The 72089-nt window shown below is 41.5% G+C and overlaps 2 protein-coding genes and 1 non-coding gene across 3 annotated transcripts in view; all 3 read right to left on the reverse strand.

Moving 5' to 3' along the window:
- Positions 1-18819: 18819 nt before the first annotated feature.
- On the reverse strand, positions 18820-46344 carry Mrgn1 (Mahogunin ring finger 1). The gene is made up of 14 exons (XM_080286752.1): positions 46257-46344; positions 43223-43341; positions 41891-42156; positions 39583-39658; positions 38122-38230; positions 37163-37317; positions 35842-35969; positions 34714-34825; positions 33523-33621; positions 30123-30346; positions 29610-29727; positions 27295-27486; positions 25094-25447; positions 18820-19089 (listed from the first exon to the last, which is right to left on the reverse strand). The coding sequence occupies exons 1-14, from the start codon at positions 46342-46344 to the stop codon at positions 18820-18822; spliced, it is 2310 nt and encodes a 769-aa protein (XP_080142878.1).
- On the reverse strand, positions 40170-40288 carry LOC145418344 (5S ribosomal RNA). Its single transcript, XR_013900682.1, has one exon. It is a non-coding gene; the product is annotated as a 5S ribosomal RNA (ribosomal RNA).
- Positions 46345-59980: 13636 nt separating the features above from the next.
- LOC145418328 (uncharacterized) overlaps positions 59981-72089 on the reverse strand; it is a 19147-nt gene continuing 7038 nt past the window's right edge. The window contains exons 2-7 of the mRNA XM_080286767.1: positions 71532-71591; positions 65064-65186; positions 63976-64189; positions 62651-62791; positions 61672-61808; positions 59981-60186 (exon numbers count right to left, since the gene is read on the reverse strand). Coding sequence (XP_080142893.1) covers positions 59981-60186; positions 61672-61808; positions 62651-62791; positions 63976-64189; positions 65064-65186; positions 71532-71591 — 881 coding nt within the window. The remainder of the gene's footprint in view (positions 60187-61671; positions 61809-62650; positions 62792-63975; positions 64190-65063; positions 65187-71531; positions 71592-72089) is intronic.

Consider the following 72089-nt stretch of genomic DNA (forward strand, 5'->3'; position numbering starts at 1 on the left):
GAAAAGAATGAGAGAAAAAAAGACAGAAGAGGGATTGTAAAGTCACCCGTTGGCAGAAGGAGGAGGAAAGAATGAAGGAAAGAAAGACAAGAGGAAGGATGGAAGAGAGGAAAGGGCAGAATACTCTGAGGTAATTTTTTCTTGTACTTCCTCCTGTACTCTTTAAATTAGTTACAGTGGTGAATTAACGTAAAATTGATGCTGGTCACGATGAAGTGCTGTGGAAAGGGATGAGCCCTGGCATTGTCTCTGCCATGAAACTGAAAGACAAAACACATCATCTGTGTGGCCACCTGCTGCATACTGGGCGTTTGTGGCAATGTATAAACAGATACAGTTTTCCTTAGTAGTATGATACATCTTTTATGAACTTGGCCCAGATATTTGTCTTGGGGGAGGGCAGCGAAATGACAGGGCGACATGGAGGCGATTAGTTTGTGGCCACCTCTTACGGGATTAAGGCGTCTGGGTGTAGATAAGTAGTTAGATAGCTTATTTCACGTAGTTCAAATGCAGAATAAAACTACTGTGGCTCCACATTCTTACCCTATAGCACTTCTTCGTGACTAGCATCATATTCAAGTGTTAATTTATTGCTACATCTTATTTTGCAGGACGTTGCCTGCAATTAATCATCCTTTTGGGGGATAGGGAGGAAGGTGAGGAAAACTGGTATGACTAGATAAAGCCATGTGAAATATCCGCGAGGAGGGGTGAGCCCAACACCACCACCCCAGGAGGAAAGTACATGGGGGTGACATCCACCCCACGAGGAGATGACAGGGAGGCCATTTTTCCTGATGAGCCGTCCAGGCAGAAATGACATCCCCGTGACCCCGACATCCCTCTTCCCCACAGCCAGACCACCGGGCAGCGTACAGTGAAAGTACACTACACTTCAGCTGAGGAAACACTTACCAGAATCGGGGTGGGACTTGCATACGAAAAGTCCCAAGCAAGCCCTCGGACGCCGTATCCACCGGATTGGCCTCCATAAAAGGAGAGGACTCAGGAGGAGCCTCTAGACTTGCTACACCCCAGGGGAGCAGCGGCACAGTAGCGCCCACCGAGTCTACTGTGGGTGGGGTGACCACCAGTTCTCCATCCTCTGCCATCCACCTTTGGGAGCCAGCGCGTCAGCACGTCCTACGGACGACCTTCGCCGGAACTCCCCAGGAGGGAGGCGGGCCCAGAGGTAGACTCCACCGGAGATACCACTTGAGACAGGCCACCAGTCATCCTCCAAGGCTGCCCCAACCACGACACACGGGGGACAGACTCCACTGGAACCGCGGCTTAGCCCAGGAGTGGCTACTGGGTCTCCCCCTCCTGTGATCCCCAGGACAGGCGCTCCAGTCCCGACGGCAGAAAAGCAGACTTCACTGGAGCTGCGGCTTTTACCAAGAGAGCCCACCGTGCCTCTTCTTCCCGTCGTTGCTAGGTTCTGCGGCACCTGGAGGAGTCCCCTCAAACTCCTCCTTTGCCCCTGTCCCAAGTAGGAGCTCAGGCAGTGCCCAATGGGGCTGCCTGGCCGAAGGAGTGTCCCTCGGGCCTCCCTCTCGTGCCCCGGACCGTAGTTAAATCTAATGTTGCCAAGTAATTGCAGAATGAATATGTGAGGTATACAAAGGAACATATGGATGTATTTGTGTTACAGCTTTGAGGACACCAAGTTTGCAGTGTAGGCATCGACGCCAGTGCCAGTCCCCTCCCCTCCCACTCCTCCTGGCTTGCCAAATTTGCATTTTTATTATTTGCACTTGCTCCTAAGTACCTATTCCTTAGCGATTTAATTTCCACAGCATTGTACGTTACGGTGCAATGTATTAAAGCCATAAGTAATGTGAAAATAATAATAAAGTATACCTACCCTAGGGTGGAAAAGGAGGTCCGGATGATAATGATTATATCTTAAATTCAAAATAATTCACCAAGGAACAAGTGATAAGGTCTGCCATACTGCCTAGAGTGTTCTTGTCATTGCTGTTGGACTCCAGGCTAACACTGTCTTCTTCCTGCAGTCCTCCATCCTCCTTCCTGGTAATAGGGAAGTTACTGAAGGTATTTGTATAACGAGGCTGGACACACACGGTTACAGCACCGTGAGAGAGAGAGAGAGAGAGAGAGAGAGAATGTATTAACATCAAAGAATATGAAAGGATGCAAAAGTGTGTGTGTGTGTGTGTACAGGGCTGCCACGCTGGTCAGTGTTTCCTGCAAGTCCGGTCTTTCACGGAAAATTTTTTACACGACCATAACATTCGGCAGCTCAAATGTCGTTAAAACTGATTTCGTTAAAAGAACGTTTAGTATATCAAAAGTTTACCTTAAAATTACCCAGGTCTCTCCTTAGTAAATCTGTAAGCTAAAATAAAACCATCCATTGATACATGATAAAACTGTATTTATAATGCTTTAAGCATCTCTATATAGTGCTTATATATTATGTACAGCCCATATACTGTCATACATTATACAACCCTAATATTTTTACATTTTAGAGGATGAAAATAAGTAACAAACAATGAGATGAACCTCTTACAACTAAAGTTACTCAAATAATTACTTAATTCTACCTTACATAATATACTATCAAATAAAAGTATCACAGTTTAAGTGAATATAATACAGTATACAACAATTATTTAATTACTACAACAAATTCAGTATCATCAATATATTATAAACAAATCAGTCTTAAAATACATATTATATATATTAAAATAAATGTAAATGTGCTTTATACAGAGTCTTAACCCCTTCAACATGATGTCTTTTTCCTTGCATTCTTCCTGTTACCACCAGATGATTCTACTCAGCCTAGGCCAGACCTTTCTTACTGGAGGGGTTGGGTCAGCATACAATAACTGCTTCCGTACTACAGGTCCTTCCTAAGTTGAATGAAGTTCATGGGTAGTGGTTGTTGTTGCTCAACCCTGATCTGTCTGGCCAAGCAGACCCACCAACCACAGCCACAGGTAATTGGCTGCTTTTGTGTGGCAATCCTACAGGTACAGTGCAATACATACATTGTGTAGTGATCCAGTGCCTCACCAAGGGTCAGGCCAGGATTCATCCCACAGTGAGATGCACAGAAATATGACAAGGTTTGTCTCTCTGCTGGATGCCACAGCTGTTCCACCCAGGGTGCACGGCACCACCACATGGGCTCCTCGTCAGCGCCCTTTGGTAATATCAAGAATAAAATAAAAATCACATCATGGTAGTGAAGTATTTAAAATATATAAAATAATCATAAATGTGCTTTATACTGTACAAAGTAATAACCCTTAAACCTCAGGGGATGACTAATCTAGATTACTCTGGCTAACACCAGATGATTCAGTTGCCATTGGGAAGCCTCCCAAGGTATGAAGGTTAAAAGAATCTTGGAACAAACTGTACAGTCCAATCACATCAGTCAAAGTGTCATAAAAATGGTTACAGATCTGGGATGGGATTTTCCAACAAACTTACAACCAACTCCCTCTCATAACACTGATTTGTTTATGCAGGCTGGACAAGGAAAGTGTTTTATATAATGTCCCCATACCTCTTGTTCTTCCTGCAGAAGCAGATCCTTGTTAGCCTATGCAAAGATAATTATCATATCTGGATTTATGGAAAAGACTATGAATTGAGAATGTTTCATTTTTCTCTTCTTTTTCCTGCAAACCCTAAGTCACAAGACAGTCTGTCAAAAGTTTGTGTAAATCCCACTCTTGGTTCATGGCTGACAACATTCACTTACCTACTTCAGTTAATAGTCCTCATTATGACTTCTTTCTTTTTACATTTTATTTCACTGTCAAGTCCACAGTAATATACACATACATTGCCCATTACAATTCCATTGCTATTTAACAGGAGCCTGGGTGTGATAATACTATTACCAACAACCTCTGCATGGTCAGCAGAACTCTACCATAGTATTCCAGCCAATGCCACATGATTTTATTCTGCTGAGTGAGTTGTATGAGCCTAGCCCCTTGCATCCAGGGGGTCATTTTTTAATTGATTCCTGCTGCTGCCATACTATTGTATTCACCTTTAACTCATTCAATCCAACGATGTATTTTGCATATTATTTTTGCCATCATCAAACCCTTTCATTTAGCTTAAGGAAAATATTCAAACCTGAGTCAGCCTAAGGAGAATATTCAAACACGAGTCAGCTTAAGAATATTCAAACTTGAGTCAGCCTATGGAGAATACTCACTCTTGATGATACACTGCCATTATTGCCTTCATTAACCACATCAGCACTCATGATTCCTCTGGAAACTGAGTAAAACTGTGTGATGGATGCATCACTGAACTGGTGGCTTTATAATGAGTGACAAGCCTATATGGTTTCCTGTAAGTCAAGAAACCATTTACAACACTGGGTGGTAATCAAATATTTAACCCACACGTCTTCCCTACGTGACAACAAGTGAACTGGCGGTGGCTTAGTGCTCCTCCCCATAAAACAACTCAAAGACAAAACAGCCACTCTTGTGTAATTATAGCATCTGGCTATAGGTAGATGGATAGACAGATCTCTGTACTGAAGGGGTGAATAATATTGCAATAACTACACAAAATACAGGGATGCTTTCCAAAATACTGTATAACAATGCATCCCTACAAATCGTACTGTATGCTGAAGGAACTGAGGATGTAATGCATTTGGTCTCCTGCTAAAGACCCATAACTCTTTCTGCTAAGTTGATGGCCAAGTGTAGTCAGACTGGAGGGTAAATGTGGCTTAGTAATGAAGGAGACTCAATCATACCTCATAACTAAGGCTCTTCATACTTCACACAACCACAGCATAAGTAGGTCCTTGCTAGGCTGTGATATATCAAACCTAAATATAACAGATTTTGGAATTATCAAGTGCCTGAACCCAATCAACTTTTGTTAGCTACGCCAAACTTGGGTTGCTAAATGGGGCTTTACACTGCATAATATATATGTTTCCTGCCCTCTTTACTCCAACCTGGCCTGAAACTGCCCTCACCATCATAACTGCTGAGTTGCAATAACATACAATAGTAATACTGTACTATTCATGAAGAAATGCTATGACAAAGATGTAAAATAAGCTGCAAAAGGGCAAAACTATTGGCCAAATTAGTGTAAAATGGGTATGGTCTTCATTTACAGTACTAGAATATGATACTGTCATCATTTATACTATAGTTATGTGTTTGAATTCCAACTTTTTTTTTTTTTTAATGCAAGGAAAAAGGAACCAAAGGCCAGGAGCCCACAAACCATTTCTTCCAAGAAAAAAACAAAAACAATACAAAAGTGAGCCAAATTCAAAACCCGTTCATTTGGAGATGCCTGGACGCACTGCATTTGAAAGACTGGAGATCATAGGAAGTAGGAAATACAGAGGGAGACAGTTCCAGAGTTGACCTGTTGCATACATGAAGGACTGGAAGTAATGGTTAACTCTTACATTAGAGAGTTGGACAGAAATGGGATGAGAGTTTGTTGCTAGACGGGTGCTACACGCCTATCATAGAGGTGGAGGGATGCAAGTAGACAGTTCAGAGAAGCAGTGACCATTAAAGTAGCGATAAAAAAAGAGATAAAGATGCAACAGTGCGGCGAAGAGACAGAGGTTGAAGGGAGCCAATAAATGGAGGAGAGTTAAGAAGACGAAAAGCCTTTGACTTCACCCTATTGAGAAGAGCTGTATGTGGGGAGCCTCCCCACATGAGAGTTGTACTCTACACAGGGACAAATAAAACCCGTGTATAAAGTATACAACTGTGCAGGGGTAAAGAAGGTACGGAGTCGGCTTAGCACACCTAATCTCTTGGAAGCAGATTTTACAAGAGATGTATATGGCTGGGGTTATAAAAGAGATACAAGGTAGGGCAGTAGATGTTGGAGTGGCTCTAGTGAGAGAGGGTAGTGTTTGGAAACTCCCTGTACTGTTGTTTGCAGATGATACTGTGTTGTTAAGTGAAGCCAAAGGGGAGCTGCAAGGTTTGGTGGATGAGTTTGTGAGAGTGTGTAAGAAACGGAATCTAAAGGTGAATGTAGGGAAGAGTAAAGTGATGGTCTTCGAGAAAAGCGAAGTCAGTGAATGTACAACGAAGGTGGATGAGAAGGAAATGGAAAATGTGAGTACATGTAAGTACTTGGGTAGTGTGATGAGTAAGGATGGAAGTTTTGAGGGTGAAGTGCTTGAAAGGGTACAACAGGGAAGAAAGGTTGCTGGTTCCTTGAAAGTAGTGATATGAAACAGGGAAGTGAGCATGGAAGTAAAAAAAAACTACTACATGACAGTATTGTGATACCATCTCTAACGTATGGAAGTGAAGCTTTGACCTTGTTAGAGGGACATAAGTCAAGAGTGAGAGCAGTGGAAATGAGTTACTTGAAAGGAGCATGTGGAGTCATATGGAGAGACAGACTGACAAATGAGGAAGTGAAAGAGTGTTGTGGTGTGGATGTGGATGTGATAGGAAGCATTAGGAGAAACTTTCTCCACACTGAGGTGGTTAGGCCACGTGGAGAGGATGGAGAGTGAAAGACTGATAAGGAGAGTGTATGTGAGTGAAGTGAAAGGGGGGAGAGGGAGGGGGAGACCAAGGATGAGATGGAGGGATGGAGTGGAGAGGTATATGAGAGAGGGGGGTGTGAGCTGGAAGCAGGGCAATGAAATGGCAGGGGACAGGGATACATGGGGGCGATTTGTTTGTGGCCATCTCTTACAGGATTAAGGCGTCTGGCAATAGATAGACAGATAGAATTTAAAATATGCAAAGAGTAATATAAACTGTGTGAAGAGTAATATATAATCAAGCCTAGCAGCTAATCACATCATCACCCCAAAACAGAATGCATCTCCTGACGTCCATCTGTGACACAATTATCTCACAGTCAATGTATTACAATTCTAAACAATCATTAATACTTTCTGAAGTCTCTATTAACAACAATTGAGTGAAATGAGTAAAGAGTAATATAAACAACGTACAAAGAGTCTGTTATCTGATTACATGGATGTTTGGTTAGGCAGATGCATTGCCCTCATGTACCAAACTATTTGCTGTGTGAGATGATAGTTTGGTGGGTTCAAAGAGTCTGAGTTGAAATTTGAAATAGACAGGTTCATTACAGCAAGGTTTTTTCTTTCTTTTTTTCTTTTTTTTATGCATGGAAGAAGGAACCAAAGGCCAGACACCTACAAACTGTTCCCTCCAAGAAAAAACAAAAACAAGCCAACAGAGAGCCAAACTGTATTCATCTGATGTTTGGTGGACTGCATGATTAAGTTGCCCTTCTCCTGCAGTCCACCATCCTCCTGTCAGGGGATATAGAAACAGTTAAGGGATGATTGCATAGCCATACAATTGTTGCCACCCAGTTATATCAGTGCCACCACATGAAGGCATCCCTCTACAGCACTGGGGGACCTGGTAAAGCAGCATTATGGGTGCAATGGAGCTGTAATACTGTAATCTCTGGCTCCAGTGACTCACTCTTAGCAGAATAAAAACATCTCATATTAACTGCAAAACAGTCAAGTTGTCCTGCATAACAAGGACATGGCATCAGTATTGTCTCTCTCGGTCTCCTATAGGCAGCAATGGAACTCTAATGGGCAATTGTTTTTCCAATTTACTGTGAACTGCAAAAAAGGGACATAAAAAAAAAGGCAACAAAAGTATTATGTAATTGGCAACAACCAATCCCATTTCACCCATTTTCAGGTGTGGGAGACCCAAACTAGATTACCATAGACCAGTACAGGCAGGTCCTGTTATACAAGCAGCCAATATATGAGAGATTCATGATACAAGAATGGATAGTTTAGACCCAAATTTGGTGCTGCCAGCATGGGCAATTAACCTAACCCTACTTTTCCCATTAGTTATGTATTCCATTAAATGGGCTTTGCAATCTTTTTTTTTTTTATCTGTTATACAAGTTCTGCATTTTTTTTTTTTTTATATGAGTTTCAAGTCCTTTATTTTCTGTTATATGAGTTCTGCGATCACATTTTTCAATCCACTATAAGAGTGTCCGCTATCCAAGCAGTCCTTCATTAACATGTCCCACTTGTATAATGGGACCCGCCTGTACATTTAAGAGATGACCAGTGTACTTCCCTTAGTGGCATTACATGACTGAAAATCCACCAATCACCTCCAAGGGAATGAACCTTTGCAAGACTCACTTGAACTGTGGTATTCTAACCACCTGACCACCTGGGTTTTAACTCCATTTCATGGCTGAGAAAACTAACTTATAAAGGATACTGGTTAAGTAGAGATTCCATGAGACTGGGATATGTATCTATGAACTTAAATTCGGCCAACACCAGATGATTTTTTTCAGTTATGAGATATCCCAGCAGGCAAAATATTAACCCTTCAGCTGTGAGTAATCTGCCTTACACATTTTAGCAATATCAGGCAATACTATGCTCTGGAATTCAATTACAACAAGATTTCTAGTACCAGGCATCAGAGACCATATGGTATAAATTCAACAGGATACAACAGTCAATAATGGTAATAGATTAGGAAATGACCAGAAAAAATTAAAACATGGGTAAGACAATCAAGACATGCTAAGATACAGTCAAACAATAAAAGACATGACATGACAAGACTAAGCATCACACAAAAGACCAATTCAGTATTATGCTTGAGATACCTAGCCCCAAACCTTTGAAACTAACGTGATTAACATTTCATCCAAGTAAGAAGACTTTGATGCATAATTCCCACCTACCTCACATAATTTCTCAGTTTTTTAGCTTATACAAACTCACTGTATCACATAACAAACTCTTATGCTTTACACAAGTTAAATTCATCATGACTGTATTGTTAAAACTTGAAAAGCGTGGAGGTGTGGCCCTGTATCCAGTTTTTTGCAGTAATTTCTAAAGTATGTGATGATGAGAGAATATATACATGATTTTCCTGTATTACTGCTGACTGCACTCCATAATGTGGGATGCAGGCTGATTATATCCAACACTTATAGGTCAATATGTGCCATGATGATGAGAGAACATGACTGATCCAGCATATCTGGAAAATGTATACGCTGTACTGTATGGTTTTGACTCTCCCACTGGTGTCTGTCAGTCTATCTGTCTGTCTGTGTAAGTTTTGTCAGTCTATTTATCTGTCTATCACTGACTCTCCCAACGGTATCTGTCTGCCTATTTATCTGTCTGCTTGAGTATGTTTTTGTCAGTCTGCTTATCTGTCTCTCTGTCCGTCTATCAGTACTCTATAATGTAGGATACAGGTTTATTACCTCTAACAATTATAGCTGTTCCATAAATAACCATAAAATACTAGGGATTTATTCACATTCCCTGACTCAATAATAAAACTTTCAGTTTTCACTAAAGAGTTCTGAGATACATCTGCACCACCACATGAAGGCATCCCTCAGTAGCATCCACCCTCATTACAAGTAAGACATGTTCCATACCACAGCTTTCTCATACAACTGGTACCGTCAACTGTGGGAAATCAGAATCTGTATCTGTTTTACAGGTACTGAGGCAATTTGAACTCCCTCATGGTCAAGGTAACTCTTATTACTCTCCTGCTGTTTATGGCAGATCACTTTATTCAACTGAGAGAGTGATAGGAGCTGGAGTGTTACTACTGGACCATTAGCCCTGCTGAGCCTTCAATTCCAGCTAATGCCAGGCAATTTGACACAGCCCAGTGAGTCACAGGAGTCCACTGCTACATATAAAACCAAGCTGCGTTAGGTCAAGACGTGGTCTGAAACCCATTTTGACCAATTTTAACAACAATCCTGAATATGGAGAATACTGCCAGAACAGGAAATCAGCTGACTGTGTGGTTACATTTTACTTGATCATATTATGCTGTCTTAACCCTACCATCCACACAATGTATGAGGTCTGTTCAGAAAAAATCCAACGTTAGACTCTAAAAAAGTACAGCAAATGTTTCAGGCAGTGGAAAAACACCGGGCTATGTGTGCCAAGCCAGAAGGGCCTACTTTGAGGGGGATTAGTGTCCTAGCTAAACAGGTAAACTATTTATTTATTTATGCATTTTTTTAAGCCTAGAAGGTCGGATACTTTCTGAACAGACCTCACACATTACACCAGTGTCCACAGAGATGCTTAATTTACCACAGGAGGCTATACTTGAGAGAGAGGGGTATAAGAGGGGAGGAGGGCACTGAAATATTAGGGGACAGCGCAACGTGGAGGCAATTTATTTGTGGCCAGCCCTTCTGGGAGTAAGGCATCCAGCCATAGAAAGACTGGTAGCTATACATCATCAGTGTGTGTGTGTGTGTGTGTGTGTGTGTGTGTGTGTGTGTGTGTGTGTGTGTGTGTGTGTGTGTGTGTGTGTGTGTGTGTGTGTGTGTGTGTGTGTGTGTGTGTGTGTGTGTGTGTGTGTGTGTTGCCAATATGCTGTAGTAGTTATTGGTACAAGCAGTACAGGCAACCACTCAAAGCCCCTCTCTGTTTCTAGGGGTCCCCAAATAAAGAAAAAAGGACATCTATATCACATATTCAGTTCAGATGAAAGTGTGGTGGAAGAAAAAATTATAATAATGACACTGTAATAATACCAAAAATAATAATAATAATCATCATCATCATCATCATCATCATCATCATAATCACCACCACCATCATCCGGACCTCCTTTCCCACCCTAGGGTAGGGTGAGGAATAGCGATGTCCAGACAGCCCAAATTTGCTCAATCCAATGGGTCACGCTTCCATTCACTCACCATTCAAGCCCCCGGAATCCTGGCTCTATCAGATACACCAAAAACATTCACCACGTTCGGTAGCTTCACATAAACGTATCCGATAGAGTCAAGCCAGACACTGCCACGTTAAAAAGAGGTGCCAAATCCCTGATCATGCACTTCTCCTCACAACATTCATCCAGCCAGCTCGATCTCTTGTCAGTTCCCTAGCCTCACCAACTTCTAAACCTCTCTTCCTCACACATTCATCCACCATATCCTTCTACCTTCTCCCTGGCCTACCTCGCCTCCTCTCTCCTTCAGATTTGCTCAGATATACCTTTTTCACCACTCTGTTGTTATCCAGTCTCTCCACATGACCATAGCATCTCAGTACACTCTCTTCGATTCTGGTGTCCACAGATTTCCTCACTCCATATCTTTCATGAACCACATTATTTTGCATCCTATCCACCCTCTGTACTCCACATACATTCCTCAGCATAATAATAATAATAATAATAATAACAACTACTATTATTATATTTCATGTTTAATATACTTGTAGGCCTAACCAACAACCAAAGTCATTCAGACAAGTAACTGCTGAATGTTGACAAAACAAATCTACTGAAGCAAGTTACAGCTCTCTCTTGATTCAACAGTTTGATGCAATACATGAAATATGCGTGCTATGTAAATCACTACAAGGTATGGGACCAATTTAGGTATTTTTTCATGCCAAAACTAACAGGCACTTCTCTTTCTTTTACTTATGTGTATCATTTATAAGTGTTTTACTACTGATGACTATTAATATGTTTATATGAGTCTACTGGCACCAGGTAACATGCAGGTGGAGTACTTTAGAAGGGTCCCAATACTCAATATGTGTCACCACAATCAGTCAAGATATTTTTACTTTTTTCTCACAAAAATTGGGTCGATTTAAATTTCCCACAATTTACATTATTATTTGTATGAAAATCTATCCATCTACCTACCTATCTATCTACCTGTCTATCAGGAGTGTAAGGGCCTGGGGCTAGGCTACTTAATCTGGACATTTAAAGTGATAGTGACCATTTACCACCCTTGAGTGGCATTATGTGAGCAGTAAACCCAACCACCCCTTGAATGCAAGCCCTTATGAGCTGCCATCAATCTGGTGCAGCTTAAACCACTGAACCACCAGGCACTGATTAACTGCATGAAAAAAAGTTGCAATATTTCAGAGCACATCCCTTACTCATACATGGCATTAAAAAATTAATAATAACAATAATTATAACAACAGTAATAATAATAAAAATATTCTGTAGTGATATCTTAGTGTTCTGAAAAATAATGTGGAGAATATTCCAAGAATGTATTAACAATGAAGGCAAATAAGTGGACTCTGACTGATTTCTTGAGGCTGAGAACATGTATCTGTTATCATGATCTGGGGTAATGTTCAGTCCTGTTCCATTCAAAACAGCTCCATGGTGGTGGAGAGGGATGCCTTCATGTGGTGGCACTGATACAACCAACCGACTCTGCCGCCAGTTATATAAATATCCCTCAACTCCCTCCCTATCCACTGAGACGATGGTGGACCGCAGGAGGAGGGCAATATTAGCCTGCAGACTGATGAGTTTACATCCTGGTTAGCCCTGGCATTACAACTACAACCACTATCTCTCTCTCATCAAAAATATTAGTCCCATGCAAGTGCTATTTTATTTACTTATCTAGTATTATAATTTTTTTCCAATGCACCATTTACTGATGACTCCCAGTACTGACAATGACATGAAAGGCAGCCATGTCCAGCACCCAGGGTAAAGGTATGAGGTAAATCTCTTCAAATACTGAGACAGGAGATTCTTACTGCATTTGGCTGAGTATGCTAGTTTCATTATACTCTTGCTATCACCAGATGATTTTATTCACCACAAGATACATTTTACCAGCTGAAGGAGTTAGACATTGGCTTTATTATTATTATTATTATTTTATCCCCAGAATATCAACAGGAGGGAACACTAATCAAGAAGACGAAAGCATAATGAAGTAGTTAAATATCTGCCAGCAATGCATTTCTCCATTCTGAATAAAACTGTCTGGTGTTTTGAGCGGTACACTGTTGTTGATTAAGCAGGCTCCCTAGCACCACTTCCCTGGTGATTTATTTTGCACACTACACCTTCTTATCCACTTCTTTATCATGCAACATTATACTATCCATATACAGGCAGGTGGTGTTATACAAGCATCTGCTATACTGTACAAGAAACTGATGATATGAGAAATGGCAACTTAGACCCTTATTCAGTAGTGCGAGTGGGGTCAGTTAACCTAACCCAATTTTCCCAACAACTTATTTATCGCATTATAGGAGTATTCTGTGTGTGTGTGTGTGTGTGTGTGTGTGTGTGTGTGTGTGTGTGTGTGTGTGTGTGTGTGTAATTCACCGGGTCGGTCAGGATCACTTGATGGTCATGATCGTCAGCTTTTACCCTCCGGAAGGGAGCTGAGAGCTCATATAGTCCGATCTAAGGGCAAGGCTGTGACCTTCACACATGTACAAACCCGTCCCCTTGCTCAAGGGGGACAGTGACCACCCACTTCGTCAGTGAAACTTTTCACAACCTGAGCGAGGCGCGAACTCCCGTCTACCAGATGGCAAGCGAGAACGTTACCACTGCACCAGCGAGCGGTGTGTGTGTGTGTGTGTGTGTGTGTGTGTGTGTGTGTGTGTGTGTGTGTGTGTAATTCACCGGGTCGGTCAGGATCACTTGATGGTCGTGATCGTCAGCTTTTACCCTCCGGAAGGGAGCTGAGAGCTCATATAGTCCGATCTAAGGGCAAGGCTGTGACCTTCACACACGCACAAACCCGTCCCCTTGCTCAAGGGGGACAGTGACCACCCACTTCGTCAGTGAAACTTTTCACAACCTGAGTGAGGAGCGAACTCCCGTCTACCAGATGGCAAGCGAGAACGTTACCACTGCACCAGCGAGCTGTGTGTGTGTGTGTGTGTGTGTGTGTGTGTGTGTGTGTGTGTGTGTGTGTGTGTGTGTGTGTGTGTGTGTGTGTGTGTGTGTGTGTGTGTGTGTGTGTGTGTGTGTGTGTGTGTGTGTGTGTGTGTGTGTGTGTGTGTGTGTGTGTGTGTGTGTGTGTGTGTGTGTGTGTGTGTGTGTGTGTGTGTGTGTGTGTGTGTGTGTGTGTGTGTGTGTGTGTGTGTGTGTGTGTGTGTGTGTGTGTGTGTGTGTGTGTGTGTGTGTGTGTGTGTGTGTGTGTGTGTGTGTGTGTGTGTGTGTGTGTGTGTGTGTGTGTGTGTGTGTGTGTGTGTGTGTGTGTGTGTGTGTGTGTGTGTGTGTGTGTGTGTGTGTGTGTGTGTGTGTGTGTGTGTGTGTGTGTGTGTGTGTGTGTGTGTGTGTGTGTGTGTGTGTGTGTGTGTGTGTGTGTGTGTGTGTGTGTGTGTGTGTGTGTGTGTGTGTGTGTGTGTGTGTGTGTGTGTGTGTGTGTGTGTGTGTGTGTGTGTGTGTGTGTGTGTGTGTGTGTGTGTGTGTGTGTGTGTGTGTGTGTGTGTGTGTGTGTGTGTGTGTGTGTGTGTGTGTGTGTGTGTGTGTGTGTGTGTGTGTGTGTGTGTGTGTGTGTGTGTGTGTGTGTGTGTGTGTGTGTGTGTGTGTGTGTGTGTGTGTGTGTGTGTGTGTGTGTGTGTGTGTTTTTGTGTGTGTGTGTGTGTGTGTGTGTGTGTGTGTGTGTGTGTGTGTGTGTGTGTGTGTGTGTGTGTGTGTGTGTGTGTGTGTGTGTGTGTGTGTGTGTGTGTGTGTGTGTGTGTGTGTGTGTGAAAGAAGTTTCTGCTATCCGGGCAGGTCTCCAATGACGTATACCACTCGTTTAACAGAACCCGCCTGTACAGTATAAAGTACACTGTAACCAACATATTAACAAGCAATTTACAAAAATACACAACTATGCAAGAGATACATTGTTTGGGAGCCTGCTGAGCTGACAAGAATACAAGCCCTGAAATTAAACACAATATACTTACAGTGGTCATCAGCCAAAATTACCATCGTCACAGTCTTACCTTCTTCAGCATGGCAATTTATATTATATTTATTCATGGTAATACTAGACAAATTTATTCTTTTTTTAATAATTTCTATAACTAAAGAGGCTGGATAGAGCCTCAATAAATCTCTGTATTACAGTGCTGGAGAGGGACACTGGCATGTGGTGGCTTTATTATGACCAGGTGGTGAAGCTGCCTGGTTACACAACTGTCACTCAACGTCATCCCTGTCCCCCAGAAGCAGCCTGGTGGACTGCAGGAAAAAGACAGCCTCAGCCTGGAGTCCACTGGGTTTATGCTAAGGTGAGACTGGGGCCACAACAACATATTCTTGCTACTACCTGACAAATTTATATTTTTATGACTTTTTGAACTGAAGAAGTTAAACACAAGTCTGATAAACCCTTTAAAGGCAGTCATCTGGATTCACTGGCACTGGAGTGGAATGCCTTTATGTGGTGGCACTGATATAACCAGCCAGCTCCACTGCCCTGTTATATAAATATCCCTCAACTACTTCCCTACCCCATGAAAGGAGGATAGTGGACTGCATGAGGATGGCAAATTATGCCTGTAGTCCACTGGGTGCACATTTCAAATAACCTGAGGACACAAAAGCATTTTTTTCCTTGATTTTTACTACTTCCAAATTATTTTACTCTGCTCAGGGGAGATCTCCTGTAATTAAACCATTACTGAGAGGGTGCACAGTGGCTGGAAAATGTTCAAAGTTCATCCATACTGCTGTATCAAGTATTGTCATTGTCTATTAAAGGGAAAGTGTTTGGTACGTGTGTTAGGAGAGCCATACTGTACGGCAGTGAAACATGAAGTACAAAAGAGGAGGAAACACAAGACTGCAATTAAATAGCATGTGATGGATTCGACAGATATGTGGGGTGAAGCCAGGTGATGGGACATCCTAAAAATAGCTGAGAAGGTGACTGGGACTGTACAATGTTAGGAAGGAAACAAGAAAGAGAAGACTGAGATGGTCTGGTTGGAATGGACAACATCAGGAGGGACGTAGGTGGTACAGACAGGCTGAGAGGATGGCCCCATGGAGCTTGGGTGATGAGCTGTACACGCTCTGAGAAACCAGGCCATCACCAGAGAGGCAGACCAAGGAAGACACAGGATAAGATGAGGTGGTGTAGGTTGGCCTTAGATCTGGAGGTGTTTTAATAAAAAGTTAGCACAAGACACAGCAAGATGGAGAGGTGCTATCCAATGAACCCATATGACCCACAGTACAGGGAAAACTGACATAAAACTAAAAATGATGATGATGATGATGATGATGATGATGATGATGATGAATCTAACCCCTCCTTAAACACTCTAAATCTCCTACAACTCATTTCCAACTGACTAAAATTATCTGGTGTTCACCCAATAATAATAATAATAATCTATCTCTATCTATCTATTGCCAGACGCCTCAATCCCGTTTGGGGTGGCCACAAACAAATCGCCTCCAAGTCGCCCTGTTCCCCGCCATTTCACTGCCCTGCTCCCAACTCACACACCCCTCTCTCATATACCTCTCCACCCCATCCCTCCATCTCATCCTCAGCCTCCCCCTCCCTCTTCCCCCCTCCACCTCACTCACATACACTCTCTTCGTCAGTCTTTCACCCTCCATCCTCTCCACATGGCCAAACCACCTCAGTGTGTTTCTCATAACGCTTCCTATCACATCCACATCCACACCACAACGCTCCTTTATATCTTCATTCGTCAGCCTGTCTCTCCACGTGACTCCACAGGCTCCTCTTAAATAACTCATTTCCACTGCTCTCACTCTTGACTTGTGTCCTTCCAACAATGTCCAAGCTTCACTTCCGTACGTTAGAGTTGGTATCACAATACTGTCATGTAGTAACTTTTTCACTTCCATGCTCACTTCCCTGTTTCTTATCACTGCTTTCAAAGAACCAGCAACCTTTCTTCCCTGCTGTACCCTTTCAAGCACTTCACCCTCCAAACCTCCATCCTTACTCATCACACTACCCAAGTACTTAAACGTACTCACATTTTCCAATTCCTCACCATCCAACCTCGCTGTACATTCACTAACCTCACCTCTCTCAAAGACCATCACTTTACTCTTCCCTACATTCACCTTTAGATTCCGTTTGTTACACACTCTCCCAAACTCATCCACCAAGCCTTGCAGCTCCCCTTCGTCTTCACTCAACAACACAGTATCATCTGCAAACAACAGTACAGGGAGTTTCCAAACACTATCCTCTCTCACCAGGGCCACTCCAACATCCACTACCCTACCTTGTACCTCTTTTATTACCCCATCCATGTACAGATTGAACAACCATGGAGACATGACACATCCCTGTTTCAAACCAACTTTCAAAGAGAAAAATTCACTTAGTTCACCATCCACACGCACTGCAGCCTTTGCACCATCGTACATACTCTTCACAGCATTCAACAACTTCCCATCTACTCCATATATTCTTAACACTTTCCACAATCCTTGTCTATCCACCCTGTCATATGCTTTCTCCAAATCCATGAAAGCCACATAGTAATAATAATAATAATAATAATAATAATAATAATAATAATAATAATCTGGTGTTCTGCTCCTCAAAGGCACCAATTCTTTCAGAGTAATACAGTAGTGCTTATAACACTCTTGCGTCTTTATAATCACCACCATTAACACAAGTCATATATAATACACACATTTCCCGAGTATTATATTTATATGAGAGAGAGGGGTTTAAGTTGGAAGGAGGGCAGCAAAATGGCAGGGAATAGGGTGACATAGAGGTGATTTGTTTGTGGCCACCCCTTACAGGATTAAGCCAACTGGCTACAGACAGATAGATAGATAGTATTTTATTCAACTTGGAAGAGGCTGATTATATTCTCTCTATCTATCTATAGCAAGAAGCCTTAATCCCAGAATAGCTGGCCACAAAAGAGTCGCTCTTTCCTCTGCCATTAGGCTGTCTTAACTCCACCTCACACTTCACACCAACCTCTCATATATTTCACCTAATCCTCCACATCATTCTCAGTCACCCCCTCCCCCTCTCCCCCTCCAATTCACTCACATACACTCTCTCCTAATCTGCCTCTTAGTCTCCATTCTCTCCACATTTACTGAAGGATTTAAGGCTGCTTCTTACCCTCCAGTCTGAAAGGTTTATCTTAAAGTTAATAAAACTGTTTGATAATGGCAAGAATGAAGTAAAAATGTCATTTGGATTGAAAGGCTTTTCACAAAATTTACTCAGAGGAAGTCATGTATAGTTTGAATAGGTGTAATACAGAAGAAGCATCAGTCATATGAATAAAACTGATCTGTGGTATTTAGAATGGGGTAATAGTTTTGTCCCAGCATCATATTATCATCAAATAACAACACTCCCCACCACCTCCTCCTCAGCAAGTTACCAGTGGTTCTGCACAGGACATGTTAATGTTCTCTTGTGCAGTACATTGTCATCCTGGTCGGTATTAAAAAAGAAACAAATCACATAAAAGATTACACAGGGTTATAATAAATAAAAAAATCACTACCATAAAAGGTGTTACACAGCCTCCCTCACAAGGATACACTCCAAATTGTGTAGTTTGTACAATACAGTACACAGAGGAGTGTCAAGATGAACAACAATGGTCTTGTTGTATACAGAATGAAGCAAGACTGTTGTCCAAACCTCTACAATATGGTGATGATGAATAAAATCATCTGGCAGCAGCAAGCATAGCAGTAGTAGCAGTTACAGCCCCAGGTTTATCTGTATGTGAGCCCAGTGGACTGCAGGCTGAAGCTGTCCTCCTGCAGTCCATCATCTTCCTTTACTGGGATTGAGAGAGAGTTAAGGGACATTTGCATACTACGAGGACCTGCCCGGTTATATCAGTGCCACCACATGAAGGCATCCCTCTCCAACAGCAAGACTAAAAGACATAATTACTATACCTGCATAGTAAAGTGCTTAAGATAAGCCTGTGCTAAGCTGAACAAAATCATGTGGCAGCGGCCAGGCTGGTGTTTATACAATGCTGGCGGATGGAGCGTCGGTCGGATGTGATAATAAAGCTCGAGTGGAAGATGCCGAGCTGACTGAGGCATCGGAGGATCGGCTGACGGCTGAGGTGTTGCTCAGTGGCGTACCCGGCAAGGACAGTGGTTCGTTCTGGTGGCTGAGGTTCAGACCAGTGCCACTGCGGGAGCCACCTGGCGATGGGGGCGCCGAACGGTCATCTACTCTTTCTTCTCCAGCTAGTCTTTCGCCTACACTTCTCCTCCCGCTGCTACTTTTCTGTAAGGAACAAAAAAACATGAATTTTAGACATGGCACTACATCTATAACAAATCATCATCATCATCATCATCACCATGACCTTTTTCTCCACCTAAGGCTGGGATGAGGCAGGATACAGGAACATGGAAAGAGGAAGTACAAAAAGTGGGTGAACCATCAACAGCATGTCCAGTGAAATGGGCCACACATCTCATTTACATTTCACTCATGTCCCCAAACCATGATCAATATGTATAAATGAATTTATACCAGTAACCTACGTACAATATTGTATCGTTCATATCGTTTATAACGGCTCCAGCGTGCTTGCATGCGTCAGCCTTGGTCACCTAATGGCGACTCTCCATGTTGCTCAATCTCTGACAGCTTTTCTCTCATCCCTGAGGTCACACTCTGTTACCTCGTCCCAGGTCTTTTTCAGTCTGCCTCTTGCAACTCTACCCCCGATGTTAACACTCCTCACTTTCTGCACCCAACTGTCATCCTCCATCCTCTCCACATGCCCAAAACATCTCAATCTACCTCTCCTCATCACAACACCAATACACTCCAGTTCCATCCAGCCTCTCAACTCTTCCATCGTAAACCTAGCCCTCACATTGCTCACATTCAAGGATGCATTATGCATCAATCAAATCATTGTCATTTCTGTACAGGGTGACCGCCTGGGAACACCAGATGCTGTTGGCATCCCTACGTGTCAAGTGGGGTTGGTGGAGGATTAGTGCCCCTCCCTGTAAAACAATTAACTCTAAGCCATTGGCCACCCCGTCTGGGATACATGGCGTCTGCCAATGAATGAATGAATGAATATCTTCTTCCTTCACTGCCCAGGTCTCACTACCATACAGCATTACACTCCTAACACACGTTGCAAACAAAGATGCCTTAGCATGGAGGGAGAGCCCTCTCAATGTCAGGAGAGGCAAGAGCTCCCTGAACTTCATCCAACCACTCCTTACCCTAGCCACAGAGCTGCTCCAGCCCCATCTCAAGCACATAACATGTCTCCCAAATATCAAAACTCTTCCATACACTCAAGAGACTCACCAGCAAGATCAATCTAATGCCTGACAACCTCTACATGCTCTTCCCAACACACCACATACATGACATCAGATTATCTTACAGTCTACCTCCAATACCAGCACATCTCTTAAGCACCCACTTAACACACACACACACACATTTTATATATATATATATATATATATATATATATAAAAACAGAGTAAGGCCTGTGTGGTAGTGCCAGGATACCAGGACCTTGGATGAGTTTGTGTGTCATTTCACTGGGTATGCTGTTAATAGTTCTCGCACATTTTGTACTCACTCATTCCTTATTTCCCAATCAATCTTCACCCCATCTTTAGGTGAGAAAAAGTTCAAGATGATGATGATGGCGATGATGATGATGATGATGATGATGAAGTAACAGTTGATGTTACTGGCTATGATCAAAGGTAACACAATTTTCCATTCATATTTCACACCCACAACAACCATAACAAAAAAAACTATTATGGCAAAATCACAAACAAACCAGAACCACCAAGTGCAACTGTGGGTATTATGATGTGCTGCCATTTACTTTACACTTCACACTTTCACTTGGCCTAAAACTGCCATCTTACTACCTTGAATGCTAAGTTGTAACAATGGATTAACACTAAAATTAGATGCTTGTCATGAAGAAGTGCAATGAAACAGATGTAGAGCAAGAGTAGTATGATACTCTGCCAGTGAGTTACATGATATAAGCTTCAAAAGGACAATAATCTGATCCTAGCTAAGGTGAAGAGCACATGATGATAAGTGAGTGAAAAGGTGCCACAGAAAGTCAGTGAAAGCAAGATGGAGGGAAATATTAGAAGTGGCAGACCTTATGTGGTATGGAAGAAGAATGTGAAGCAGTATAATGGTGTGAGAGAAGGGATAGGAGAGTTTGAGATGAGTGATAAAGTCTGTGTGGATAGACTGGAGCAGAGTAATACAGTTTAAAAAAAAAAAAAAAAAAAAAGTGATTTTTCCAGAAATCCCCGGCTGGGGGAAGGGTCGGCAGAAATAAACGCCGGACAGCATGGTTTAACTTAATCATTTTCTTTTTTCTTTTTTTTTTCAACTGACAGAGACAGATGAGTAGGAAGGTGTTAAAAGAATTGCTCTGATAAAAAATGTGAGACTGACTAGGAGTGTTTGTGAGTGAGGCAGAAGACAAGAAGGGGAAGGGAAGACTGAGGATAAGATGGAGCGATAGGGAGGAGAGGTATACGAATGCAGGGATGTGCGTTGGAGATGACAGTCTGGTGGTGGAGGCAACTTGGTTATGGCCACCCCTTCCAGGACTAAGGCACCTCACTAACAATACATATATACAGCCTCCATTAACCTCTTCATTGCCAGGGATCTCCTACAATGAATAATATCACTTGGAAGTAACTGGTTAATCCATGGCATAAGACTGTGTTCATTTGCATCAACATGGGAGGGGCATGCAACCTGCCTCATACAAGTAGGATTTTTAATAATACACCACAAAGTTTCTTGTAGGAGAAGTGACATGCAGTTTTTATGGGATAGTAGGCTTTCTGTCGTGTCTCATCTCCGCCCCCAAAGTTGAGGCCAGAAACAAAGTAACGGTAGCTACTATGAACAAAGTTTGTGCACTTCCTGATCCATTTACCGTGGCATTAACACCCAAGGAAGACTCAAACCTGTCTTGGAAAAACAATTTTTGATAATTAAATTGAATGAAAGGCTGACAACAGCTAAGGGAAGAGAAGGAAATATAAAATAAATTATCGTAAGTAGCACATCGCACTCAGGTTACTGCTTATTGGACTAACTGGCAACTCACTGAGACTATGACAGGAGTGAGTCCTGATTGTACAGTTGCCAACTTCCCACCAACTGGGAAATTTCACACCAAAATAAGTCAGTAACTATGGTGAATAGAAAAAAAATATTTAGAGGGAAGGTGTGTAATACCATTCCAAGATGCTGCTGCGATGGTCACTGATCTGGGCACACTGCTGCACCACAGAGCCTGTTTTGCAACCCCCCTGTTGCAGTCCACTGGTTGAAATGCCACAGTCCATGGGTTAAAATAAAATATAATACAAAAACACTAAAATATGTGCTAACACTCAAAGCTAAGAAAAACACAGTGCTCACACGTGTCATCACTCGAGATACACACACACAAACACACATAAGCCTTCAACACTGTCTTACTAAAGCTGTGATACTGGCAGATGTCTTGCTGGCATCCAGTTGAAGAGGGAAAGATTTGAAGTAAAAGAATGAATATGAAAACAATGAAGCCCTTCAGTCTTATTAAGTATATTATATTTTCTTCACACCGTCTCCAGACAGCTTTATTCAGCTTAAAGAGATGTTTTAAGCTGGAGGGGTTGGGTACAGGGTGTCCCATGAAATTTTAGAGAAACTTCAGGGGAATACTCTTAGGCTATTTTTGAGCAATAAATCCTGCAACGTACTGGTGTTGTGATGGGGAGGGGTAGATTGAGACAGTCTGGGCACGTGGAGATGATGGGGGATGATAATCGGGTGTAGAGAGTAAGAAGTGTGAATGTCAGGGGCAGGATTGTGAGGTCATTAAGTGTGACCTCAAGGAAAGGGACTGAATACGGGGGCTGCCAGAGATCAAGCAGCATGGAAAGCCGCCATTAGGTGACCAAGGCAAACAAATGCGCGTGTGCTGGAGCCTTCATAAACGATATGAATGAGACAGCATGGATCCAGTAGCCCACCATAATGGAACTACAATTACTGATGACCTCTGGGTAAAAACAGTCTCCCTCATGACCCAAGTACTCATCAGTAACTGCAACCCCATAACAGACAAGAACAGGACCCATGTTAATATAGTACTTTTTCTTCAAATTAAGCAATAAAAATCTCCTGGAGTTTCTCAAAAAACCCTGGAACACCCTGCATATCCTTCACTAACCCCTACTCCACCTCTGGACTCTTCCTAAGCTAAATGAAGCCGACTGATGGTAGTGAGAAAAAAATATAAGTTACAGCACTGGACTGAAGGGATGAAAATAAGAAGACACAGAAGTATGGGGATGCAAAGAAAAGGAAAGCAATAAAAATGGTCAACTGATAAACACATTAACTTCTTCACTGTGATGTGGCATTTTAATATTATTCTTGCTTCCCACACTCGTTTATTCAGCCTGGAAAGACCTGTAACACAGAAGAGGGCAGTGAAGGTTATATGGAATCCTTCCAGTTCACTCTCTCTCAAGCTGAATAAAATCATCTGAAGGTAGCAACAACACACCAAGAGTCACTGAAGTTAAGGCGTTAACTGACAACAGCTAGAGTGACTAAAAACAAGAAAGAAAACTAGAGTAGGCAAGAGTAACAGAAGTCAGCCAGAGTGAAAGAAGAGGATAAGTCAGGCTTCACAGGTTGCTATCTCTTCACTACCAGCCTCTTCCCCTTTTGTCTCTTTCACCTGGGATATACAGAAAACAAATTTGTAAAAAAAAATTGTTTCAAAAATTAGAAAAAATTTAATAAACTGTAAAGCATTGTTGTTATTGGCTAAACAAACCTGTCGACCACATGTAAGCAAGTGCTTGTGTGGAGCCACCGTACAGGTACAGAACAGTATATACGGTACACCATGAAGGGAACTGGCACCCTCATGTGGTGGGTGCCTCACCAGGGTCAGACCAGAGTCCTCCCTGTGACAGGTGTAAGGAAATATGAGGAGGTTTGGCTCCCAGGTGGACACCACAGCTGTTCCACCCACAGTACACAGCACCAGTATGTTTAGGCCATTGTCAGTGCCTGTACAACTGTAACATGAACACTGGTACTGTATACTGTATAAATAAGTAAATAAAAATGTTACTATATACACTACAGTACATCATCATTAGATTCACTTTTTTTCTACATTTTGCTATCAACACTCAGTCTCCTATGACTCAGTATCAGCTGAATAAAACTGTGTCAGACAATGTTATTCTGATAAGAGTGAGTTGCACCAGCCTGAGCGTTCATACCATAGTACGCTACTTTTATTCTAATTTGGCCTGTAACTGCCATCTCTCCATCCAGAATGCTGGGCTGTACCAATAGGTTAACACTAGATTATGATGCTGGTCAAGAAGAAGTGCCATGGAAAGGACACAGAGCTAAAATATTGTCTCTTTTCTACCACTGTGCTATGCGAAATAAGCTACAAAAGGACGAAAATCTCGGCCAAAATCAGCGTAAATAATGTACAGTACCATTAACTCTCCCTACGTGTCTCTCTCCCTACGTGTCAGGTGGGGTTGGTGGAGGATTAGTGCCCCTCCCTGTAAAACAATTAACTCTAAGCCCTTGGCCACCCCGTTTGGGATACATGGCGTCTGGCAATGGATGAATGAATGAATGAAACCATTAACTCTCATAACCAGGACAGCAGCAGTATTTTATTCCCGTTAAAGCTAGATCATTTTAATCACCTGAGAGGGAGTTACAGAAGCCTGAGAGTTATTACAAAGTATGTGTGTATAATGCCACATCATTTATTCAGCCAAGTGTACATCATAAAAGCCTGAACGTTGTTATAAAGTCTATCTATCTATCAACCTATACCCAGACACCATAATCCCATAAGGGGTGGCTGTTTGTCTTTGAGTTAGTTGTTTTGCAGGGAGGGGCACTAACCCACTTGTTGACTCGTAGGAAACACGATTGGTTTGGTTATATGGTTACCACCCAGCACTGTAAATGGTTTCCATTAGGCTTGTCAATGTAACGCCACTCAAAAAAGAGAGATGAATAATAAAAAATGGCAGAAATGATGGAAGAAATGAAAAGAGAGCAGGGAAGACACAGAAAAAGAAAAAGGTGAAGGAAGAAGTAGGCAGTACAACAAGTGAGTGGATGGCTACTTCTTCCTTCACTTTTGTCATTCTTTTTCTGTGTCTGCCCTCCTTATTCTACAGCATATGCAAAAAATATTACTAACCTTCCTGGGAGTGACACAAGGGGAATCTGATGGTTCTGGTTCATCCTGTAATTCATCATTTTCTGTGCTTTCTGTTACCGTTGAATCCATGACTACTACAACGGACTTTATATCTTCATTGTCCCTCTTGTCCTCATCATCTTCCTCCTCTATGGTACTTTCCTCCACCTGGTGAGGAAGGGAGCGGAGTGGAGGGGTGGCAGCGGTGGGAGGAGTGGGAGGAGGAGAAGGAGGGGAGTCATCGGAAACTTCTCTCCCTACTTCCCTCCCCGTTCCTTGTTCTCTCTCCCGGCTTCCCTCCGCTTCAAGTGGATCTTCATCTAGTAAACTTCGCGTTTCACTTGGATCTACAACCTAGAAAGCAGCAGTGGTCAAGCAGTCAAAGACGTGGCCTGCTGTCCCAAATGATAAGCAACACTTTGATGATCAGCATTACAGTATAACAGATTTTACTGATCTTTCACATAAACCACTCACAACCTAAAATCATCATCATCATTCACCACCACCATCTTCATCATCATTATCCTCAATCTTCATCATCATCATCATCATCCTTCTCCTCCTCCTCCTTCTCCTCTTCCCACTTACACACGGTGGGATGATTTCAGAAACAGGAACAGAGAAAGTATATGACTGGGAGAACATCACCAGTCCATGCAGTGAAACAGGCCATTCCATACCTGAAGAATTCAGTGCATCAGCTACCTCTCTTCCTTATGTTATTCTACTCTCACCTCCTTTGCATATTTATCTGTTCTTCTGTAGTATTCAAACAACCTCGCCAATTCAGATATCTCTCCATTCATCAGCACATCTCACTGACATTCACCTTCTCTCCACAAAACTTACACTACTGGTAATTTCATTATCTCTCCTACATTTACTTTTAAAACACAATGCTCAAAGACATTTCACAAAACTCTGCACAAATCTACCATGCTATTATTTATAGATGGCATCAACGCAGTATCATCTATATAAATCAGTTATAAGATACTCCAACCTTCACCATTCACACTCATCCTCATCCCTCTCTCCACAGCTCAAGCTAATCTCTCTTAAAATTCAATCCATATATATAAATACTGAACAGCCATGGGGAAATAACATACCCTCTGCTCACTCTCACACCAATACTGAACCACTCACTTAATGTATATAACCACCTGCCAAACGCCCATATTCCTCTAACCTTTTTCTTTTCTCCCAATTCCTTACCTCCTGACTTTTCAGCTGTTATTTCACTGACACTATAGATAGAGTCCCTACCTTAGTTATGGGTTTTCTATACTGTTTCTTCCAACCATTTTGATCTAGTGTCAATTCCTTAGCTTCATCAATTTCCACACCTCACTTTCTCACATACTCATTTACCTCATCCATCCAATTTTTTCTTGGCCCATCACTTTCAGTATCACTCTCATCTACCTGTTTCACACTTTACCATCAACATCAAGACTGAGTGAAATATGTTCCAGCATGAAAAAACTGACAAATGGAAAACTACCAAAAGTCTGCTCAATTAAGTAGGCCACACTCTTACTGACTCACTATTCAAGCACCTGAAATACTGACTCCACCTCACAGATAAAAACATTCATAGTTACATCTATCTATAGCCAGATGCTTTAATCCACATGGGGTGCCCACAAACAAATCACCTCCGAGTCGTCCTGTCCCCTACCATTGCACTGAACTCTCCCCAGCTTATAGCACCCTCTTTCGTATACCTCTCTACTCCATTCCTCCATCTCATCCCCAGTCTCCCCCTCCCTCTCCCCCCCATAGTTATGATTTGTATCAACTATAAAGGCTCCAACATGCTTGCACGTGTCAGCCTTGGTCACCTAATGGCAGCTCTCAATGCTTCTCGATCTCTAGCAGCCTCCCTATTCAGTCCCTGAGGTCACACTCTATGACCTCGTCCCTGGTCTTTTTTGGTCTGCCACCTGCCTCTTGCAACCCTATCCCCAACATTCATACTTCTCACTTTCTGCATCCAATTATCATCCCCCATCATTTCCACATGCCCAAACCATCTCAATCTAACTCTCCTCATCACAACAACAGTATACTCCAGTCCCATCCTTCCTCTCAGCTTTTCCAGCATAAACCTGCTTCACATTACCTATCAGTCTGTCAAACTTAATCAACCATCATATGGCCGATGTTTATCTCACCGTCTCAACTTTTCTTACCTCTAAACTTCTCGGCTGTGAAATTTCGTTAACCACTTTGACAGAATCTCTTCCTTGATGGTGGTCACGCGATCGTTTGCGTCCGGTTCTGCGTCTGGCTTGGGTAGGGGGCGGGGTGGCTGTGGTGTCATCAATGCCCTTAGCCATACACACCTCCTCACACTCTTGAGCCAGCAGAACAGACATCCGCATCTGGTAGAGAATGTTCCCAATAAAAGTTCAATTTATTTTTTTACATTACCCACAGACAATTTCATTCAGATTCAGATTAACTTTCTGAACTGTAAGGGTTAGATACAGCTCTCACTGACCCTGTTACTATTAGAGTTGCTTCCTAAACTGAATATAATTATCTAGTGGCAACAAGATCTATCTATCTATCTACCTATTGCCAGATGCCTCAATCCCGTTTGGGGTGGCCACAAACAAATCGCCTCCACGTCGCCCTGTCCTCCGCCATTTCACTGCCCCGCTCCCAACTCACACACCCCCTCTCTCATATACCTCTCCACCCCATCCCTCCATCTCATCCTCGGCCTCCCCCTCCCTCTTCCCCCCTCCACCTCACTCACATACACTCTCTTCGTCAGTCTTTCACCCTCCATCCTCTCCACATGGCCTAACCACCTCAGTGTGTTCCTCATAACGCTTCCTATCACATCCACATCAACACCACAACGCTCCTTTATATCCTCATTCGTAAGCCTGTCTCTCCATGTGACTCCACAGGCTCCTCTTAAATAGCTCATTTCCACTGCTCTCACTCTTGCCTTGTGTCCTTCCAACAATGTCCAAGCTTCACTTCCATACATTAGAGTTGGTATCACAACAAGATCATATTACATATTATATCATCTGGCTGAAGTGGTTGTCAACAAATCACTTCTCCCTGTTGTTGTAACCCCACACTCATCTGGACTGTGAACCCATTAAACAGCCTAAAGTTATCCTTCTATTGCAGGTCACCATCCTCCTTTCAGGCGGCTGGGAAGCAACTGAGAGATGTGTGTATAACCAGACTGCTGAATTACCCAGTTAAATCTGTGCCACCACATGAAGGTATCTCTCTCCAGTACCCAACCACCACCTCAGTACAGTAATATACAGGACACTTGACCAGATCTTTAAGCCAGTAGCAGAGACATCCACATCTGATAACAATATACAGGAAGGTCTCATTATAAGTAACCATTTAAGAACGTCATTTCGGCTATTAACCCCCTCCATCCCATTACGTATTCTTTATTTCATTCAGCATTTCATTCTTGCTATCTCCTGACAATTTTATTCAGCTTAGGAAAGACGCCTCGTACTGAAGGAGATAAAACAGGCAATGTTAACCTCAAAACTCTGTCTAAAGCTGGATAAAACTGCCATGACAAAGCAAGAATTAGAACAAAATTATTAACAAAAAATTATGTAACTGTATCGCTGAGCTGGGATGTACAGCAAGTGAATTGTACATTGGTTAGATCATCATCACCCGGACCTCCTTTCTTACCCTAGGGCAGGGTGAGGAGTAGCAATGTCCAGACAGCCTAAGCTTGCCCAGTCCAATAGGCCACACTTCCATTCACTTACCATTTAAGCCCCCGGAATCCTGGCTCTACCTGATACACCAAAAATGTTCACCACATTCTGTAGTTTCATATAAACATATCCGATAGAGTCAATCCGAACACCGTCACATTATTAAGGGGTGCCAAATCCCTGGTCATGCATTTCTCTTCATGACATTCATCCAGCCAGCTCGATCTCTTGACAGATCCCTAGCCTCACCAGCTCATGTCCTTAATACCTACTGAAAAGCTGCCTATATGAGTTTCACTGCTAACTGTAAAGCTGATATGTTACAGTCAATGAGATGGTCTGGTCATGTGAAGGAAATGGAAAATTAAAGACTGACTGGGGAAGTGAGAGTGAATGAGCTGGAAGAAGAGACCCACAATGAGGTGGAAGGATGGGGTGGAGAGGTACATGGACGTGAATGAGGATGGTGTGAGTTGGAAGGAAGGCAGCCTGACAGAAGAGGGGCATGAGGTGACTCTGCAGATGATCCATTGTGACAGGTGGAAAGTCTGGTGAGAGGGAGACACAGTTAAAGCTTCAATTCTTTACTTTCAATGCTTTATTTTCTTTGTGCAGCTGTAATGTTGGAGAAAATAAGAATTCCAGCTCTGGCCTGTCTCTTTCCCACCCCGCATTTCCCCATGAGGTGATTTGTTAGTGGTCAGCCATCTGTGAGTAGGGCAGACAGAGACACAGCTAGGTCGACAGACAGATAGATAAAGAGACTGATAGATGCACAGACTAACCTCTTGTGGGGCGGGTGAGGACGGGCGGGTGTGAGTGGGCGTGTGTGAGTGGTGGTCTGTCTGTGTTGTTGAGTCTTCCACCTGGCCCGGCCGCACCGTCACACTCTCAACAAAACACCTGCTGGAGAAAAACAGTCATCATCATCATCATCATCATCATCATCATCATCACTACCACCACCACCACCACACCACCATCATGACCTGTTGTCCATCTAAGGCTGGGTCCTGTGTAGTCCGAAACACATAAGAAAGAGAGAAATTAGGCTCTTTTCTGCTTCTCTCCCATCAGTTTTATATACTCATCTGAATCACCACAAAATCTTTCTGGGATGGATGGATGGATGGATGGTTGGACGAGTCAGTGAGTGGATGGACAGATGGACGGATGGACAGATGGACAGATAGATGGAAGGATGGATGGATGGATAGATAAAAAAATGACTGAATGAATGCCTGGATGTATGGATGGACAGAGGGATGGATGGCTAGTTAAGCAGAGTGTTAACCCACCTATTAGCATCGCCACGGTGGCCGTGAGTGCTGGTGTTACGGTGCAGTGAATCCTGTGGCTGGGAGGGCGCTGTGGGTGTGGCCTCGGCAGGGCTCTGGGGCAGCTGGACATACAGATCGAGAGCCGGGGGTGCAGAGGGTTGAGGGGGCGGGGAAGCAGAGGGGCCGTTCAGTGCTTCTATTAGTGACACTGCCTCGTAGCCTGGTGGTATCCCATCTACACCCTGTGGAATAATTTAAATGCATGAAAATATCGCTAAATCAAATCATGGAGAAGACGGAGCGTGAGAGACTGACTAGGAGGGTGTATCTGAGTGAGGTGGAGGGGGAGACCAAGGATGAGATGGAGGAATCGAATGGAGAGGTGTGTGAGAGAGGGGCGTGTAAGTTAGGGGGAGGGCAGTGAGATGACAGGGGACACGGCAACACAGAGGTGATTTGATTGTGTAATATAAACACCGTATGATTTCACTGTGGCCAACCCTTATTAGATAAAGTCATCTGGCCATATGGAAATTATGCCACACTTCCTCTCCAGAAATTCTCATTTTTTTTCTTCATGTAAGAAAGAAGAGAATCAAACATCTGAAGCCCACAAGACTGTTCCCACTTAGAGAAAAAAAAGGGGGGGGGGGTAGGGGGCCAAAATTCAAGATTCACTCAGTTCAAGATACCAGGACACACTGTGTTTAAAAGACTGGAGGTCATAGGCAGAGGAAAAAGAGAGGAATACAGCTCCACAGTAGACCTGTTGCACACATGAAGGACTGGGAGTATCAGATAACTCTTGCATTCAAACATAAAAGGGGTGAGGCTGGCTACGGTACAGCAGATATTTGTGGTGAACTAGAGACAGGCCAAGTGTCCAAACCAGCTAATTATTCCCCAACAGTTGCCGGACACCACTGTAAAAAAAAAAAAAAAAAAAAAAAAAAAGAAATCTGAGGTGTGTATTATGAACTGTAACAATGTGTAAGTCCCAGCCTAAACTCTGACTCATGTGGTGCCTGCATAACTTATACAATACAATGTACAAATTCATAATACTGTGGAATCAGTATGACAATATCTGCAGGCAAAAACAGTGTCCAGCCATGAAATACATCATCAACGTTGGCACATATGTACCAACACTCTTTAAAAAACAACAACTGGATGATACACAGACAGATATGTTGCCAAAAACTACAGAACTAAATAAAAAAATAAAAATATCACCCTCAAGGTCACTGGATATGGAAGTAAATATTGGTACATTTCTCAAACAAATGGTACCTCGCACTGTATAAGATCCAGTATCATGACACTGTATATGATTTGGGGTTAAAACAGTATCTACCGTCAAGAATGGCACTACCTTCAAGAATGGCCCATACATTATATGACAACGTTTGTTTTGTAATGTTTATAAGGCTCCACCATGCCTGCACGCACTGGCCTTGTCACCTAATGGTGGCTCTCTACACTGTTCAGTCTCAGGCAGCCTCTCTATTCAGTCAGTTGACGTAACAAACTGTGACCTCGTGCCAGGTCTTTTTCGGTCTGCCTCTAGCATCCCTACCCCCGGCATTCAAACTTCTCACCTGCACCCAGCTGTCATCCTCCATCTTCTCCACACACCCAAACCATCTCAATCTACTCCTCATCATCATCACAACACCAACACATTCCACTCTCATTCTCCCTCTCAACTCTTCAACCATAACCCTAGCCCCCCCAGGCCTCACATTCAAAGATGCATTACACATTCATCTAATCATTGTCATTTCTGTACATCTGAGCCTACGAATATCCTCTTCCTTAACTGCCCAGGTCTCACTGCCATGCAGTACAACACTCCTAACACGTGTCATACAAAGGACCCTTATATATATAAATACGGCACAACATTATTAAAGACTGAAAATTAACAGTGTCACGCCCCATGACCACCTGGCAGGACACCTTCCTGTACTGTCATGACCACCAAGATAGTTCCTTACATATTATCTCCAGCACAGTACAGCTGGAATATACTCGTATATACATTTATGTACAAATTATGATTATCTACACTGCAATCTTTTTTTAGTATACAATTTATGATTATTTAGACTGCAATTTTTTTTAATGTTCCTTTCATGGTGACTATCCTACATATGGATGATGATACAGCACTGCCTAAACATATCTAGTGTTGTCAATCCTCACTGTAAGTCATGGCTGTGCTGCAATATTACAACTTTTTAAAGACCTGAAAATAGTTTTACTGAAAACACACACACACACACACACACACAATGCAATCCTGCCTCTTCTCTTGTGTGTTCTGCATCTACTGAACAAATAATTCAGGATGTTTGGGCTACTGTCTTAAACAAACTAATGAAATAACTGTAGTCTACATGTACTTATCAGCACTAAAAATTTTATAGGGTGGTAGGTGGGGACGTTCACCATCCACTAACTCGATGTAGTGCTGCTCTCACGTGCCTGCCCTTTCCTCTCTTCCTTCCAACCTTCCTTCTCCTTCTGTCTTTCTTTCCTTCATTCTTTCCTTGTTCTTCTGCCTACGGGTGACTTTACACTCCCTCTTCTGTCTTTCTTTCCTTCATTCTTTCCTCTTCCTTCTGCCTGTGGGTGACTATACACTGAGTGACGGACCAAACAGTCTCCTGTACACCAGGAAACCATTTACTGCGCTGGGTGGTATCCATATAACCAAATTATGGCACCTGGTGCTTTAGTGGGTAACTAAAGTGCTCTACTAGGATTGAGCTGGTGCAGGTTTATATCCAAGGGATGGTTGGAGTTTACTGCTCACGTAATGCCACTCAGAGATGAGTGAAGCTGGTCACTCTTATCTTGAATGTCAGGCCAAACTTGCCTACCACCGGACTCCTACGCTCCTCATGGGGCAACACTGAATTAGATGACGAGTGGGGAAAAAAAAAAAAAAAAAAATGACGGGAGATTTTTCTGATCTGGAAAATTTTTTCTGTGGTAAGTAGAGGCACCCACCATCCACTCACCTGATGTAATGTTACCTTCAGGTGACAATACACCATGTGACAAGTCTAAAGGCTTCTTGCTGTCCAACATACCATTTTTTATGCTGGGTGGTAACTATACAACCCAGATAAGGTCTACTAGTGTACAGGGATAAGGCACTTCAACCAGATGTGGCCTGTCCACAAAGGATTACATTTGAGGGACAGGTAGAGTTTATAGCTCATACAATATCACTCAGGAGTAACTAACTGCTCTAACCTTAAACATGTGGACTCAGTAGTCTAGCCCCAGGCCCCTACAAACCTGATGGAGCAGTAAGGGACTGGATGATAGAGTGGGACACACAGAAAAAAATCATTTCTATGCTATCAAAACCGCAGCTGGCTCCAAACACTATATTTATCCATACCATAAGGGTGTCAGCATGCAAGTTAAGATGGTCAGTGTCATCATCAGCACCGGTGTTAGTGGAGGCAGATCGGATGCTCACTACAACATAAGATGGTTTCTGGTGAAGAAGATTGGTGAAATTGAGAGCTTTTTTTCTTAATACAAAAAAAGAAAGAACCCATGCCTTACAGCCTGCAAAATTCATGCTTGCAAAGAAACCTAACAAAAAAGAAAGCCAAATTCGAGATTCAGTCATTTTAAGATACTGTACCTGGACACAATGCATTTGAAAGACTGAAGGTCACAGGCAGTAGACAGACAAAGAGACAGTTCCCGAGTTGACCAGCTGTGCACACAGAAAGTACTGGGAGACTTTTGCTTTACAGTTGGATAGAAGAGGTGTGCAAATGTGTAGATAGTTATGCCTGTTTTAATGGGGAAGGAATGTACGCAAGGAATTCAGAAGTACAGTGTGGTAATAATGAGAGAGAGGAGAGAGTGAGGGTTGTAAAATTGTGAAGCAATGAGGCTGAAGGGAGTCAGTGAGAGGAGGAGAACTGATGGGGTGAGAGAAGCAAGATCTGAAAAAGAGTATGATAAGAAAGTGGAAGACATTTTTTAAGCCAGAAAGAAAAGATAGGACACAGGCATGAATGAGTCAGCATGGAAAACTGCAGGAAAGGAAGAGTTAGCAGAAACTGGAAAGCATAAAAACACTGAGGAAGATGCAAGGGTTAAAGCTTTGCAAGCATACTGGCAATTATATGAAACATCATGCAATGTAATTTATATTCTTCAAGGTCTTATGTACAAGCAGGAACAAGTTTTCCTACAACTGTGTTATACTTTACATTTAGGTTAGGTTAGGTTTGTCACTCTCCTCTGTCACTGTCCTCCCTAATGCATCCTATCAAAGAGAATCATCCTGAGGCAGAGAACTTTCTCAAGCCTCTCTCAGCTTCGGATTATTAGCCATAAGAGTTAAATGAAAGGCAGAACAGATAAAATAGTGTGTAAGATTTTGCCCCAACTGTACATTAAAAAAAAAAAAAAAGTCACACACATGCACGCATAAAGAAATTCCTCCATGCAAAGTACTTTTTTTTTTTTTTACTTCTTCAATAATTCAGCTCATACTGCATATCAGTTATGAAGGTACATCAGCTTACTATACAAAACAGAACACACTTTTCCAATAGGGCTGCCATACCTCTGAATTAGCCTGTGTGTTAGAGCAGCTGCCAGACACTTTCTGTAATGCCTTGATCTGCAGCAGCGCTCTGAACGGTGCTCGGCAGATTGGACAATTGCTGGCCTGGTACCTGAAAGACAGAAGTTTTATATTATTATTATACTATTAGCTCTTTTATATTATTATTATTATTATTATTATTACAGTGGTAGGTGGAGGCACTCACCATCTACTCACGATGTGGTGCTGCTCTCGGGTGACTTTTTTTTTTTTTTTTTTTTTTTTTTTTTTTTATGCGAGGAAGAAGGAACCAAAGGCCATGAGCCCGCAGTAACAGTTCCCTCCAAGAGAAAAACAAAATACAATAGAGAGCCAAATTCAAGATCCGATCATTTTGAGATGCCTGGACACACTGCGTTTGAAAGACTGGAGATCATAGGCAGGAGGAAATACAGACAGAGGGAGACAGTTCCAGAGCTGACCTGTTGCATGAATGAAAGACTGGGAGTAACGGTTAACTCTTGCATTAGAGAGTTGGACAGAAAAGGGATGAGAGTTTGCTGCCAGACGGGTGCTACGCGCCCGTCGTAGAGGTGGAGGAATGCAAGCAGACAGTTCAGAGGAGCAGTGACCATTAAAAGAAGCGATAGAAAAGAGATAAAGATGCAACAGTGCGGCGAAGAGACTGAGGTTGAAGGGAGTCAGTAAGAGGAGGAGAGTTAATGAGACGAAAAGCCTTTGACTCCACCCTATTGAGAAGAGCTGTATGTGGGGAGCCTCCCCACACATGAGAGTTGTACTCCACACAGGGGCGGATAAAACCCCTGTATAGAGTCAACAATTGTGCAGGGGTAAAGAAAGAGCGGAGTCGGCCTAGCACACCCAATCTCTTGGAAGCAGATTTTACAAGAGATGTAATATGATCTTTCCAAGATAAGTCCTCTCTTCCCTCCTTTTTTCCTTCCTCTTCTGTCTGGGGCTACTACCTGGGGCTATTACTGCTGCTGCTACTATTACTACTACCACTACTACTACCACCACCACTACTACTACTACTACTATACAGATGAGCTAAAATATTGTAAACCAAAGCAATGAACCATTAGGACACACTAGATGGCAGTCTCCTTTCTCCCCAAGACTTACCGGAGTGAATCAGCACAGCAGTTACAGAGGCAGAGGTGGCGGCACGGCAGGATGAGAGTGTCCCGTAGATCACACATACATATAACACATTCAGCACCATTGTCCTCGGCATCGTCTTCTGTTGACACCTGCGAAGGGAGACGTTCAGCTTAACCTACTGGATTATTTGAAGTTTACACTGGCTTGTGGTTTATTCCTGCCTCTAGTTTATTATTAGCAATACATTATCATCACAGGCCTTATTCTCACCTACAAACATGGAGTGAGGTAGCAATCACAAAAGAGAAGAGGAGAGGAGAGGAAAGAGAGAGAGAGAGAGAGAGAGAGAATGAGAGAGAGAGAGAGAGAATTATGACTTCTGTCCCTCCAACAAAGTCGATGTTTCACTTCCATACATTAGAGTTGGTATCACAATACTGTCATGTAGTAACTTTTTCACTTCCATGCTCACTTCTCTGTTTCTTATCACTGCTTTCAAAGAACCAGCAACTTTTCTTCCCTGTTGTACCCTTTCAAGCACTTCACCCTCTAAACTTCCATCCTTACTCATCACACTACCCAAGTACTTAAATGCACTCATATTTTCCATTTCCTCCTCATCCAACCTCACTGTACATTCAGTTACTTCACTTCTCTCGAAGACCATAACTTTACTCTTTACTACATAAGAGGAAAGAATGAAGGAAAGACAGAAAAGGATGGCGTGGAAGACAGATGGAGGGGAGGAAAGGGAAGACACCCGAGAGCAGCACTACATTGAGTGAGTGGATGGTGAGCACCCCCACCTGCCATAATAATATTAATAATAATAATAATAATAATAATAATATCATCATCATCATCATCATCATCATCCAATCCTACATTGCCCCATGAGAAGCATTGAAGCCCAAGGCTAGGCAAGTTGGTCCTGACACTTAAGATGAGAGTGACCAGCCTCACTCATCCCTACGTGGCATTACATGAACAATAAACCCCAACCACCCCTTGGATACAAACCTTCACTGGCTCAATCCAACTGGAGCACCGTAATTACCCACTAAACCACGAGGCGCCAAAATTTGGTTGTATGGTTACCACCCAGCATAGTAAACGGTTTCCTGGTGTACAGAAACCATTTGCCTTGTCACTCAGTGTAGAGTCACCCACAGGCAGAAGGAAGAGGAAAGAATAAAGGAGAGAAAGTCAGAAAAGGGAGTGTAAAGTTACCTGTAGGCAGAAGGATAAGGAAAGAATGAAGGAAAGGAAGACAGAAGAGGATGGAGGGAAAGAAGAATGGAGGAATAACAATAATAATAATAATAATAACTTTCTGACTTACCTTACAGTTCTCGGCATTCTTGTTCTCTATGCCATATATTTCTTGAAGGAGATAGGAGAGGCCATCAACAAACAGCTTCTGTTTGAGGGGCTTCAGGGCATAACCATCACTGTGTCTCTCTACGACGGCAAACGTGGCGTGTGATTGTCTTGGCTCTGCAGAATGGGAAAAAATAAATAAATAAATAAGTAAATCAATAAATAAATGCATCTTAGGTCTCCCAGGCTCTTACAACTCTATCAGCTGAAGAAAGTATTGTGTTTTTCCTTGAACAGAAGACAGTACCAAAGCTATACCTAACACTAATATGACAAAAATATTCACATCAACTCTTTCATATGATGTCTGTTATTGGTTTAATCTTGCTTACTCCACATACATTTAAATTCAGCTTACGAGAGACATTAAACTGGAGGAATTGGATGTTGTTTTACTAACCCTTTCACTACTGCCATGTTTTCCTAAGCTGTCTCTCTACAACAGCAAATATTGTCTGGCTGTCTTGGCTCAGTGTTAAACAAAATAAATAAAATAAAATAAAAAAATAACTCCCTCAGGTTTCTCTCAGAACTTACAAAACTTTTCTCTTGCAAAGAAATCTGAATGAAAAGAAGAGCCATTTCACAAACCATTCATTTTGCGATGCCCAGACACAAAGTATCACAGTCATGACTGGAGGTCATAAGCAGTGAGAGGTCACAGGCAGTGCGAAAACATAAAGAGAAAGACAGTACCTAAGTTGACAGCTACATGCATGAAGAAGTGAGAAAACTGGTCAACTCTTTCATTAGAGAGCTGAACAGAAAAGAGGTTAGTGTATGCAATGCTATGGGTGCTGCATGCCTACTGTAATGATGGAGGAATAGGATCAGAGTTGGGAAGAATGGCAACTGGAATACTAGTGAGTGAATATAAGAGAGTTTATAATCAGTTCTACTTTGAAAGGACTGCATACATACCTTCACCCTCTTCAGCAACACAATAGATAACGATGGGAAGGATTTCTCTGTCAAATGAGTACAGTAGTTCCTCCTCTGGGAATAACGACGGATCAAATACATGACACACCTGAAGAAAAGGAATATATCACCATCACCTTCATCATCATCATCATCACCATCACCATCATCATCATCATCATCATCATCATCACCATCATCATCATCATCATCATCATCATCATCATCATCATCATCATCATCATCATCATCATCTATACCTTTTTTCCCACCTAGAATGGGGGTGAGATAAGGTCCAGAGTGCAAGAAAAAAAACTCACAGGAGAAACTACTCAAAAGTCTGACCAGTTAAATAAACGACACTCTCATTCACTCTCCACAAGCATAAACATCCACACTTACATAGTTCACATCTGTACAATAGGAGCTGAGAATAATTTTGAAATCCTAACTCAACTTCACAAAATTTTAAAGTCCAAAGGGATGTGTAAATACAGTAAATATAAAGGCAAAATAGTACGAGCCAGGCCCATATTACCACCTTCAAAGTACAGTATAAGGGTCCTTGGCTAAGCTACTGTAGTCTAGTACCCATATGAGTAAATGAACAGTCTACCTATACACTACATTATTATAAGTAGCACCTTTCCTTTATGACAGACAGGGGGGGGTGTACTGGGAGCAGGGCAATGAAACGGCGGGGGACAGGGCGACATGGAGGCAATTTGCTTGTGGCCACCCTTTGCGGGATTGAGGCGTCTGACAATAAATAGACAGATAGACCTTTTCCATGCCCATTTTTGCTATAAACTCCACAATTAATTACACAGTTATACCTATCTGAATGTGCTGCTAGAGAGGGATACCTTCATGTGGTGGCAATGATATAAAACACTGGTAAAAACTGGGGCTCAACTACCTGGTTAAACAAATGTCTCTTACTTATGCCCTGTCTTCCAAAACAAGGATGGTGGACTGCAGGAGAAGGGCAACTTAAGCCTGCATTCACTGGGTTCACATTCAGATGAGGCTGGGGTTGCAACTACTACAGCTGATATGCTAGTTTTCCCCAGTGGAATAGCCTGGACAAAGAGACTGTCCACTCTAAAAACTTAAACGAGCTCAGAGCAAAATTTGACTTATTGAGAAACAAAGATGGGACCCCACGAGCGTAGCTCATTTCCTGTATATCACGACTAGGTAAATAGTTAAACACACACACACACACACACACACACACACACACACACACACACACACACACACACACAAAATAAAAAAATACTACGGGCAACTTATAAAGATGACTTACCATATTTACAAAAAAAGGATCACTGAATAAAACACTGATAATACTCTAACCATAAATGTGGTAATAAAGCCTAAATATTTAAAGTATAAATATTTAATAATAAAGAAAATACTGGTACCTTAAAAGCTAAACACCTGATGGCAACTAACCTGAGAAAACTGCTGACTGGGGCCTCTTTTGTAGTGGTAAGTCTCAGAGTTCATGCTGGGGTCACGAGGTGTGTATCTGTAACAATAACAATACTAAAATTAATAATAATAGGTGGTGGTGACCATCATCCACTCACCTGGTGTAGTGCTGCCTACTTCTTCCTTCACCTTTATCATTATTTTTCTGTGCTGCTCTCCTCTCTTCCTATTTTTCCCATCTTTCCTGTCACTTTTTATTACTATTCTTTCTTTTTCAGGTGGCTTTACATTAAATGATAAGCCTAATAGTTTCCTGTAAGCCAGGAATCCATTTACAATGCTGGGTGGTAACCATATATCCAACCCATACATGTTCCTTACATGTCAACAAGTGGGTTGGCAAAGGGTTAGTGACCCTCCCCATTAAACAACTAAATGACAAACAGCCACCCCTTACAGGCTTATAGCATCTGACTATAAACAGAGATCCATCCATCCATCCATTGCCAGACGCCATGTATCCCAAACGGGATGGTCAAGGGCTTAGAGTTAATTGTTTTACAAGGAGGGGCACTAATCCTCCACCAACCCCACTTGACACGTAGGGATGCCAACAGCATCTGGTGTTCCCAGGCGGTCACCCATCCAAGTACTAACCAGACCCAACGTTGCTTAACTTCGCTGATCGGACGGGAAGCGGTGTACTCAACGTGGCATGGCCATAATAATAATAATAATAATAATAGTAATCATAATAATAATAATAGTAATCATCCATCCATCCATCATCCAATCCTGTATTGCCCCATGAGGAAAGTAGGAGGCCAGGGCTAGGCAAGTTGGTGCTGACATTTAAGATGAGAGTGAACAATAATAATAATAATAATAATAATTACAATTTTTATTTCAATCATTCATTCATCATCTAATCCTGTGTTGCTCCATGAGGTGTGTTGGAGCCCAAGGCTAGGCAAGTTGGTCCTGACATTTAAGATGAGAGTGACCAGTCTCACTCATCCCTGAGTGGCATTACATGAGCAATAAACCTCAACCACCCCTTGGATATAAACCTGCACCAGCTCCATCTGACTGGAGTGCCTTAATTACCCACTAAACCACCAGGCACCATAATTTGGTTATAAATTTCCCTCCCAGTGTAGTAAATGGTTTCCTGGTGTACAGGAAACCATTTGGCTTGTCACTCAGTGTAGAGTCACCTGTAGACAGAAGGACGCGGAAAGAATGAAGGAAAGAAAGACAAAAGAGGAAGGAAGGAAAGAAGGAGCACTAGATCGAGTGAGTGGATGCAGTATATACTTCCACCAAGTTATGTTTACATTTAAGATAATTAATGTTATGGAATATCTCTGTTTCTGCTGCACACACTACACCAGCCAACTTGTCCTCAGAGCGGCACCCTCTAAGCCACTTTTTAAAACCCGTGAAGAGTCAGCGTGAAATATTACAAACAAAAACATGTCTGGTACAGGTCACTATTTTATCATGAGGAAGAAAATTACCCTGAACAATTAAAGATGACTACAGTATTTGGAGAAGGTGTAAATCTACAGAGAAGTTGGCCGGCATGTAGTACAGACTTGTATTCACTTTTCTGTTGCTACACAACAGCTTTAAAATGAGAATAATAAACTTGAACAAAGCCTGAGTACATTTCTAACATCTTGCTCTCCCTTGGGAATCCCTCAAATGGGGTAGCATGACAGAAGTGACCCAGGCTACTCTGTCTGCACATAATTCTCTCTCTCTTCCAGACACTCCTCTTCTTCTTCCCTTCCTCCCACCAATGTACTGCTTCACTACCTTCTTCCACACCACATAATGTCTGCCTCTTCTAACATTACCCTCATTCTCAAAATCTTTCCATGACTCTTTGACTACTTCATGTTAATTTTCTGAATATATCTATACCATCTCAATATAGCCATTTTATCCACTTAATCCATCTCAAACAAAGAGCACCCACGTGTGCATTTTGTTTGCTGAGAAGCTTGGATTTCAAAAGCTTAAATGTGGGAATGACAGTCCTTGCTCTACCTCTATCATCCTTGGTCTCCTTCTTCTCGTCTCTCCCTCCATCTGGATGTGAGGGAGGTGGAGGGAGTAAGAGGAAGAAAGAAACAAAAGATGAGGGAGTGGGTGGTGAGGCAGAAGAATGAGACCAGTGTGGGATGGAGGGAAAGCAGCCTAAAGGTAGAGGACAAGGTGACATGGAGGCAATATGTTCATGATCATCCCTTCTGAACTGTGTCTGGTTATAAACAGCTAGGTAAGGAATGATAGTGTGGCTCACTTCACATGACATACTCACATCATGCCACTTGTGGTCACTTCTTCGGTGCAAAAGTACATGATTGTGATAGCGCACCGAACATCACAATCAAATGTAAACTCAATGTTGAACCGCGTTGTTGAGGGTGCTGGGGCTGCGTTGGCCTCTGGTGGGGGTATCTGGGGTTCCTTTAGGGTCGCAGAATCATCGGGGGCACGGACAAACCTTAAGCTCTCCTTGCGTATGTTGATCAGCGCCTTCAGTGTCTTACTGGGTTCATTGGACGTTGGTGCTGGGTACGGGAACTGGAATAGGGTTAGTATTTACATTAGTCAGCCTTTCAAAAATTACTTACACATACAGTACTGGACAACCTATAGCTATATGATTAATGTGAGTTCCATAAGCACAATTTACTACAGTATGTGACAATTTACTTAACCGCTGAAGTTCCCTATATATACTGAAGTTTTATGTGTCAAACAGTGCACTCCATTATGATGCATACATTGGTAACATTCATCATATAAGCTGTATTCCATGAAGGTGGTAGGTGGTGGCGACCATCATCCACTCACTTGATGTAGTGCTGCCTACTTCTTCCTTAGCCTTTATCATTCTTTTTCTGTGCCTGCCCTCCTCTCTTCCTATTTCTCCCATCTTTCCTGTCACTTCTCATTGCTTTTCTTTCCTTTACAGGTGGCTTTACATTGAGTGACAAGCCAAATGGTTTCCTGTAAGCCAAGAAACCATTTACAACGCTGGGTGGTAACCATTTAACTAAATCATAAGTGCTCCCAACGTGTCAACAAGTGGGTTGGTGGAGGGTTAGTGCCCTTCCCCGTAAAACAAATAACTCAAAGTCAAATGGCCACCCCTTACGGGATTATGGCGTCTGGCAATAGACAGATAGATAGATAGATATTCCATGAACGATAATCCATATATAAAAATTGGTACGAATTAATATGAACTCTATCCAAGCAACTGTTTCCAATTCACTGACCTACACTTTATCATGACACTGGGTAGAGCTGATGTTTTATATGAACTGAAAACTAAACAACACACCAAAACCAGGTACCGTACTGCAATTACCCTACTTTCCAACAGTTGCTGGAGTGATGGCAAATATTGAAATCTAACAAATGAAAAAAAAAATTGTAACAATGTCTAATTCTCACTTTTACTTTGACTCCAGCAGCTATCTGTGGTAAAAAAAAAAAAAAAAAAATACATAACACTAATTCCTAAATCCATATATGTAACTTTTTAGCAACTCAGTGAACACTAATTGGGATGGCAAGTCTGATCCTCTCACTGCTGGGGTTAGGTTAAGTCAGGGTTGGCTGTGAGGAATTACAAACTTACAGGAGCTGGACGCGAGCCTAAAAAATTGACGTCCATGTTTTCTCCAAAGAGGTACATTTCCGGCTGAGCTGTGTCAAACCGCTCTCCACCCATAATGAAGTGGCTGCTGAAGTAATTGCCTGAAAGAAAAAAATTCATGGATGAACTTATGGAGTTTGTACCAGTATTTTCAGACAACAGGAGCAGCCAGTCCAACATTATTTCACCCTAACAACACAGAAATTGCTGAAGTAATTGCCTGAAAGAAAAAAATACACAGATGAACACCTGCCCTTGGGTGGGAAAGGAGGTCTGGATGATGATGATGATGATGATGATGATGAACTTATGCTCATGGAGTTTGTAACTGGTAGTTTCAGACAACAGGAGCAGCCAGTCCAACATTATTTCACCCTAACAACACAGAAATTGCTCCAATGTAACCTCTACTAATAATCTCTGGGTGTACTTGGCTGATGTGGCCAGTATCCTGCTGTCCACCATGTTCACATCTATATAAGCCAAAGACCACCACCACCACCACCACCACCTCTTTTGGGCTAACGACATAGGAAGACCAGAGGCAAAGGAAGACTGACTACGCCAAGGATCCATAGTCTAATCTATCTATCTATCTATTGCCATATGCATTAATCCCGTAAGGGGTGGCCACAAACAAATCGCCTCCATGTCGTCCTGTCCCCAGCCATTTCATTGCCCTGCTCCCAGCTCACACCCTCCTCTCTCATATCCCTCTCCACTCCATCCCTCCATCTCATCCTTGGCCTCCCACTCCCTCTCCCCCCCTCACCTCACTCACATACACTCTCCTCATCAGTCTCTCACTCTCCATCCTCTCTCCTAATGCTTCCTATCACATCCACATCCACAGTCCAGATCATATACTGTACTGCAACTGTTTGGATTCACAAATGCTAAAGGGAGCAAGTTCTGAAGACATAAAGGAGAGATTTTTGCCAAGATGTGACAGGCCTGCTGCCATGCATGACACTGTGTGGGCAGCTGACAGCCTAAAAACAGCTATCAGGACTTTTATAAATTCCAACCCTGCTTTTATGAATTCTGCTTAACAACATGGAGGGTGCCCAGAAGTACATGGGTGCGATGTCTTGGCACCAGGTTAAGGAAGGTCAGCACCCTGCTGAGTCCGGCTTTATTTTCCCGCAACCAAAAACAATGCTCCTATAAACTCAATGACAAAACAAACGAGCATCACGCTCTGGGCAAATGCTATAAATAACATGGTATTCAACCCCATGGAAATTAATCAGATACTCCATGAACAGAACAAATGTTACACTTGAATGTTAATACATAACAATGGGAAAAGATAAAAATTTTTGCAGACAGTAATTGGAAGCATACAGACTATTCCAAATAAAATTCAATTAGTATGGATATGAACTTTGTGGCCACCCTGTAGGCTATACGAGGCACTCAGAAATAAATGGGGAAATTCTATGTAGCTATGGGAAGGGGGGGGTGAGTTGGGGGGAGGGTAGTCAAATGGTGGGTGACAGAGCGACTTGGAGGCGTTTTGTGTGCGGCCACCCTTTGCGGGATTAGGGCGTCAGGCTGTAGATAGATAGATAGATAGATAGATAGATATGGCTGCTACCTCTATAACTACAAGGAACTGGACTTACAAAAATAAATAGATAAAAATAATTACTGTAGATAATATGGTACTTAAATTTATGAGTTCTGATGCAGAGTTGAGAATGCCAGCATTAGGACTGAAGGATGCCCAGGTTAGGACTGAAGGATGCCAAGGTCAGGATGGAAAGATGCTAAGGTTAGGACTGAAGGATGCCCAGGTTAGGACTGAAGGATGCCCAGGTTAGGACTGAAGGATGCCCAGGTTAGGACTGAAGGATGCCCAGGTTAGGACTGAAGGATGCCCAGGTTAGGACTGAAGGATGCCAAGGTTAGGACTGAAGGATGCCAAGGTTAGGATGGAAAGATGCCAAGGTTAGCAGTGAAGGATGTCTAAGTTAGGACTGAAGGATGCCAAGGTTAGGACTGAAGGATGCCAAGGTTAGGACTGAAGGATGCCAAGGTTAAAAGTGAAGGATGTCAAGGTTAGCAGTGAAGGATGTCTAGGTTAGGACTGACGGATGCCAAGGTTAGGACTGAAGGATGCCAAGGTTAGGACTGAAGGATGCCAAGGTTAGGACTGAAGGATGCCAAGGTTAGGACTGAAGGATGCCAAGGTTAGGACTGAAGGATGCCACAGTTAAAAGTGAAGGATGTCTAGGTTAGGACTGAAGGATGTCAAGGTTAGCAGAGAAGGATGCCAAGGTTAGGATCAAAGACTGCAAGAGTTAGGATCAAAGAATATTAAGACTGGTGGTATTATTGGAATAATTCATGGGACAGTGCACTTAAGGGTTTTATAGTTTATATTTGGTGCAAAGTGTCTCTAATAAACTCATCACCTCTTCTCTATACATTTTTCTTCCAACTTAATTTTTTTTCTAAAGAATATTTGTGTTCATGCTTGGAGTTTGAAGCTAAGACATTATTTCTGTCTCAATGCTAAGACAGGTTAGGTTAAGTTAGGTGAGATTTCTGTACCTATTTCTGATCTGCAAGAAAAATTTATAGAATAAGGGTTTAATCTGCCTATATATTACTTATTTATCAACTATCAAAAATGGTAAAACACATGAACAACTCTATCCAAAAAACATAACAGTAAGCCCTGGTTCAGATCTAGGAATGCTATGCTAAATTTAGAGCCAGAGGACATGTTTATTTGGACTGCTTTTGTCCTCTTTGGTCTGTGTGGTTTGGAATTCCTGGTTCTGAGGCTTTCTTAATTTTTCTCCTCTGCCAATCCTCTCATTCTGTCAATTTTAACCCCACCCAAACCTTCAAAGAATTCCCCACTTATGGTGAGGATGATTGCTGGCCTCCTCCACTTTCAGTTCATATAAAAACACATCACCACTGCAATATTCTGAAAAAATAAATTAAAACTAAGGTGTTATCCAAAACTATAAAATTACCTGATACCACAAATTCCACCAACCTGATTTAGGAGGATATCTATAAGCATGGTTGACCCCAATGTCCACCTCCTCCACCCCTGCATTCTGTCTGCTCGTGATCGCGCCCATTTTACACTAAATTCTCCCTTCAGAACCCTTCCTCCTTCATGGATTTTTTTATCTGGCGATTCTCAGCTTCCAGGTTCCAATATAAATCCACAGAGGGATATTCTGACAGTTCTGGTCCCTCTTCCTTCTTTACAACTCTTCGTCTTTGTACGTTCCAATAATAAACCACAGACGAGTAGAGAATATTTGCAAGTTTTGGTCCTTTCCTCTTGCTTCCAATCCTTTCTCCTTCATGGATTTTGATATATGGATATTCACAGCTCCTGCGCTCCAATAATAACCCACAAATGTCGCACAGAACAAGATAAATTTGACAGTTCAGCTCCCTCTCCTCCCCCTCAGCCTTCACAACACTGATCACAACAAATGCATCATAGAAAACTGAGCACCCAGCCGTGGCACAGGGGAAGCTATTATGTTCACTCATTCCTTTCCTTTTTACTTCTTTCATTTCAAATCAAGGTTTATATTCAGCGATTTCTAAGCATCCCTGACTCTTCTCCTCACGTCTAATCTGATCTTTCCTTTCATCTCTCTTCCCTCCTGTTTCCCTCTCTTATCATTTCGTTTTATTTCATCTTTTCATTAACTCATTTTTTTTTTTTTTTATGTAATTCCTTTTGGAGACCTATCAGACCTTATTATGAACGGCTTCCAAGCATCTGTAGGCGTTCTCATTTGTCATTTCTAACCTAGCATCTCCTCGATTTTCTTTTTATTCTCGTCCTGTGTTTGCTTCAGTCCTCTCATCTCACTTCATTTCAACTCTCCTCTCCTCTCCTGTCCTCTTACTTTCGTTATTCTCTATTCTCATTTCCTCCCTTCTCCCCTTATCTCATATTATCTCCATTATATTAACTCAATCTTCTGCAATTTGTTTTCTTTTTAAACCTTTCATGTCTCATATAATTGAGTTCTATATCTCTCATTCTCTGCTTTCTCATCCCTTTCTTTGCAGTCTCTCCTTCCCCTTCTCTGCTTCTTCCCTTTCCTCTTCTCTGCAACTTACCCTCTCTCTTCTTTTCAACTTCACCCTCTCTTCTCCAGTCTCTCCTCCCTCTTTGCAACATCCCCTCCCTCTTCTCTGCAACTTCCCCTCTCTTCACTGCAACTTCCCCCCTCTTCTTTGCTGTCTCTCTTCCTTTTCTCTGCAAGTTTCTTCTTAGCAATCTCTTTCCCTTTCTTTGCAAATTCCCCTTCCTGTTGTTGGCCATCTCTTCTACCTCATCTTTGCAACGTCTCCTTCTTTAAATTTTACACTGTCCCCCTCCTCCTCCTTTGCATAGATAGATAAACAGAGAGAGAGAGAGAGAGAGAGAGAGAGACTGCATGCCTTATTGACACCCATGAAGTCAGTAGGCATAGATCTAAAACTTTCCTCTTCTTCCAGACTTAAGCCGGTCAGACTAGTGGCCTCAGGCTGTTTCTCCTTTGTCCTTGTTTACTCAGCACTACATTTGGGGAGCTGGCAGGAAAATGTCTTAAGGGTTATATTCTTGGAGAAGTTTGAGACTTAGTAAAAATTATTGCATGAATGGCCCTTATACAGTCAACAGCTATTAATCTACACCTTGTTCTTCTTCTCCTGCCTTTCCATCTATATTCTTTTTTCCGTCATTCTGTGTTCATACAGTAATCAAACTATTTCCTTGTCAAACAGCAGACCATTTCTATAACCAGCTGACACCATCTCTTCTGTGTCCCACCCTGCAATAACCATCCTAGTGCCAGATGGGGATGCTTTGGGTCATTCAGCAGTGACAGTGCAGTCAGTTCTCATCATAAGCCAGGGATAAGTAACAGTAACAGCCATTCCATTTTAGTGTGACCTCAGGGATAACAGACTGAATAAAAAGACTGCTACAGATTGAGCAGCCTGAAGAGTTGCCATTAGGTGACCAAGGCTGATGCATGCAGGCATGTTGGAGCTTTAATAAATGAAACAGCAATGACGTGTAGGGACCTGAGGCTAGAGTAGTCCAGTACATTTTGGGAAGAGGGCACCAAAATGGCAGGGGACAGGGTGACATGGAGGTATTTTGTCTGTGGCCACCCCTTACAGGATTAGAGCATCTGGTTATAGATAGACAGATGACCAACCTACATCCCTCAGTAGCATTATATGATTAAAAAGGCTCTGGTTACCTCATAAAGATTAAACTTAAGTGAAGCAATCACTCTTACTGGGATGCCCTAACTGCTCAGCCACCAGGGATGTCATCTGATATACAGGGAGGGCCTTATTTTGCATTCTTCTATCTTTTGTATTGGCTTTGTCCACTGGTATGCGGCACCCACACATTTGGCTGCTTTGTGAAATGACTAATCAATCATGAAATCAATGGACACAAAAAATCAGATATTATAAAGAATGAACAGTGTTTTATGAACCAGATATTGATGTAAGATTAATGCTGGTACCACTGATATACTGTCCCCAAAACACACAAGCATGAAGTAGCAGTAGTGCTAGTAGTAGTAGGGCATAGTAGCAGTAGTAGTAGTAGTAGTAGTAGCAGTAGCAGTAGTGGTGGTGGTAGTAGTAGTGGTTGTATTGGTGGTGGATGTACTGTAGTATGGTAGTAGCAGTTGAAGGGGTGAATTGACGTGGCTGATGGACTTGTTTTGTTCAGCTGAGTGAATTCGTACCAGACACTGTTCTGTCCCTTGGCTCAAATGAAATGTGAACCCAGTGGAGTGCAGACTGGAGCTGCCCTTGTCCTGCACTCCACTATCATCCTTCTGGGGGATAAAGAAAGAGTTAAGGACGTTTGTATAACCAGGCAATGGAATCATCTGGTCATATTTCAGCTGTCACATGAACACTCTCCAGCACCGTTTGTAAAAGTTAATGGCATAAACAAACTTTTTTAACTACCTTTTCTCCGCTATTGCCTCAGCTGGAGTTGAATATAGGCTAATACTAAATTTATTAAACAGAGAGAAATCCTTGCAGTCTCAGAATTAAAACAACTGTGTAATGGCTTTGAAATATATTTATTGTCCATTTATATCTATAAAATATGAACATCACAATAACCTACATATAATATCATTAGCCATTTCTTACAAATACATGCACTGTGACTCTGTGCAAACAGTCTGTATTGCAAAAAGCACCTAACCTTAGTCTTCTTTACTTTTGTACAATATAATGTACAGTAATTCCTTGCTAAATCTGACAAGGTAAGTGAGAATAATTTTGTGATGTCTACATTCCAGCATGGATTATTATTTTATCTATTCATATAAGCTGTAAATAAGTATCAAAATATGACTGGCATTGGATGTATCTGTCTGTGCAAAATAAGTCCATAACCAAGTTTAAACGTATGTTAAGATAATGTTGAGATAAATGCCAATGTGAGTTGTTTACACCATGATCCTTCACTACACATCCTAACCTAACCACTTAATACACAAATGAATAATGGTGTGCAATTCATAGTTTCGTAGTGAAATGCATGTTAAATAAGAAGTTACTATTACTTACATGAAAACCAACTGAGAACACATATATCAGTCCATATTTTTGCTGCCATAGGAGATTTCACAGCACTTTGTTTTGTGATAAACTTAACATATTACACCTTATTGTCTTCATACTATAGGGTACACGTCTTCTTAACCTTCTTATTATAATGACATCTGTGTTTTAGTCTTGCTTCTTCAAAACAATCATATTCACCTTCGAAGAGATTTTTAAAAATACGTGATGCTAAATACAGCAATCATTAGTCCCACTTTGGATAGATTTGAAAAACTGGAAGGATTAGATACAGCCTTTATTAATCCCTAAGTAGAGTAGTAGTAGTAGTAGTAGTAATAGTAGTAGTAGCAGTAGTAGTAGCAGTAGTAGTAGTAGTAGTAGTAGTAGTAGCAGCAGTAGTAGTAGTACTGTAGTAGTTGTTGTAGTAGTAGTAGTAGTAGCAACCCAGGCTAATCTGAATGTAAACCCTGTGGACTGCATGCTGAAACTACCTTTTTTTTTTTTTTTATGCAGTCCACCATCTTCCTTTCAGAGGTCAGGGAGTAGAGTGATTTTTGTACAACCAGGCAGGGTAGTTGCCTGGCCATATCAGTGCTGTAACATCCCTTAACATCATCACCCCTAAGCTGAATAAAACAGTTGATTCAATAGCCTAGAAAGGGGTGTTAAGTAATCTACCAAACCAATAAAAACACAGATAAAACACACAGTCTTCATTATAAGGGAGTGATGTGCTCTGTTCTATCTCAATTTTCCATACAACTGTTACTGTACATCAGAGGAAACTAGCAAATATAAGCAGTTGCCATTCAATGTTAGTGATGTGTTTGTTAATATCACAACATTTTCCATACATTTAGCCCTGTGGGATGGGGGTACTGTCACATCAGCATAATAGATAGCAATGGAACTTTAATAGACATCATCATCAACATCATCATCATCATCATCATCATCATCAACTGCTATGCCAATATAGGAGACCAGATCACACTGTTTTTACTTCCCACATGTGGTGTATTGGTGAGTAACTGGAAGCACATCTGGGCTAACTTAAACATTTGTGACTATGCTCCTCCCCAAAAAAAAATAAATAAATAAAACACTAAGTACCCTCCCATCCATATGTCATCCAGTCTTGTGTTATCCAGTGTGTACGAGCCCAAAGATAGGCTGCTCATTCAAAATAACTAAGATTTAATGCAAGACCAGTTGCTCAAATCTTAGCTACGTTATGAATGCAATAAACCCCAACCATCCCTTGTAATTAAACCAGTTGGAGCACCTTAATCCGCTAAACCACCAGGCATCTATTTTTTCCTGCAACAAAACTACACAAGGTAAACAAATCAACTTAATATTAAAGGGAATTCTACCAACTGTGGCTTATTTGAACTCCATCCAGTGGAAAGTATCAATAAATAAAGCAACAGTGTAAATTGGTGTTACTTTGATTGATGATGGAGTAATCTATATTCAGTTGTTTTTATCGAGGCGAAGATGCACTTGACTGGTAGGTGATAATTGGGTGAATGCAACATTACTTCATAATCTCTTTACTCGTTAGCATTATTAATTGACAACATATAACTGAGGGGGAAATTTGGGTTAGTAAATGTTATTCAGATATGTTGCATTCAGCCAATCATCACCAACCTATCAAGTGCATATTTGCCTCAATAAAAATAATTGAGTATAGTACTGACCATACACCATATAAACAAAATGAAAGGATGGTTGTATCATAAAAGCAAAGGACAACAATTACACAACGAGGCATGAGTATTTCATCAACATTTCTTTCCCAAACGTACCATGTAAAAGAATAATAGCCAACTCGCTCTCTCTCTCTCTCTCTCTCAGAAGGTGTGAGGCTAGGTAAGTGTAATCCAGTACATAAAATTCCATAAATCTGGGTGCTGACAATTTTTATTTATTGTTGCTGGTATCACGCAACTTTATTTAATATCGGAAAGGCTCAAATGTACAGAAATGACAATGATTAGAAGCATATGTTATGCATCCTGGAATGCAAGGTGGGGGGGGGCTAGAATTAAGATTGAAGAGTTGAGAAGAAAGGATGGGACTTGAATGTGCTGGTGCTGTGATGAGGAGAGGTAGACCGAGATGGTTTGAGCATGTGGAGAGGATGGGGGATGACAACTGGGTGCAGAAAGTGATAAGTGTGAATGTCAGGGGTAGGGTTGAAAGAGGCAGACCAAAAAAGACCTGGGATGAGATCACAGAGTGTGACCTCAGGGATAAGGGAATGAGTAAGGAGGATGCCAGATATCAAGCAGTATGAAGAGCTGCCATTAGGTGACAAAGGCAAGCATTTTGAAGCCTTTATGACATGATGGTCCCTAGAACTAAAAAGGTTTATTAAAGTTGAGTCTATCCCCTCCAGGTCAATATGTGTCTCTCCTAAGCTTAATAAAACTGTCAGGAGATGAAAAGTATAAGACAGAAAATATGCTACCCTGTTCAGTGGGTGAAGAGTAGAGTACCAGGCTACCCTCCATGGTGACATGATATGGTCAAAAAATCCTCAGTCACCTCTTGGGGGATCAGACCAAAGCAAAACTATGACTCCAACTGGTGTATTCTAACCACTACACCACCAGAGCCTCACTGTGCCTTTATTAAACAGAAGGAAGATGGAGGGATGGGGTGGAGAGGTATATGAGAGAGGGGGTGTGTGAGTTGGGAGCAGGGCAGTGAAATGGCGGGGGACAGGGCGACGTGGAGGCGATTTGTTTGTGGCCACCCCAAACAGGATTGAGGTGTCTGGCAATAGATAGATAGATAGAAGATCAAATATGCTTTTTTCAATTCTCCATCATCCAAAGTGCTATTTATTGTGTCTCCTTACTTCCTTTCCTCTTCCATTACTTTTATTTTCATTGTTTATTTATTTTCTCTTTTCATTCAAAATCATCATCATCATCATCATCATCATCCTACCCCATATTCCCACTTATAAAGATGCTATATATTTGTCTCATCATCATCACCATCAACATCATCACTATCATCAACATCACTGTCATCAACAACATTATCATCATCATCATCATCATCATCATCTTCATATTTCTCTTCTCTTCCTCCTCCTCCTCAACATCATCATCATCATCATCATATTTCTCTTTTCTCCTCCTCATCATCATCAACATCATTATCATCATCATCATCATCATCATCATCACCATCATCAATATTCTAGGATGGGATGGATTACTTCCCATACACTGTAATCCTCTTAGTCTAATACATAACCAGGCTCACCAAAACTATATACAAAAATAACAATAATAATGTAACTCCTCAGCTGTGTTAACATTACCTTAACCCGCCCCGTCCCGACGACGTATGGGTACGTCACCACGATTTGCATTTGCCAGTCCCGGCGACGTACCAGTACGTCGTGCAATTGCAAGGTCGCTAATTTGCACAATTTTCAATTTTCGCACGTGATTTTTCGTATGTATACACGGGACACCTTCCTCTATTCCTGTACAAGATACCAAGCAGGGACAATGCCTTACACTGCATAACCTCCCCCCTCCCCCCCTCACGACATTGTCTTGGCAAAGGACCTGTTACCAGTGACCTGGCTAGTAAAGTTATTCAGGGCCAGAGTGATTCCCCAATCGATGACAATGTGGAGGACAATGTTTACATAGCATTAGAAGAAGAAACAGCCAGAAATAATGATCAGGTAGTGTGGCAAAAATAGGTCAGGTATGGTGATTAGTTAGTGAGTGAAACAATGCTTATAATGCCTTTATTACTGCTTGAAAACCAATATACTGTCATACTACATATACATTCGTACCAAGTAAATAAATAAGTACCGTTTATGAGTGGATAAAATAGTTACCCTCCCATAGAACTCGTTTTCTTTGGTGCCAGCATGTTAGAAAACCCACTCAGGTAAGGAGGAACTCCTACCTGGATTGGGCACTTTAAACCTCAGGTGAGCGATTTCTCTATGAATTTTCGATGTTTCTCACCAAAAGCGAAGGTTTTAGCCAAAAAAAAAAAAATCGAAAATACCTCGGGACTGGGGGATGTCGGAGGTGCGGAAAGCCTCGGGACGTGACGGGTTAAAGTTAACATGTAATTCAGGTATCAACACAAAGAAAGAAAGAGGTACACTGCACATCATCATCATCATCTTCATCATCATAATCACCATCACTGTCATCATCATCACCATCCTCCTCCTCATCATCATCATCATCATCATCGCCATCCTCCTTCTCATCATCATCATCATCCTTCCCACCTACAGATGGGGTGAGACAAACCTATGAAAACACCAAATTCCTTTTTAATACCAATGCAATCATCAGTCAAGAATCTGGAGCAAAATCAAGCAAATCTTGAAATATCTATCTGTCTATTTATCCACTGTTGAACAAATTTAGAACACCAAACTCTGTGACACAAAGGTCATAACAACAACAGTAAAATTTCTTGCAACCACAAATCAACTTTTTCAGTAAAATTTCTTGCACTAACCACAAATCAACGCTATGTCACTAAGTTAATGATGTAACGTACCAGCAGCACGCATCTCCAAATACACTTTAGGTTGTGCATTTATTAACCTGCTGTATATGGCGGAGGGTTAGTGCCCCCCCCTCATAAAACAACTAGAGTCAAACAGCCACCCCTTATGGGATTAAGGCATCTGGCTACAGACACTGTAGATAGATATGTGATACTGTCAGCCTCACTGCTCTAGTTCGATTTTTTTATTAAGAGTTAAATGAAACAAATTTTTGACTGGATTTCATATAATTAGGTGTGTATGAAACTAACTGGTGAAAAGTTTATAATATTTTCTGATTAAAAATGCCGATTTGGTAAATGACCATCGATTTGGTAATTAGCTGCACCCATAACTAACACCTCCAGTTTGAAAAAAATCTCCTACACTGAACAGAATCATCCCCAGAGACCAAGAGTGGAATAAAACAGATCACATACACCATCAGTGGATTGAGGAACTTAACAGCAATGCAGCAATCCAGGGTCATACTGTAATTGCCTTTCCATCACTGACTTCTAACCCTTTGCATCTGTGAGACATTTTGATTAGCTTATCCTCGCTGCAACCATTTCCAGCTAACACAGGACAAGTTTCTCATATTCTAAAGGGTTAATGAAGGCTGTGCCCCATATTCTCATTAGCTATGGAAGCTCTCTAACACACTGTCTTAAGTGATTTATTTTGCTTACTGCACCTTGATATCACCTTCTGTACTATTTCAGTTACTCTACCCTGTAAAAATAACATACAAAATGGCATTAGCCTGCCATATCCAAAAATAAATAGGTACTTAAAAGGTGCTAGGGAGCTTCCTTACCCTACAAGAATACAAGCCTGGCTAACCTAACCAGTTTGAAATATCTATCCTAAGCTGGATAAAACTGTCAGGAGATGGTGAGAATACAACAGAGAAAAGTCACCAGACTGTATGGATTAATGAGAATCTTAAATATATATCTTAGATCACTGAAGAATAAATATGTACACGGTAAAGACTACAAAAACCTAAGCTTTTACTAAGGCATTCATGTCATCCATCTTCTTCATAAAAAAAAATAATAATAAAAAAAAAATAAAAATAAAAAAATAAAGGGCACAGCAACTACATCAGTGTGCAGTACAGGTATATTATAATCAAGCACATTTCTGTCTCAAAATTTCCACTTCTTTTCATAAACATTCCTTACACTTTTAATTTAAAAAAAAGTGTACAGATGCTGCCAGCCCCTACTCACACACTGGACACCTGCCACTTAAATTTATATCAACACTTCTTTAATATATCAAATAAGCAATAGGACAGCACTATACACGTACCCTATGTGGATCTATATTTACTCAGGCACTATTTAGGAATCTAGACTTTAACTCCAGTTTGTGTCATGTTGTATTAACCTACAGACTGTGACATGTAGTTTATAAAGGATGGAAGGTTAGAAGCTGGGGATAGGGGTGTGAGAGGGAGGCCGAAAAAGATCCGGGACGGTCATAGAGTGTGGTCTCAGGGATAGGGGACTGAATAGGGAGGCTAACAAAGATCGAGCAGCATGGAGAGCCAGCACTGGGAGACCAACACCAACACGAGCAAGGATGTTGGGGTCTTTATAAACGATCTGACAGTTTATAATATACCACAGATATCCTAATGTCACAGCCCACAGGTTGATACAACGTATGGTTATAATATCAAAGCTGCATTGTAAGACACTCGTGTGTATTTTCAAGAAGCTGGTATAAAAGGAATGCAATCTTAGACCTAATATATACAAGTCAAGCAATTAACTATACTCTTTTCACCTTAAATTGGCCAGATTTTCAACCTTTTGCAGATTATTCAATGTACATTAAGGGGAACAGACAGTAATACAGCTCTACACCCATTCTGCTGCACTTCTTCATGACTAGCACCATTGTCTAGTGTTAATCTTTTGATACATCTCAGCATTCAGGATGGGGAGATGGCAATATTACGTCAGGTTAAAGTGAAGAAAAGAGTAAAGTTAAAATGACCTTAAAACACTCAGGTCATCATCATCATCATCTTACACTAGTCAGGTTACTGGTTTATCATCATCATCATCATCATCATCATCATCATCATCATCATCATCACCATCATCATCATCATCATCAATATCCTGACATGTCCCACCTAAGGATGAGGTAGGGTACGCTCCAACAAAACAAGGAAATAAAAGGCATGGAGATAAGAAAACTTTGAACAAAATCTTACAGCAATCCTATAATATTCTGTCTGGAGAAGCTAAATACAGGCATAGTATTGTTCTAAAATCATCATCATCATCATCATCATCATCATCATCATCATCATCATAACCACGGTAACAATAATAATTAAAAAAGCGAAAAATCATCATCATCATTACCATCATCATCATCATCATCATCCAGACCTTCCCACCCTAAGGCAGGATAATAATACCATAATAATAATAATAATAATAACAGTAGCAGTAGTAAAAACAATAATACTGTACTAATATAAATCATAATAAAAATAATAGTACTACTACTACTAATAATAATAATAATAAATCATTCATCCTAGAGACATTTTTTCCACTTTGGTTTTGCTGCCCAGACACAATTTCATGCAGCTCTGGAGACACATATATTATTTTTGACTGGAAAATTTAGAGACAGCCTCCAGTGACACCTTCTTGGCTTCTCCAGAGTTAAATAAAACAATCTTAGCTAAACCAAAATAAAACAGAAGTCTTTAGGGTATCAGGGTAAACACAAAACAAACGATGTCTTCCAGGTATCGGTTAAAAACAAAACAAACGATGTCTTCTGGGCATCAGGGTAAAAACAATCACATAAGTAGTCTACAGGATTCTAAGACAATGATGTTTGGGTCTTAGTCACACACAGTAGCTCGTTCAATGCTCTGAGACCAGGGATTTCTTTCTCGTTTTCTTCTGGCTGTTTCCTAGCGAATTCACTCAGCTTAGGATCGACTCTGGCTTGTAATCTTGTCATTTAAGGAAGCTCCCCAACACCTTTTCCTCAGCAACTTTTTTTTACTTATGAATCCATACTGTCCTTTCCCATGTTACATAAATCATTCCAATACTGCCATACTCTGCATAAATAACATACCAAAAGAGCTTAAAGGAACCTCCCCAACACCATTTCCTAAGTGACTTATTTTGCTTATAACACCTTACTGTCCTCTGTGTTACTCAAATCCTTCCAATATTGCCATACTCTGCATGAGCAACATGCAACAGGGCTCATATTCTTATCGGTTAAGGAAGCTCCCTAACGTTTTTTCCTAAGCAACTTTCTTTCTTTATTACACCTTAGTCTTGTCCGTGTTACATAAATCATTCCAATATTGCCATACTCTGATCAAATAATGTACAAAGGGATATTAACCAGCCTTACCCAAAAATAAATTGCTATGGAAATGATGCTCGGGATACTCATTACCCAAAGGGAATTTGGAGCTTTGAACAGGAGTGGCCAAATCAATAGAGAGGTGGTCTGCATTCCCAACGGACCCAGATTCATATCCCCACTGGGACAGGGAAGAGTATAAGGATTTGAATTTCATTAAAGCAGATTTTATTGATCTATCAGACAGCCCACCGACATGTCATAAAAATACCCCAGCTAATATCAATACACCAGTCTTGTATAAGGCAGCCCTAGCATGTATTCAATATGGACAGCAGGTGTTAGCACTGAAGTGGTGACATGTGGAGGTTTATGGATGTAGGAGGACTACTGGGCCTTGATAATGGACTATGAAGCCTATACCCAGAGTCGGATACATAAAAAAAAAAGATAAACATGGGGGGGAGGGCACTGAAATGGCAGGGGACTGGGTGACATGGAGGTGATTTGTTTGTGGCCACCCCTTACGAGTTTAAGGCGTCTGGCTATAAACAAACAAAAATACTTCTAATACTGAAGTCCTGACCTAAGCTGAATGAAATAATTTCACAGCAGCAATGAAAACAAAAACGATAATCCAAATCCATTGGGTTAACCTCACATAACTACCGTAAATCTTATTCTAAATGCACAAGTATCATATAAGGCTGGTTGTAGGTCAATACCCATAAACACTCACACCAGAACAGGTACACCACACCGATGCTAACTGGCTAGCATCAAAGTCTATATTCAGTACTCATGGTTCTTGAAAATATATAACACTCCTTCAGGGCTTAAAATCATCATCACCATCATTATCATCAATACTATCATCACCATCATTATTATCATCATCAATACTATCATCACCATCATCATTATCATCATCATCATCTTCATTATCATCATGAACATCATCTTCCTCACCTCTTTTCCCACCTGCATATGTCTTACCTGTATGACATAAAATCACACACTCCCTAACATCATCAAAAATCTTTAAAAAGGCAGCATCCTTAGAGCTACAACAGGCAATAGTGATACAGCCATCATAAGCCTGACCCATACATGCATCTGCAAAGGAGTCAAGTGTGCCATCCTCCCAGCAAAAGAGTGTGTTCCAAAATATTTCAGGTTTTCCCACTGTAAGGTACTAGAAATTGGGGGAAACTGGAAAATAAGCTATATAGGTATCAGTGGAACTTTAACTGACATTCTTTTACTTACTGTGGAACTACTTGCTAAAATGACTGTCAAAAATGTCAGTCTACAAAGAGGACTTTCGTATCTCAAACCCTGACTCCTTCAAGGCAAGAGTGACCAGTCCTGTGTGCACTCAGTATTAATATAGCAGTTATTCTACCTCAAAGCCTTATTCTCATAGACTGGCATGGGTTGCTAGGAGATACTGAGAGTTCTCAAGCCCATGTGTCAAAAAGTATAGGGTCTTGGGGTTAAGTTATTCAGATATTTAAGTGTAATTTTAATAATACATTGGCTGGGATGAAGCTAGGAGTTTAAAACCAGCGTGGTCAATGGATGCCCAAGCCTAAATATGGGGTATGAGAAAGAGAACCCATCAGGGGAGCCTTGGGGTACTGCTGGCCTATTTCAGAAGCAGTCAGTGTCACCCCAGTCACCGCCCCCCCCAGATATGCCACCATATTCTCGTCACGTAAGGAGGCTCCCTAGCATCTCTTCCTTACTGACTTATTTTTCAACCTACCCATTAATATCCTCTTTCTTGTTTCTTATATCTTTTTAATGTTGACATAGATGGCATGAATAACACAAGAATATAGTAACAAAGCAGAATCAGAAATAAACCAGTAAGGAAGAGATGTTGGTAAGCTTCCTGAAAGTACTACAATACTACTCTCAATTTCTAACCCACAAGAACATAATATTGGAGCAGAATCATATATAAACCAGTAAGGAAGAGTTGTTAGTAAGTTTCCAAACTGTACTACAATATTACTCTCAATTTCTACAACACAAGAGCATAATACTGGAGCAGAATCAGATATAAACCAGTAAGGAAGTGATGTTAGTAAGTTCCCTAACTGTACCAGAATACTGCTCTCTCTTTCAACTGGTCACACTTACAGGCTTGTGTATGTTGCAAGGAGATGCTGGGATGGTTCAGAGGCACGAGTGGACGTATCAACATAGCCCCAATATCAGGCTGCGTAACTCAACACAGGGTCATCGCCGACTTTGTTGTTGATGTACAGCGGGCTCTTGACGGCTCGGACAATCACCAGCCCCAGTCGCGCCACCAAGCAGAACACGGCCGTCCCCAGCAGCACCACAATGAAGTAACCGGACTCCATTGTGGCTCTGTGGTACTGCTTGATGTATATGCCAGCCATTGCCAGCACCACCACTGATGAGATAAATTATATACTGGAGATGGACATTACTCCATTTAGTACCATGAACATTTCATCATTATCATCATCATTTGGTTCATTAACATTAGTATCATCACAAACATGTCCCCTCCATGTTGCCCTGTCCCCTGTCATTTTGCTGCCCAATCCCCAGCTAACACCTCCCTCTATCATAACTACTCCTCTCAGTCTAGCAGAGCTGTGAACTACCATCATAACACTAAACTCTTTGGACCCTAACTTGGTCTAAAATTGCCATCTCTCTATCTTAATCACCGTCATACAGAATAGATTTACACTAGAATATGGTGCTAGTCATACAGAAATACTTTAGAATAGGTGTAATGCCATAGTACTGTATTTTTCTGTCACTGAGCCGTGCTGCAAAAGGACAAAAATCTGGGTCATATTAAGACATAAGAACTAATGTCTGTTCATTGTGAAACTCTGGCTACAACATGCCTTCAAACTGGGGCCAAGGCACACAATGAGCAGAAACAATAACTCATGTGTGTACATCCAAATATCATTTAGACAATGAGTGTGACTTGTGTAAGGTGTGATGGCACTCAATTCAAGTCTCTCTCCAAATACCAGTACAGTACACTGTACTGAGACTAACCTTTTCTGAATATACAGTACATTCTGTTACTAACTGTAAACATACCATACCAATATTATTATATATAAATGTCAGTTATTACATATAAATGTCAATAAAGACAATTAAATCATCTCGTAGCAGATCTAATGGTAACAAGCAAAGATTACTCAGGAGCCATATTTTGCAGGATAAAGCAGAGTAACATCATATATATCATTACAGTGACAGACAGGCAATAACACTAACTGCACAGGGTGTGATAATACAGCACACAAAGGGACTGAGAACTGTGTTCTCTATTATGGAAAATTTTCATAGCTAGGGATTCACATCAAATAAAGGCATCTTTTCATATGTTGAAGCAGTTGTTCAATGCTCTGCCTGACTACAAGTGAAATGGCTTCCACTGACAAGATTATTCATGTAGTTTTGAGAAGTCTCAAGATTAAAGAAAAACAAATAATATATATAAAAAAAAAAATTGTTTAGTGTGAAACCTTCACTATGACTTCCCTCTTAGTCAAGGACAGGGGGCATCAAGTGAGCAGAAACTACAGTTGACAAATGTATATACAAATATTGTTAGAGGGTTGAAGGGGGATGCCTTCATGTGGTGGCACTGATAAAAGTGGGTGGCTCCACTACCCACATATACAAATATCCATCAGTTCCCTCACTATCACCCAAAAGGAGGATTGTGAACTGCAGGTGGGCAACTTTTGTCTGCAGTCCACCAGGTTCATATCCGCATGAGACTGGGTTTGTTGCAACTGCTACTACTATAACCTCTACTGCTACTACTACTATGACTACCATTTACTTTAACTACTATTACTACTACTGATACAGTGACAGATACGAGAATGAAACTGACCTGCATATGGTGTGATGGTGTAGCGCACAAAGCGGTCTAGAACTGTATTTTCCAGGATGAAGTACAGCAGCATAATGCCAGACAAGGAGCCCAGCACGATGTAAACGATAACCTGCATCAACAAGCCCGCCTCATATCTGTGGTTCAACATGGATAGATTAGGTGTGATATTAAGCTTCAGGATATGCATGCATTCATCATTCATTCATTATCTGATCCTGTGTTGCTCCTTGAAAACTGGAGGAGCCTGGGGCTAGGCAAGTTGGTCCTGACATTTAAGATGACAGTGACCAGCCTCACTCATCCCTGAGTGGCATTACATGAACAATAAACCCCAACCATCCCTTGGATATAAACCTTCACCGGCTCAATCCGATTGGAGCGCCTTAATTACTCACTAAACCACCAGGCGCCAATATTTGGTTGTATGGTTACCACCCAGCATAGTAAATGGTTTCCTGGTGTACAGGAAACCATTTGGCTTGTCACTCAGTGTACAGTCACCCACAGGCAGAAGGAATAGGAAAGAATGAAGGAAAGAAAGACAGAAGAGGGAGCATAAAGTCACCCATAGGCAGAAGGATGAGGAAAAAATGAAGAAAAACAGAAGAGGATGAAAGGAAAGAAGGACGGAGGAGAGGAAAGGGCAGAAACCTGAGAGCAGCACTACATCGAGTGAGTGGATGGTGAGCTCCCCCACCTATCACACTTTATGCCACAGAAAAAACTGTTTTATTACCAACATTCTCAGGCTTCTATGACTCATCCAGCAGAATAAAATCATCAGACTGTTCTGGGATGCTGTCCTAATAATGAAAGGTTAATAGTGACAATATACTCAGGCTCCTATGACTCACTCTCACTTCAATATAATCATCTGTTAAGTGCAAGAATAAAACAGAACTGTCCTGACCATGAGACTGTTAATAATAAAATAACTGATGGAAACAACTTTTAGCAAGAACTCAACCGTAAATACCTGAGAGCGATGCCAAGGTTAAGAAGTGCAGCGACGGTCGTCCAAGATGTGTACGTAGCAAGGCCGTTATGCCACAGTATACGGAACATCCACAAGTCCACCTTAGCATGGCGGCACATCCACGGGCCATGCCGGTAAACACTGACAAAACAATTAAAGGATTAGATTCATGTCAGTAAAAGAAGTATATTTGTGCTTTTTCCTTGCTGATCTATTTTGCTTATTACAGCTAAATGTTGTCTTGTACAGTACAATATGTACAGCAGATCTTCCAGCAATCTCTTAGCCAAGGAACTCTGCCACAAATTTGGAAAATGTCTGATGTTATACCTATTTTCAAATTTTCAGGAAGGGTTCTAGATATGACCCTCTTACACACAGACCTATTTCTCTTACCCGGGTGTGTGTCAAAACCAGGGAGCATCACACACATGTCCCCTCCATGTTGCCCTGTCCCCTGTCATTTTGCTGCCCAATCCTCAGCTAACACCTCCCTCTATCATAACTACTCCCCTCAGTCTAGCAGAGCTGTGAACTACCACCATAACACTAAACTCTTTGCATTTATGAGTACAGTGAATCCAACAACCTTCTGACCAAGGATCTGTTTGGCTTCAGACCCTGACGATCAGCAGAGGATCAACTCATCATTGCATATAATGAAGTTGCCACCTGGCTAGTTAATGGCTGCAATGTGGACATAATCTACTTTGGCTTTTCTGAGGCATTTGACGTTGTATGCCACAATATCCTGATTGTAAACCTCCAAAATCTGGGTATCAGGGGACGTTTATTACACTGGATTAGGAATTTCTTACTAGATCGCGAAATGACAGTTGTCAATCACCATAACAACCCCAGGAGGGTACTAAGTGGTGTCACCTAGCAGTGCTCGGCCTATATGATCTATAAAGGTCTAGCTCAGAGAATTCACTTCTCCATATAAAAAATTCTAAAGAGAAAAATAAATCTGTTGCCAGCCTCAGTAGAGATGCTCCTTAAGAGGATGCAATACACAGTATTATCTGATGATGATTTAATATGGTTTGTTGTTTGTGTGCATGGAGTGGAGACCAAGGATGAGATGCAGGGATGAAGTGGAGAGATATATGAGAGATGAAGGTGTGCATGGAGTGGAGACTAAGGATGAGATGGAGGGACGAAGTGGAGAGGTTGATGAGACAGGTGTGAGAGTGGAGGGAGGGCAGCCAAATAAGGGAGGACTGAGTGACGTGGAGGTGATTTGTCTGTGGCCATCCCTTACAGGACTGAGGTGTCTGGCAATAGATGAACAGACAGATAGTTTTTTATAACCTGATACTGACCTGCCATGTAGGATTCCAAGCGCAATCCAGTTAGTGAGGCAGATGAACCAAAGGACGGCAGATGAATAGATATGAAGGCGATTGTCCCACAGAAACAGCCAGGCAATGTTGGCCAGCAGGTTGATTGTGTAGATGACCAGGAAAGCGGACGTCAGGACCGGTGGAGTTGTGTACACGGGACCAACGGCGTTCCTTCGACACAGCAGAATCAATGCTGGAAATACACACTTTTATTGCCTTTCCCTGTATCTGGCCAGGAAGCTTCTAGCACCGCTTTTGTTATTATTTTCCATGCTATAGTTTATTATTCTTTTGTATGCTATTAAATCTTTTTTATGTCAATACAACAGTACACAGTGGTCCAGCCCATCGTATAATGATCCTCTTCCACTATGTCTGGTGATGTTTGGTGTATCATGGATCCGACTCTGTCAGGATTATCAGTGTCTACTGTTCACCAGTTATTCACTTTCTATCTCCACTACTGAATCCTTGCAACACATAAGAAACTACAATATCATTGTCATCATCATCATCATGACTGTGATTATCATTATCATCATCACTGTCATTGTCATTATTATCACCATCCTCACTGTCACTTCTAGTGGAGCACAAGTTGTCTGTCTGGACAAGAAGACCTTTCAACAGCACACGAGCAACCACTCCTACAAATCCCTCCCGTGGATCACCCTCTATATACCACAAATAATATGTAAGAGTATTTATGTACCAGATACAGAAATAACTAGATAAGAAAAAGGTGCTTGGAAATCTTCAAAACCAATGAAAATAAGGGCCAACAATTGAATACAGGTCCATATTATTAAAATGTACAGTAAATCAAAATACTGTACATCAAAACTAAGAACACTGTGTCTTTCAATAACTATGGTGTAGGCAGGGACAATAGCATTCTTTGGGGTAAGCGTGTTGTATAAGGTAAGTGTGTTGTGTGAGGGGCTGCATGTTAGTGATGGAAGAATGTATCATAGGTCCTGTATAAAGTAAAGGTGTTGTATGAGGTGTATATATGTATTGTGGTGCAAAGAGCTGCATTACAGATATCAAAATGAACTGATACGTACCATAGAGATGTGCAAGAAGGAGCCACAAATAGATGACAGACCAAATCATAAAGGTGAACCCTGCTGGAGTGACGTCAATCTCGTACATGGCTGACAGGTTGCCCACAGTTGTGTTGAAGATGCCTGGAAGTAATATGTGAATCAGACACTGGGTGGTATTCTAGTATGGTTAGGAAGCTTACTAACGCCACCTCCTTATTGATTTATTTCTGATTCTGCTCCATGACTATATATGTGTTGGAGATAAACAGTGGTATCCTAGTATGGTCAGAAAGCTTACTAACACCTCTTCCTTACCAGTTTAGTTCTGATTCTTCTCCATTCCTATAGTCTTGTGTGTTATAGGGCGGTATTCTACTATGGTTAGGAAGCTTACTACTGCTACTTCCTTACTGATTTATTTCTGATTCTGCTCTGTTACTGTATTCTTGTGTTAGAGACTGAGGGCAGTATTCTGGTATGGTTAGGAAGCTTACTAACATCTCTTCCTTATCAATTTATTTCTGATTCTGCTCCGATGCTATATTCTTGTGAGTTATTCATGCAATCTATAAACTGATATTGAAATGACATAAGAAACAAACCAGAGGATATTAATAAGTAGTTTGGAAAATAAATCATGAAGGGAAAGGTATTAGGGAGCCTCCTTACCCAGTGACAATACAAGCCATTATCTTATGTCACACTTAGCTCAGATTTATCCATCCATCCATACATTGCCAGATGCCATGTATCTCAAACAGGGTGACCAAGGGCTCAGAGTTAATTGTTTTACAGGGAGGGGCACTAATCCTCCACCAACCCCACTTGACACGTAGGGATGCCAACAGCATCTGGTGTTCCCAGGCGGTCACCCATCCAAGTACTAACCAGACCCAACGTTGCTTATCAAGGCAGCAAAAAAGACAACCAAATTTAAAATTAATTATGAAAGAACTGGGTTAACAAGGCTGGAGGTCAATGGCAGTGGGAAAGACAGACAAAAGAACACAGGTCCAGAACTGAGCTCTTATATTATTTATGAAAAAAAAAAAAAAAGGCTGACAAAATTCTTTCCTTATTAGAAAAAATAAAATAAATAATACTCTATTAATTTTCATATACTGTACCTAGACACATCGCATTTAAAAGACTGGACAACACAGGCAGTGAGAAAGAATAAGGAAGACAGTTCCAGAGTTGACCAGTTGCATAGATGAAGGACAGAGAGTAGTGCATCACAGAGCTGGACAGGAAAAGCTTGAGTGTGTAGCTAGATGGGTGCTGCATGCCCACCTTAGAGGAAAACATATGCAAGAAGACTGTTCAGGGAAGCAGTGAGCAATGAAGCAGCAATGCTAGAGGCAAAGGCATGCAACAGTGGAAGGTTATAGAGTTAGTAGGAGGAGGGAAGTTGATGTAATGAGAAACCTTTGACTCCATCCTGTTGAGAAAAGCTGTACAGTATGTGGTGAGATTCCCCATCCATATGAACTATAATTCAAAAGTGAGCTAGTGGAATAATTTTAGCCTTATACTGAGAGAGACAGAGAGCGAGAGGGGGGGGACCAAATTCTATATAAACTTTATTTACTTAAGTACTGTATATGTAATATTCGTTTAATAAAGTATATGTATGATTAATTTACTGAAATACAGTATATGTATAGTTAATTTACTGAAGTATGTACTGGCTGGGAGAAGAAGAGATGAGAGGAGGGAGGAAGAGATCAGTAGGGCGGAAGTAGTGGAAGCGATGAAGAATATTAAGTTGGGAAAGGCCCCAGGAATTGATGGTGTGTGTGGTGAAATGCTTAGGTATGGGGGTGAGATTGTTGTGGAGTGGATATGGAAGTTGTGTAGATTGGCTTGGAAAGAGGGAAGGGTTCCAGAGGACTGGAAATCAGGTATAATTGTTCCTTTATACAAAGGAAAAGGAGAGAGAGAAGTATGTGGTAACCATAAGGGTATTTGCCTACTTAGTGTGACTGGTAAAATATATGGTAGAATACTCATTGATAGGGTTAGACATATGACAGAGAAGCTAGTTGGAGAAGAACAAGGGGGATTTAGGAAGGGAAAAGGGTGTGTAGATCAGATATTTGTTCTAAGATGTTTAGTGGAGAAGTATCTAGAGAAGGGAAGGAAAGTGTATGCTGCCTTCATGGACTTGGAGAAAGCTTATGACAGAATAGATAGGCAAGGTATGTGGAAGGTATTAAGAATATATGGAGTGGAGAGGAAATTCTTGAGTGCTGTGAAGAGTATGTACGAGGGAGCTAGGATTACGGTGCGAGTGGATGGTGAGCTGAGTGAGTTCTTTGATCTCAATGTGGGACTGAAATAGGGTTGTGTGATGTCTCCATGGCTGTTTAATAAATACATGGATGGGGTTGTAAAGGAGGTGCAGGGTAGGGCAGTGGATGTGGGGGTGGCTCTAGTGAATGAGGGTGAGATTTGGAAGCTTCCGGTGTTGCTGTTTGCTGATGATACAGTACTTTTGAGTGAAGATGAATGGGAGTTGCAAGGTTTGGTGAATGAATTTGGGACAGTGTGTAGGAGGAGGAATCTGAAAGTTAATGTAAACAAAAGTAAAGTTATGGTGTTTGAGAGGAATGAAGTCACAGAGTGTGCAGTGAGGTTGGATGGTGAGGATATGGAGAATGTGAGTGCATTCAAATACTTGGGTAGTGTTATGAGTAAGGATGGAACTTTGGGGGATGAAGTGCGTGAAAGGGTACAGCAGGGAAGGAAGGTCGTTGGTACACTGAAAGCAGTGATGAGAAATAGGGAGGTGAGTATGGAAGTTAAGAAGTCACTGCATGATAGTACTGTGATCCCTACCCTGACGTATAGAAGCGAGGCATGGACCTTGCAAGAAGGGAACAAGTCAAGAGTGAGAGCAGTGGAAATGAGTTACTTGAAAGGAGCATGTGGAGTGACGTGGAGGGACAGGTTGACGAATGAAGAAGTGAAGGAACGATGTGGGGTGGATGTGGATGTGGTTGAGAAGATTAGGAGATACACTAAGGTGGTTTGGACATGTGAAGAGAATGGAGAATGAAAGACTGACTAAGAGGGTGTATGTAGGTGAGGTGGAGGGAGGGAGAGGGAGAGGTAGACCGAGGATGAGGTGGAGGGATAGAGTTGAGAGGTATATGAGGGAGAGGGGGTGAGTTGGGGGGAGGGTAGTCAAATGGTGGGTGACAGAGCGACTTGGAGGTGTTTTGTCTGCAGCCACCCTTTGCGGGATTGGGGCGTCGGGCTATAGATAGATAGATAGATAGATGTACTGTATATGTATAATTAATTTTTACATGTATAATTAATTTACTGAAATATAAGTATAATTAATTTACTCACATATATGTATAATTTATTTACATGAATATACAGTATGCGTGACAGAAATAAACGGAGAGAATTTGTGAATGAATAAATGATGACGCAGCCCTGAGGGGATATTCTCCCGCATTTGGTCTGATTAGCTAGTCAGGTCAGGTGCGAGTAAGGGGATGGGTCTATTATGATGTGGCAGAGGTAAACCAGCTCTGCTGTCGGGCCCTGCTGCGGATGTCACTGATTACACTGCGCATTTGACCCATGTGTGGTGTGGTGCGGTGAGGATCTGTCCGTTCTCCCCTTTGGGGCTAAGATGCGAATGAATGTGTTTGAATGGATGAGTAAATGGGGAGTGTGTCGTCCTGTCTTGGCTACCTCCCTTTCCATGGGGGAAGCAGCCTAGGTATATAGATATAGATAGATCAATTATTTACTCAGATACTGTACATGTATAATTTACAAATAAATACATACCAATATTTTTTTTTCATTTCACTGCCATTCACCACAGTAACGCACCAGGCAATGTGCTGTGTTTCCTTTACCCAACATCACTGAGCTCTATAGTATGGAGGGGCTATCACTGCAGCGAGTGTGTGACTTTGGCCACCACATTGAAAGACCCGCACTCGTCTCTCCTCCCCCCCCTCCGCACTGTTCTTAGCTTGCTGTTTCTGTTTTGCTGCTGCATACATGAGCTGAGTAGTAGGCCATGGCACTATATTTTAGCTGCGCAGTGGACCATGGCACTATATTTTCCGAATTCATCGGATGATTTAAAAAATCGCAGGCATCAGGTGTGATGCATGAACATCATCCGTGCCACCCTGGGCCCCCAGCGGCAGGCACACAAACTATGCGGTGCTACCCGTGAGAAAGCCTCTCCATATTGTAGGGCTCAGTGCCCAACATGCAGTTCAGCCACAACATGCCCAAAACCAACATAACACCATTCTCGTCTTTGATACAGATAAATTTAACCCTACAACCCAATGGAAAAATAAATTAATGAATAAATAAATAGATAAAAAGCTGAAAAAGAAAAAAATGCATCTCCCTGACCTATTATTATGTCATGCAATTTAATCAATAACATTATACACATTTTTTATCAATGTACATCTGGCAGACTATCAATGGCAGAGGCCCATATTCTTGCTGGTTAAGGAAGCTCCCTAACACCTTTCCCTAGGTGATTTACAGTGGACTTCTGATAATTCGGCATCCGATGGTTCGGAATTTTCAGCCCAGGGTCATTTTTAGCTTTTTGGGGTAAAAAATTGAGAAGAATCAGGGAAAAAAACAAACAATTATTAATGGTACTAGTGTATCAGCCCAACACTACCAGCACTAATATGACCAAACAGTTTACATCTGCACTACACTACAAAGGTAAGTATGGAAAACTATCATTTTTTAAAACTGTAATATATTATTATTTTTCTGGGTGCGTTTTGAATATTTTCAGGTACTTGTCTGATAGTCCGGAAAATCTGATAATCCGGAAGGTCCGTGGGCTATTGCATTCTGGATTAGAGGACTTTTACTGTACTTTGGTTATTAAACACCTTTTCCTAAGCGATTTATTTCGCTTATTAAACACCTTTTCCCAAGCAATTTATTTTGTTTATTACACCTTACTCTCCTCTTCTGTGTTATATAAATCCTTCTAATATCGTCATACTCTGCATAAATAATGTAAAAAAAAGTTATTAATCAGCCATATATCCAAAAATAACTTGCTAAGGAAAAAATGTTGGGGAGCTTCCCTCCCCAAAGTGTGGTATTCTCATTAGTTAAGGAAGCTCCTTAACGCCTTTTCCTTAGCTATTTATTTTTGGATATAGCTGGTTAATGTCCTTTTGTACATTACGTGTGGCCATATTGGCAGGATTTATGCATCACACAAGAGACCAGTACCAGGTAAGGCGTAATAAACAAAATTAATCACTTAGGAAAAGGTGCCAAGGAGATTCTTTAAATGACGAGAATAAAGGCCTACATGGCACTGGAGGCTTAGCAGCAAATCTTCCATTGTGATTTATTTTGCATATTACAACATAATGTTCTCTTGTTTGCAGTTTATATCTCTCTAATATCAGTTCTGTATAGTAACATACAGGAGGCCATTAATGTGTGGTAAATAAAATAAATAACTTAGGAGGAGGAGTTACATAAGTTCCGAAGACTTAAGCGAACGAGAATACACCAGTGTGACAAACAAAACATCTGTATAGTTAGCCATGGCATCCCTTTGTGGTGTATGATTTGTTGTCTGATCAAGCAGACCCATCAACTTCAAGCAAGCATCCACCCCTGAAAGGTCATCCTGTGCAGTGAATCACCTAAGTGGATGACGGCTCTGGGATTAGTGTGGTTTGGTTCCTGGGTGAATGCTGCATTTGTGTCTCTCCACCCAGTTAACACAAGGCACCATAGTGGGCACCATCACCCAACCATCTGGCTGTATGGTTACTACACAGCATAGTAAATGGTTTCCTGAGTTACAGGAAACCATTTGGCTTGTCACTCAGTGTAAAGCCACCTGAAGTGGTGAGAAGGGCAATAAATAGTGACTGGAAGTATGGAAGAAATAGGAAAAGAGAGGAGGACAGACACAGGAAAAGAATGACAGACATGAAGGAAGAAGTAGGCAGCACTACATCAAGTGAGTGGATGATGGTCTCCCCCACCTACCACCTGTATGCTTTGTGATTTGTACTAATTATTTACCATGTAACACCCGACGTGCAGTTTTTTTTAAGAGAATCCACAGCACCTTAAACATGCAAAAAATAAAATAAATAAATAAAAAAAGTTAAAATGCAGACCATATCATCTCTAGACACTGGAAGATTTCATTACATCTCTTCTTTAGCAATTTATTTTGCACTCTAATGAAAATTCTCTTCTTTATGATTCCTCTTAAATTTGTATATTTATTTATAACTTTCAAATACAGACACAGTTTGCACTAACATCAAAGAACAAGTAGACGCTTAGGTAAATTAAATCGCTGAGGAAGAGACAACACGAAATCTCCAGAAGCCGATGAAAATGCGCCGTCGTTCATGCAAATAATTCGGTTACTGTGTTGTGTTCCATTCCACCCGTTTATGATGCATTTCTGAATTAATTTCAATTTACCTTCAGGTGGCACTCCCAGACCATACACTGTGGCATGACTCGGCGATATAGTAAACAGACCTGAAAATATATGGGAATATTTTTATATATACAACACGATCCTTCTGTCTGAAGTCAGCCTGCAGATATCTGATGTCAGTATTGAGAAACGGTTTGACGCCAAAATTCAAATGAGAGAAAAAGGCACTTAAAAGCCTAACGAATGTACTGCACTTTTCATGGTTATGTTGCTTTTAAACAACATCATCCATCCATTCTAACTTCACGAGTAATACTGATGTTGTAGAATGTTTGGTAAACTCTGACTGAGTTTTTCTCGAAAAAACACTAGTGTGTACCGCTGAGGGACTACTATAAAACAAATGAATAACTAAAAGTAGTGAAGCAGAGACAGAGAGAGAGAGAGAGGGGGGAGGTAGGAAGTGGAGTGGTGTTGGTGGGTGTTGTGGCCATCACTCACCAACCTCATACAACCCACTGATAAGGCAATGCAGTGTCATCATGTCAGGCTGTGGCAAATGCTGCCATGCTGTACTTCTGCAGTATATTGTACTTCTG

Source organism: Coenobita brevimanus, chromosome 113 (assembly GCF_032717465.1).
Source record: "Coenobita brevimanus isolate Jiangsu-jjx chromosome 113, ASM3271746v2, whole genome shotgun sequence".
Lineage (NCBI taxonomy): Eukaryota > Metazoa > Arthropoda > Malacostraca > Decapoda > Coenobitidae > Coenobita > Coenobita brevimanus.

Bases quoted from the DNA above. Each gene is read 5' to 3' on its own strand.
- Mrgn1 (XM_080286752.1), bottom strand. From the start codon at position 46,344: ATGGGCGCGATCACGAGCAGACAGAATGCAGGGGTGGAGGAGGTGGAC. The intron at 43,342-46,256 runs GTTGGTGGAATT...TTTTTCTTTCAG, and splicing joins TAGATATCCTCCTAAATCAG to GCAATTACTTCAGCAGCCAC. The intron at 34,826-35,841 runs GTAAGTCTTGGG...TCTGTCTTTCAG, and splicing joins TGCTGTGCTGATTCACTCCG to GTACCAGGCCAGCAATTGTC.